Below are 71,276 nucleotides of genomic sequence, written 5' to 3'. Positions count from 1 at the left end.
TTAAAAGTCACCGATGGTCTTGGAGCTTGCCTGCTCGCCCGCTCGACTGTAGCCTCTCAGGGACGAGACAGCCTGAGAGAACCAGGCTGTGGGTAGGCAGGAATTCTTTTTTTAAAAAATTGAAAAGTAAAGACCCGGCATAGGAAACAAACACTTTGGCGTCGATGGAGGTTCCCACCGTCTGCTGAGGTATCCCTGACCTACGACGATTGCTGCCTTAATCGACTCCTTCCTTTTCCTATATTTTTCAGATGTCTAGCTTCAGGGAAAAGCATCAGATTAGCAAAGGGAACTTGGGGTATTTGAATCCGAACGAGTTCAGTCCCTTACCACCTGTGTGACCGTGGGTGAGTCGTGGGTCTCGGTGAGCCTGTTTACCCTATCTGTTTAGGTGGTAGTTAAGAACCTCCGTAAAAGGAGGCTCAAAATGCTTGCACATTACAGCACACAGAGGGAAATCAGGGAATTCAGACCAGGAGCCCAGAATGTGGCTCACATGGAACAGGCCCGAGGGCTTTGGGCTTTGCCAACTTTATTTATGTATTTGTTTGTTTAAAACATAGTATTTGGCCGGGCGGTGGTGGCGCACGCCTTTAATCCCAGCACTCGGGAGGCAGAGCCAGGTGGATCTCTGTGAGTTCGAGGCCAGCCTGGGCTACCAAGTGAGTTCCAGGAAAGGCGCAAAGCTACACAGAGAAACCCTGTCTCGAAAAACCAAAAAAAAAAAAAAAAAAAAAAAAAAAAAAAAAAAAAAAAAACATAGTATTTGGAAATTTCACATCATGTACCCTAATCACACTTGCTCCCCCTCCATGCCCCGCCCAGGTTTGGCCAGTTCTTTTTCCTTTTTCTTTTCTTTTTTTATTTAACTTATTTGTTTTATGTGCATTGGTGTGAAGGTGTCAGATCCCCTGGAACTGGAGTTACAGACAGCTGTGAGGTGCCATATGGGTGCTAGGAATTGAACCCGGGTCCTCTGAAAGAGCAGCCAGTGCTCTTAACCGCTGAGACATCTCTCCAGCCCCCATTCTGTCAGTTCTTAATGGGGATGGAAATTCATACCAAGAGCTCACAGAATGGAACTGTTTATTATTTGTATACGTGTTTGAAGTTCTTTCTTTAGGAATTTTGGTCTTGTTCTTATTGTATAACCACATAATACTTTTTAGTAGACTTAAAATCAAGCTGGACTATCTAGAATCTTAAATTTTGTTTTCATTTGTAAGATAGCCTCATGCACCCGAGGCTAGCCCTGAACTTACTATGCGGCTATGATGCATATATTTGTCAACTTGATGGGATTTGGAATCACCACAGAAACAGATCTCTGCTTTCTCTAAGGAGTTATGTAGGTTAGATTGTGGCGGGAAGGTTGGGGTGTGAGAAACATCATTCCATGGGCAGGGGCTGCATACAAAGGAGAAATTGAGCTGAGCACCCCGATGTAAGATGTAAATCACTCACTGCTTCCTGACTGTGAGCAAAACGTTACCAGCCACCTCAAGCTTCTGTGGCCACGGCTTTCTCGAAAGCCGTGAAAGACGGTACCCTCAAACGGCGAGCTGAAACAAACCCGGCCTTCCTTGAACTGGTTTTGCTGGGTATTTTGCTGAAGTAACAAGACATACAAACCAATGTGGTAACTGAGGATGATCTTGAACCTTTGATCCTCCTGCCTCCACTTCCCCAAGTGCTGGGACTACAGATAGGTGTGTGTCACTCCCTGTTTATGTGGTTCTGGGGACTGAATCCAACTGCTACAGATATTTATAATTTAGCTGGGGGTGTGGTTCAGTGTGTGTCAGACCCTGGGTTCCGTTCCACAAACTAATCAGACGTTTACATATACATAAATATTAAAATGCTAAAACGCTAAAAGCATGTGCTTGAATTATTCTTTGCTTTTTTTTTTTAATTAACGTATGTTTCTGTGGGGTGGGGGTGGGGTGTGTGTGCACACCCCCCAGCACATTTGTGGAGGTTGAAAGACAAGCTCTACCTGTTGATTCTGGCCTCTCTGCCTTGTCTGAGGCCAGGGTGTCTTCGCTGCTGCGGAAGCCAGGCTTCTGAAGATGCTCCTGTCTGTCTCTCCTGCCTTCCATGGCAGGCGCCCCGGGCTTCTGTGGCAAATGCTTCAACCACTGAGACATTGCCCACGCTCTCTCTTTTTCTTTCTCTCTCCTCCTTTCTTTCTTTCTTCTCTAATTTTTTTTTTTTTTATTTTTTAAGATTTTGTAGGGAGCGGAGGAGCCCTGAGTGAGGGAAGTCCTGAGAGAATGTGTGTTGTTGGCTGGGTGTGGACATGTCAAGGACCTCAGAGCCTCAGACCCATGAAGGAATGGCAGAGCCTCCCCTAAATCCCCAGGGTGAGGCTCAAAGGGAAAGGGATGGCAAAGCTTTCCTCCCGTTCATGTGTGGATGTTGGTAGTGTGTTTAGAAAATGTAACCATAGCTTCCCCCCACCCTTGATATTTATAGCCTGAAGACCGCTCCCCTTAGAGCCTGCTTCAGATGAGATAAACTTGCCTTCTTGATCCAGTAAAGCCCACCTCCTTGTCTGTCTGTATGTAGTAACCCCGCCTCCTTGTCTGTCTGTAATTAATAACCCCACCTCCTTGTCTGTCTGCCTGTATGTAACAACCCCACCTTTCTGTTCAACTTTATACAATTACCCAACTCCAGCTTTCTGTCTGTGTGTCCATATGTCTGTCTGTCTTTTCATCATTTCCTCACCGCCTCAGTCAGGTGGCAAGATTTATTTATTTTTATCTTATATGTATGGGTGCTTTTTTTTTTTTACTGTATGTATGTCTACATATGTACAGTACATATGTGCTGTACCCACGAGGCCGCATCGGATTTTTCTGGAACTGGAGTTACAGACGGCTGTGAGCTGCCCATGGGTGCTGGGAATTAAACCTGGATTCTCTACAAGAAGTGTTCTTAAGCGATGAGTCATCTCTCCAGTCCCTCCTCCCCACCCTCCCTCCTTCCTTCCTTTCTTTAAAATTTTTTTCACAAATATAATTTATACTTTTGGTAATAATTACTGTTTACAAATTACATGAAAAATCAGTTTGTGGAGTGGAAAAGGCTATGAGTTAGCCAGGATATGAGAAACAGCTAACTTCTCCAGAAATCAAGAAATGCACACACACGTACACCATGCTTCTTACCTGAGAGCATCCGGTCTGGAAAGGATCACGATTATTGGTGATATGTAAGCCGAACCTTTTAGAAGGCAAATTTTTTTTGTTTGTTTTTTTGAGACAGGGTTTCTCTGTGTAGCTTTGCGCCTTTCTTGGAACTCACTCTGTAGTCCAGGCTGGCCTTGAACTCACAGAGATCTGCCTGCCTCTGCCTCCTGAGTGCTGGGATTAAAGGCATGTGCTACCACCGCCCGGCTTAGAAGGCAAACTTTTAACACATAACAAGTACCTTAAATATGTTCTGGCACCTTTAAGAGAATTTCAGTTTTGGGAATCTAGCTGGGGGAAATAAAATGAACCTCCAAAGGAAATTGTGGTATGGAATTGTTCGGTGTGGACATTCCATTGTTCATTATGAATTCTTAGAAGAGGAAAACCACTAGAGGCTATAAACTGGGAACCCATAAGCAAACAAGACCTCTCCCATGTCATAGTTAATGTGCAGTTATTTAAAATTATACTTATAAATAGTTTATAATGGAATGTAGAAATGCATATTATGTAACAAGCAGAAAATAGACTACATTTAATATATAGTATAATCACAGATAAGTACAAGGCCATGGTGGCGCACGCCTTTAATCCCAGGACTCTGGAGGCAGAGGCAGGTGAATCTCTGTGCATTTGAGTTCAGCCTGGCCTGCAGCAAGTTCCAGGCTAGCCAGGGTTACACAGTGAGACCTTGTCTCAACAACATAAAGATAAAACAAATACCCCCCTACCAACTAACTAAAAAGCAGTTATTTGAATCAAATGTTAGGGGGAACATTACCTTAGAGGCTCACTGAGAGCTGTTGGGGTCTCTAGTAGGGGAGCTTGGCAAAAAGCTAATTGAACTCTGGCGAGGTAATGATGGCAGGTAAAGTTTCCTGCTACTCTTCTGTATTTAAATTTTTCCATAATGAGAGTATGTTATTTTACAACATTAAAAAGAGCAGCACCTTGAACGTTACAACTTCATGGCTAGCGTTTCTGAGTCTGTTGTGGTGAGATGCACCGATACGATGCATCTGAGCACATTCCGCATTCCACTGCTTTACGGGGTTTACGTAAAACTAAATACGATACTATTTATAACAATGGGCAATGTATTTTTATATGTCAAGAAAGTGTTACAAAATTTAAAATATAAAAGTGTTTAAAATTTAAAATGTAAAGCCTTACATAAAAGATGAGATAGAGCTTCATGAAGGATTAATTTTTTTTACATTTTATTAATTTATTTGCTCTCTTCCTCCCTCCCTCCCTCCCTCCCTCCCTCCCTCCCTCCCTCCCTCCCTCCCTCCCTCCCTCCCTCTCTCTCTCTCTCTCTCTCTCTCTCTCTCTCTCTCTCTCTCTCTCTCTCTGTGTATGTGTGTGTGTGTGTACACTCGCAGGAGGGGGAGTGCCCTAGAGTGTCTGTAGAAGTCAGAGGACCACTCCTGTGAATGTGCATTCGGGTTCTTTCCTCCCGTTATTTTGTTTCTGGGCATCAAACTTGGGATCATCAGACATGGTGGCAAACGCTGAACCTCCTGAACCATGTTGCCAGCCCTGTAAAAAGATCTCTTCAAACTGTATTTTCTTAACCTTTCCTTGCATGTTTCCTTAGCTGGCCTGCCCAGGTAAAGAGATTTCATTACACAATGGCTCAGGACTCCTTCTGTATGGGGTAACATATACATTTATACAAACTGATACCCTTGCCAGGAGCTCATCAAGGAAGAAAAGCATGCTGAAGTTTAGTCAGTCTTTTGTTTAAAAGGAAAAGATCTCTGAGTTTTGGAGCGATAACTAATTCCGAGCTTGCTTGGGCCTCCTTGTTCACACCCGCCACCCCGATAGGTCCTTCTGGTGTCTCTCTATTTTCTCTCGGGATCCTTCTGGTTTAGACTGCAAGCTACATGATCACTTCCAACAGGATCCGTGGAAGGGTCTGGATGCTGCCTCCTCAGTGGAGCTGTGACTGGTAGAAGTGAGGGCCAGTTGGCACCCAGCAGCCCACGGGCGGAGCCAAGGAGCAGTTGCCCAGGACGGGACGGACGCACCCTGGATGCCAATACCCATGTGCCCAGGGGCTGTGTTACTTGGCTTAATCAGTCATGTATCAGTTACCTGAGAGTGAGCCCGACAGCATTGGCTGGCTCTACCTGAAGGTGGAAAAGAAAGTCGATCTAGTTGATTCGATACACAAGACCCATCCATCCGCCCTGGGGGATCGTTTCCACCGGTCTGTGTGGGAGCCCAGCTTTCTGTCAGACATACCGGGAGGCAGCGCTCCTAAGCAGTGAGAGAGAGCTCCATACTGGCTGTTCATCCTTGTTGGGCCACCCTGGACAAAAGAGACCTTGCTTGAAATGTTGGGGTTCTTTTTGGGCAGCAAAGGAAAACAGAACCTGGCGTCCCCATCTCATGGGCTTGTAGCGTGAATAAAACGGTCACCGGATGGGGAGGAGCTCTGCAAAGACAAAAGCCCCGCAGACACCTCACTCTCAGTACTATGAAGTTATTAAAATACAATCACACATACACTTGAGCTCCGAGCGCCATCTTGGAATGCGGTGAGCAAGGCCTGGGCACGCTGACACAAACCGATGTGTGGATGGCTGGTGACAGGGAGGAGCAGATGGAAACAGGCTGGCTGTTCATCGGAGCCATTCAGAGAGAGTTTTGAAAAAGAGATTTGTGAGCTGCAGGGTGTTATGGCCATAGATGTGGGTGGCTAGATACTTTTTCAACTGCTCAAAATTCCTTCAGGCCATATGCTCTATATTAATAAAGGGAAAAATGAATACATCAGTGGTTATAGCTACTAGTCTCTTGACAAGAAAAAAAAAACCAAGAAGGGTGCACAAGAAAATTATCGACAGGGTTATGTGAGGGGAAAGGATATATATTTTTCTTTTGATACAAATTATTTGTTTGAAAGCTTAGTTATAATGGAGAACGTCTAGGGATGTCTGTCTGCACCTTCTGACCCCAGCTTTTCTATGTCTCTGTTTTCTGCAATGCCAGGTAGTTAAGTTAGCTTCCTCTCTTTCCTAAGAATCGTTAGCATACCAGTGTTGTGTGCTGCGCCCCTTCCAGGCAGACCTGCTGAAACTCACCCCTTGAAGGTTGGCTACAGCCCACTACCCTCTGTGGTAGTGCCACCTCAGTGGCCTCCCTGAGGCCATCACCTGGCCCGAGTCATCCTTAACTGGCTTTGCCTGTTCCTGTTTGGATGTCTGGTATACACCAGGCTTCTAGAACCTTCCTTCATGCCTTGTCTGCACAGGAGGCTGCTTAGGAGGATAATTGCTGATGGGATTAGACCTACTGAGTAGAAAACGACACATAAGCTGTTGGAAGTATTCCCTTGGTCAATAGAAAGTGTTCCTCGTCTGTAAAAGAAGCAGATTTGGAGTAAAAAGGTTGGGCTAAGTCCTGGCTCCAAATTGAGTTTAGATAAATTATTTAACACCCCCCCCAAGAACTCATATTCCCCCTTTTCAATTTAATGAAAATAGTTTTTTTCCCCACATAATGAATATATCCTCATTATAGTTTCTCTTCTCTCCACTTCTCCCAGTTCCCCCCAACCTCTCCTTCCATCCAGATCCACCTCCTTTCTGTCTCTCATTAGAAAATCAACAGGCTTCTAAGGGATGATAATAATAAAATAAGATAAAACAAAAACTCGCACCTCGGAACAGTACAAAACAAACAGACAGAAGGGAAGGAGTCCAAGAATGGCACAAGAAACAGATGGAGATGCAGAGACCCACAGGTTTGCACATTCAGGAATCCCTTAAAAACACTAAGCTGGAAGCTACAATGTATATGCAAAGAGCCTATGCGGGCCCTGTGTACAGGCCTCAGTCTCTGTGAGTTCATATGAGTGCCAATCCTGTTGATTTAGAGGGCCTTGTTCTCTTGGTGTCCTCCATCCCCTCTGGCTCTTACGGTTCTTTCTGTCTGGGTTCCCTGAGCTCTGAGGGGGAGGGATTTGATGGAGACAAACCATTTAGGGCTGAGTGTTCCAAGGTCTCTCACTCTCTGCACACTGTCTGGCGGTGGGTCTCTCTATTTGTTCCCATCTGCTGCAGGAGGAAGCTTCCCTGATGATGGCTGAGGGAGGCACTGATCTCTGAGTACATCAGAATGTTATCAGGAGTCATTTCACTGCCACGTTCTTTTAGTAGAACAGCAGGATGTGGCTTCGCCCTAGGTGCCTGGCCTGTCTAGTCTCGGGTTCTTGGTCTCCCAAGCCATGTCAGATATGGGCTCCATCAGCAGTGTTGGCCTTAAGTCAGATCGGGTATTGGTTGGTCACTCCCACAGCTTTGTGGAGGGTGATAGATTTGGGAGTGTGGTGTGGCTGCAGACTAAGGTGTCTAGATTCATAAATCCTATCCCAGGGTTGGGGATTTAGCTCATTGGTAGAGTGCTTGCCTAGCAATCGCAAGGCCCTGGGTTCGGTCCTCAGCTCTGGAAAAAAGAAAAAAAAAAAAAAAAGAGTCCTATCTCAAGAATTTGGGACTCAGTTGACCACGCACAAAGCATCCTAAATCCCCTGTGAGCACAGCAAGATGGCGGGGAGGGGAAACTGCTTAATAAGATACAGAATGAACGAGAGAGCACCAGAATGAGTGATGGGGGCGGGGCAGGTTTTTCAGAGTCAGCCTTACTAGGAAACTGAAGTTTAAAATGCGTTTCTGGTGTCTGTGGCTCCTGCTTCTCTTACGCACTCCTCCCTAGTTCTAGAAATTAGTCTCGTGGTAGATGGAGCTATCTTGACCCCTCGCCTCATAGGTAAGGTCCCTATCTTAGACCACGTCCTGACCCACAGTACCAGGATAATCCACGTTACATAAACAAACACTTCCTCACTCGCAGCTGTAACTCAGTTTTGAAGCTTCTTGTGTGGAGCGTTAGATCGCGGGTTAAGACGTCGAGCCTTGATGGAGGGTCCTAGAACGGCAGCCCTCACTGGTGGCAACTGGTCCTTTCAATCCCATCCCATCCCCGCCATTCTCCACTGGTGGCTTGTCAAGTTCTGTCGCTGAGTTTGACATCTTGTTGGCACTCTTCAAGCATCAGCTGTGTTCTACCAAGAACAGATTATACTTTCTCTTGTGTTTGGTTGTATTTAGACATAATACGATGCCAGGAGAATCGATCTGTTCTGGCAGCAGTTTCTTGACATCTTTGGAGTACTGTAGCATGATAGTGATTTAACCAGTTTGATGGTCTATTTTCCTTCCTTCCTTCCTTCCTTCCTTCCTTCCTTCCTTCCTTCCTTCCTTCCTTCCTTCCTTTCTCCCTTCCTTCCTTCCTTCCTTCCTTCCTTCCTTCCTTCCTTCCTTCCTTCCTTCCTTCCTTCCTTCCTTCCTTCCTCTCTTTCTTTCAGATTTATTTATTCATGTATATGTGTGCTCTGTCTTCATGCACACAAGAAGAGGGCATCAGATCTCATTACAGATGGTTGTGAGCCACCATGTAGTTGCTGGGCATTGAATGCAGGTCCTCTGGAAGAGCAGTCAAATGCTCTTAACCACTGAGCCATCTCTCAAGCCTCTTGTTACCTTTCTATATAGCCTTAAATTTTTTGGGTAAGAAGTGATTCTAGCCATATTTTCTGGGCTTTATTTACACTCTTTTACCTAACTTCCTACTAGGCATGTAGTACATATAATATGGAAATTGCAGGTCAAGATGAGTGAACCAATCATTTCAAGTGATGTTTGTTGAGATTCTACTATGTATGAGTGTTAGAAGTTGAGAATATGAAGGTAAGATGAATACTATCTCATAATCCCTGGAGAGATTCATGGCACAAGAAATTACACACACACACACACACACACACACACACACACACACACACACAGACACTCACACCTGTATATATGTTAATGCATGTGTGGGATGTCAGGATTCTTTGAAGGCAACTAGTATAATAGCTAATTTAAAGTGTGAACATATTTAAAATCTTAGGAGCCAATAAACCTTTGGGTGTAGAAATCCCCACAGTTGCATAATACAGCATGGCTTTATTTCTTTTAAATTGTCCTTTACACTCCCAAGAGGCCAAGGGGAAGAGTGAATGCAAGCAAAACTGGGAAGCAGGGTGTGTGTGCACACATGTGTGAGATGCACTAGTGTGCATCTCTGTGTGCATGTGTTCGGCAGAGCAAGATCAACGGCCAAAGCCAGGTAAAAGAGTTTAGGAATCTCAGAGACCAATTTCACCCGAGAAATGCAATTGCTTAAGAATATGCTCAAGTCCACAAATGAGAAACACACAGTGTGCTAGGTTGATTGCAAAGGCATTTAATGATCACTGTTTAACAAAATACGCCAAACAAAGCATGTCATTTAAAAAAAGCAGCAGAGGCAGGCTCTGTTGGGGTATCTTGGGTGCCACTCACATATCAAAGGCTTAAGTGTACTCAGGTGTACACATTCATCATTATACACACCTCAATACTTAGTTTGCTTGTGGTCTTAGCCTGGTTCATCTGGGTTGAAGAATGAGCAAGAGGCGAGGATCATTGTGTCCCACTTTATTTGGGAAGGAGCAAGCGAGGCTGGCGGGGGAGAATTCAAAACTGGAAGCGATGTAAGAAAGATGTGAAGTGATGGGATGGGTGGCTATGCTGGCTAGTTTTACAAGGGCCCAGCCTCTTCCCACTGGGTGGTGGTGGGGCAAGGCAGCTCCCCCTATTCCCAGCCCTGAGCATTCAGTCACCCTGCTTCATAGTGTGGCGTTCCATCCAAATCTGGAAATGAGAGGGATATATTGATGCTGATAGCGCATTGATGCTGATAGCGCCAGTGTACCTGGAGGCCCAGAATTCCGACCCAAACTACAGCCAGCTTAGGGAGCTCAGAAAAGCCCAGCGGTTGCAAGAAGGGTACAATCAGGGTGCTGGTGTGCCCTGCAGTGCAAAGACTGCATCCAATACATTTATTTGAAAAACGGAAGCCGGGTGTGGTGGCGGCGCATGCCTTTAATCCCAGTGCTCGGGAAGCAGAGGCAGGTGGATCTCTATGAGTTCGAGGTCAGCCTGGTCTACAGAGTGAGTTCCAGGACAGCCAGGGCTGTTACACAGAGAAACTCTGTCTCAAAAAACAAACAAAAAAGAAAGAAAGGAAGGAAGGAAAATGGAAGTTTTGCAAAAATGGAATATTGTGAACCTTGCTCTATTTGCTTTCTTGGTGAAAACAAACAAACAAAAAAAAAACAACAAAAAATTATAGCCACTTTTCCATATCAGTGCTTTGTGACCAAACTTACTCTTCTAAACAAATACCTTGGATTTCAGAGACTAGACACATCATCATTTCTCACCATTTCCTAGTGATGGGCATTCAGGTTATCCTTCCAAATTCTCCCGATAGCGCAAGGCTTCCTGGGAGGACAAATTCGGAACGAAAGGCTTTATTGAAAACCAGGCACACACCTGTCTGGCGCTTCAGTGACCCGTGTCTGCGACTTGCATTCATTATGCCCCACCACGTCTTGCCTGCGGGCTGGCAGTTTCCAAATGGAGCTCTGTAACTTTGATAAGCTTTGCTACGCTCCCAAGAGGCTTCCAACTCGGAGAGGAGATTGTTTCTCGGTTTTGCATTTGCCTAGAGCCTTTTCCATTTGCGTTATTTCGTCAGGGGATAACTGTCTTGCGTGAGTAAAGGAATGAACTATGAATTCTGGCTGCCAGGGCTGAGTTTTGGGAGCCCTGTCATCTAGGTGGATGAAATTAGTCAGTGGCGGAGATGAGGATGGGGTGGGGGGTTGGGGGGGGCGGGGAACAGATGACAATGTGCTTTTCCACACTGTGTTCATCAGTAAGGAAAAACCAGGGGAATTTTATGTCCTACATATTAAAAAGATAAAACCCCTCAGGTTTCAGGCATGTTTTTTTGGAAGAGAATTTCTTTTTTCTTAATCTTGTGTTTGTATCTTGTTAACACCATGACATTTTGACAGTTTTGAACTTCGTGACCCCTAGTGGGGAGCAACAGGAATTCTACTTGATTTTCCTGTTCTCTAGACATCTCTTCCTCCTTGGTCTCCAAAACCTGCCCGCCTCTTCTCTGTCTCTCCTTCTCTTCTGCTAAAATGACATTTTGGAAAGTGCATTTCCCCCCCTGCTTTAATACCCGCCCTCAATTTAAAACTTAACTGATCCCAGGTAGTAATTGTATTATAATTAAAGAACAGTCTTTACTCTTGCGCCCTCTTGACTCCTTTTCTCCAGAAAAGCTTAATAATGTAGTGTGTCGGTTTGAATGAAAGTGGCCCCCATAGACTTATAGGGAGTGACGCTATGAGGAGGCGTGGCTTTGTTGGAGTGGGTGTGGCTTTGTTGGAGTGGGTGTGGCCTTGTTGGAGGAAGTGTGTCACTGGGGGTTGGGCTTTGAGGTTTCAGAAGCTCAAGCCAGGCCCAGTTGCTTCCTCTTTCTGCTGCTGGCAGGTCAGTATGTAGAACTCTCCGCTCCTTCTCCAGCACCATGTCTGCCTGCACACTGTCAGGCTTCCGGCCCATGACATAATGGATTAAACCTTTGAACTGTAAGCCAGCCCCAATTAAATGTTTTCCTTTATAAGAGCTGCAGTGCCACAGTGTCTCACACAGCAAAGAAACCCTAACTAAGACACATAGTTAGGTCTGTCGGGAAAGGAAAAGCAAAAATTCTACATGAACTTGTTTTAAAAAATATACTGATTGGTATAAATAGAGAAGCCAAAAGGACCACATAACCTTAAAGGTGCTTGACTCTGAGTGAGGTGAGTCAGAGAATGTTTTGGAAATCTTAAAAAGAGCCAGGTGGCGGTGCTGCATGCCTTTTAATCCCAGCACTTGGGAGGCAGAGGCAGGTGGATCTCTGTGAGTTCGAGGCCAGCCTGGTCTACAGAGCGAGACCCAGGACAGGCACCAAAACTTTTAATATTGGGGAATATATTTTATGACTTTTTAATGGTAGAACAATTTAACAAATAATGTACTTACCAAATCATATACCACTGATCCATACCCCTATCCCTATTTTTCACTGATTATAAACCTTACCTCCTAGACTCAGTGACTATCTAAAATTGATTATTATTCTGTTTGTTTGTTTTTTGATACAGGGTCTCTCTATATAGCTCTGGCTGTCCTGGAACTCACTATGTAGACCAGGCTGACCTCAAACTCTTAGAGATCCACCTGCCTCTGCCTCCTGAGTGCTGGGATTAAAGGAGTGCACCACCATGATGGGTTTAAAATCTAAAAGACTCAGAACTTTGATACTCTTAGCGTCTGTATTTGGGGCTATTTGTATCTTTAACATGCTGGGAGGGTGGAGACGGTTTAGTCAGTAAAGGTTTTGCTGTGCAAGAGCGAGGACCTGGGTTCAGATCCCCAGCATTTGGTGTGTGTCTATAGCCCCAGTGCGGAGGGGTGGGGTAGATCCCAGGGTCTTGCTGGACAGCCAGTCTGGCTTGAAATGGTGAGCTTCAGGTTTGGTGAGAGACGGTATGGTAGAGGGCTAAAAGGCACCTGACCTCTCCCTCTGGTCTCCACAAGTACAAGCATGGGCAAGGCCACCACCCACATGTGCACACACCGGCATAGACCACGCACATATATAAATAAGTAAGTAAAAACAGAATGCTGCTCTGGGATTTATATAAGCTTTATAAACCATCCCCTGTATTTTTGCATGGTTTTCTAGAGGAATAGAACCGACTCGGGGTTTGTGTGTGTGTGTGTGTGTGTGTGTGTGTGTGTGTGTGTGTGTGTGTGCTACAAAAGAGGATTCATTAGACTGGCTTATATCATGGTAAGCATTGGTCATCTCTACACTGGAGTCTGAGAATCTCGTAGTTTCACAGTCTATGAAACTGGAAGCCTCAGCTTTTCCAGTTTGGTGCTGAAGGCCGGGAGGATTCCTGGAGAGTGGGTGATCCTCACTTCATGCTGGAAAGAGCCTGAAGTGCGAGGCTGGCAGACGATGGTGGAGGGGGTGCAGCAGCAGCAGCAGCAGCAGCAGCAGCAGATACACCCACCCACAAGAAGAGAGGCGGCCAGGCAACACCACCTTTTTCTCTGCCTCTCCTCCTGTCCACTCTGAGCACAGGTCATCTTCCCTCAGCCCATCCTTTCTGGGAATGCCCTCACAGACCTGTCCAGGGGCATGCCTCTTAGTCGACACCAGGCCCCCCTCAAGTTGGTAGTCAAGATGATCACACCACCTCTCACACACTTCTGATCCACGAGTTCGTGCTACACCAGCTCAAGGTGTACATATGAACATATTTGAGTTCATATACTCTTGTAAAGGGGTAAAAATATTTCCATGTGCTATACTCTCTGAAATGGTGAAAACAGTTCATTGAGCCCCACCGCCACCACCTTTGAGGACCCTCAAAGATCCAGAGACACCCCATCTTGGGATGGGAGGGTGCATCCTCAGACAGGGCTGCATATGGGCCCTGATGGTAGTAGTGTTGTGATCTCATACCCTGACTAATCATATGGGCTGTTGGATACCTGTGACTTCTCACAGTGGACAAAGGACATTTACTCAACTTCTGAGTCACTGGTAGAGATGGGAACAAGGGTTAAAAGTGGGGCTGGGTGTGGTTCTGTGGGTTTTTGCTTGTTTGTTTGTTTTTGGTTTTCCGAGACAGGGTTTCTCTGTGTAGCTTTGAGCCTTTCCTGGAACTTACTCTGTAGCCCAGGCCGGCCTCGAACTCACGGAAATCTGCCTGGCTCTGCCTCCTGAGTGCTGGGATTAAAGGCGGGTGCCACCACCGCCTGGCTGGTCCTGTGGTTCTTGCTTGCTGAGTTACCACCTGCTGGCTTCATCCCATCTGAAGGGGTCAACGCCTGTCAAGCGACCCGCCCCACACAGCTCTGTATCCTGGAGCAGATGGAGGAAAAGGCATCTGCTCGGGTGCTTTGCCTCTTGCTGGTGAACGTGTCTGTCACGGATGCTTCGGCACCACCTAGGTGTAATTATCTTTTGTTGCTCAAAGTTAATCTTTCAGTAATTCCCCCCCCCCCCCCCTTTTAAAGGGCTAACAGAAGCAATGCTGTCTGGATGAATGTGTCGTTAAAACTCTTTGCCTGTGTAGCTTTCTACTTGGAACACAGTTTGGCAAGACTTCCCGTCTGGTGTGCCCACTTTCTTCTCGCGTATTACGTTGCTCGGATGCCTTCTAGGAAGGAGTATTCCTGTGCAGAAACCTAAAGCCAGCCTGACAGCTTCCCCCTTGAAAAGTGACTCCATTGTTGAGAAATCTCTCCAGAGGATTTTCTCTGTCGTCAGGAGCTGCGGTAGATAAAAGATCTTTTACCTATAGCACAACCATCAACGAAGATGGGTTTTTTGTTTTTTTGTTTTTTTCAAATTATATATTTATTTCTTTGTTTGTTTCATTAGTTTGGATCTCTTTCTTTTAGACATCAGTTAGAAGTTTCATACAAAGACTTCTTTGAGAAGACGTCTTCCTGCTTGGTTGGCACCGGCCATCAGGTAGGCTGAGGTGAGTGTATACAATACATCCGGGAGCATTTGAGGAAGCAGGAGTATTGCCCCCCCACTCCCCTACCCCCGACCCCCAGTGGCTTTCTGGCTTTCTTCTGAGGGTCCACTGCTGGCTGTACTGCCGATTTCTGCAGGGCTTCCTGCCCCACCAGGCCGGATTAAGTGTGCGGGCTGAGATACAAAGCCCAGCAAGATTAGGATACCTGTCTTCTCTGGTGGCCTCAAGTTCCTACAGAAGCAACCAACTTATGGAAAGCCTGTTCACTGTGGCGTTAACCTGCAACAGCCTGGTGAAGCCTTCCATGTGCTGCTGAAGGGAGAGCTGGAGGTCGCTGTAGGGCTTTGAGGCTTGAATTCTATTTAATTAATTAATTAATTAATTTTTTGAGACAGTTTCTCTGTATAGCCCTGGCTGTCCTGGAACTCATTCTGTAGACCAGGCTGGCCTCGAACTCACAGCGATCCACCTAGGCATGTACCACTATGCCTGTTGAGTCTTGAATTCTTAACTGTTGGAGAAGAGTCCCCGTATAAATTCTCCAAGGTCCATCCTCATTGATCCATTCCATAAAACCATCAGAAGGACTCCTGACAGTCCATGGATCACCGACCCCGTGAGCAAGCACAGGAGAAGCGTGGACCGACAGCGGCAGGCACTTGTACTTGGGAAAGGCCACACAGTTCCATCACACTGTTGGTGGCTCTCCGAATGCAGCCTGGACAAGGTGCGGTTCTCTCGCTCCACTGTTCCAGCTAACGTAAGTGATGTTTATCAAATCCGTGCCCAGTAAGCAATTTAGGAGCGTAAACAAAAAGACTTGTCTGTTTACTGTGCGTATTTAATCCTTTCGTTCTATTTTAAATTTCTTTTATTCCGTTCCCTTCTAATTTATTTTCCTGTGAATTTTGTTTTATATTTTTCTACTGCTTCCTCTCTAGAATCTGTTGATCTTCCGGTCCACCATCTCCTGCCATCTGATCGTGTTTCCCTTGATTCCATACATTCTGCTTTACGGTCTTTTTATAGAATGATGGCTTCATCACCCCACTCTACCCCCCACCTGAGGAAAGATACATTTCAAAAATTTCATCATCCTGCCGCATACAAAGGTTACTGATTAAAGTGGTCCTGGTCTGTTGTTTTGCTCTGTGTTAGTTTCTTGTCTTGAGGCTGAGACTGCACACCTGGTAGAGGCCACTGAAGGAAAGAGGTTTACTTTGTTCCCAGTTTGCAGGAATGCGGACCATAGCGTGGGCTTGGCCAGTGCTTGTTTACATCTTGACAAATCCGGAAGCAGAGACTGGTACCACCCTCCCCAGCCAAGGAGCAGTGACCCATAGCCTCCAGGCCCCACCTCCTAAAGGTTCCATGCTTTCTCTCCCTGGCGCTGCTGGCTGGAAACCAAGGGAGTCTGTGAGGGAGATTTCACCTTCAAACCAGAACTTACTCCTTCCCCCCACATTTTCATTCAAGTATCTTTGTATATTGGCACACCTTTCCATTTCTCATCATAACCAAAGGAGTTTTCCTACACCTGCTGTTTGCAGGAATTTGCATCGGGAGAGGGCGGGCGCTCTTACAACCCTGGGTGATTAAAGAAGGGCAGAGCTTCGGGACCTCAAGGTGATCTTAGCTTGGCTTCAGGGTTTCTGCTCCTGTTCTTTAAAGTTTTACTTTTTTGATCAGCAGGCATTTCACTCTCAGGCCAGGAGTTACACTTTTCCTTGTGGTGTTAGCCCAGTCTTCTTGCTGCTGATCACCCCCCACCCCCCACCCCTCCCACCCCCCCACCCCACCCCTGCTCTCTCCTTTCTGCCACACAACTTTTGTTGAATCTCAGCTGCTCTCTTCAGCATCCGTCTGTGGTTTAGAAGCTGGACAACATATTGGTGTCCGACTTTGCAAGATTTTAAAAAAAAGTTTCTGGATCTTGAGGGATGGGAATTAGGTTTCCCCACCCACCCTTAGCTCTTAAATGGTTTCTGAATATAGAGAAACAGGAATGCATTCAGTCATTTTCACACCAGAACTCCTCTTTAATTCTCCAGAATAGTGATATCTACATTTTAGGAAAAATTACATGCATGCAGCCTAAATTTGTCAGCTATTCAAAATTATGGATTTTTACTTATTATTATTATCATTATCATTATAATTGGTTTTTGAGACAGACTGTAGTAGAATATTATTTTAAGGTGTGTTACTTTTGTTTATGCTGCATTTGTTTAGCTCTGTGAAGCTGTGTTACTGTGTCTGTCTAGAACACCTGATGGTCTAATAAAGAACTGAATGGCCAGTAGCGAGGCAGGAGAAAGGCTAGGCGGGGCTGGCAGGCAGAGAGAATACATAGGAGGAGAAATCTGGGAGATGGGTAAGAAGTAGTCAGAGAAGGAGGAGGACCCAGGGGTCAGTCACCCAGCTACACTGTGAGCCACGGAGTAAGAGTAAGATTTACAGATGTAAGAGAAAGGGAGAAGCCCAGAGCCAACATAGATGGGATAATTTAAGTTAAGGAAAGCTGGCTAGAAACTAAGGCAAGCTAAGGCTGGGCATTCATAATTAGGAATAAAAGCCTTCATATGTGATTTATTTGGGAGCTGGGTGACGGGCCCCCCAAAAGAGTAAAAACCTCCAACAACAATAGGGGTTCTTTGTGTAACAGCTCTGGCTATCCCAGAACTCACTCTGTAGACCAGGCTGGCCTCGAACTCACAGAGATTCGCCTGCTTCTGCCTCCCGAATGCTGGGATTAAAGGTGTGGGCCACCATTGCCTGGCTAAAATTATGGATTTTTAGAATAATATAAAAAGTCTTTCAAAATGTTTTGTCTAACATGTTTACAAAAATGTGGTAATATAACCTATCAAATCAAGGGGTGACTCATAGCTTACTTAGAGGCCAGTAACTATAATACATAGAAAATTATAGGATCCCAAAAGATAGATCAATTATGCATATATTTACTTATTTACTCATTATAAAATACTAGACTTCACAATATTTAACCATTTCTCACATCCTTCCTCAATCAATGTCAGATTCTAGAATCTTCCGGGTCACCAGGGTCTTGAGTTGGGATCGCTGGTGGCAAACTGGGACCAATGTCCATTCCAAGTAACCCCAAGGATCCGCTTATCTGGAAAGAACTATTTACACAGGGCTGGTAGCAGAGTGTTTCTGGTCCTGAAAAAAATACTATCATAAAACAGAAACTCGTTGACTAATTTTGACTGTGTTAAGGACAATGCAGTTATGTACCCAACTACACAATTTCTGAAGTGCCTCAACTGTGCTCGGGTGATGGATAGCTGAATTTAGACTTTTTGTTGTTGTTGTTACTAACAGCATGATTGTTTTCGCCTGGGTTTTAGTATTGTTATGAAAGAAATCCATGCTGACTAAAATTTAGGGCAGTTCTGCAATTCACATGCCACTTCTCACATTCCAACTAAATCTATGATAGAATAGTCAGTCCCTTTTCAGATTCATGAGATTAAATCCCGTTTGCAACCACACTGTGCGTGTTGGAGAGGCACTCAGTGATTCAAACACATCTCAAGGTTTTTGTATCAAAAGCAGCTGCAGAAACTTGAAGTATGATTCATGTCCGTCAGAATATCTCTCTTCTGAAATTTGAACTTTATTTCTACAGAAATAGGATAACTCTTCAGAATTCCATTAAGCTCTGGGCTCAATCCTCATGCTCAGTTTAAACCTAGCATTTTCACCTCCTGGAACAAAAGCCCATTCCCTCTGTGTTTCCAAGTTCAGTGTATTCATTCCGCTGTTTCATCAGAACAGCATGAAAGCAAATTCTCTTGGGCCTCTTACATGTTGGATAAGTTGGGCCTGTGGGAGTTCTTTAATTCCCCAAAGCCCTTGACCTTGGAACATCTTGTTAGCAAGATCCCTCAATCTAGGATTCTGACTGCATTAAAATAAACACAGACTGCACACATGGCTTTGTCTTTGCCCTTACTGGAAACTGTGGGGAGCATGGGCGTGAAGAACGTTGACAATCCTAACTCACGCTCTTACCTAAGGAAAAGGCCTTCTCAGAGTGCTAACGGCAAAATGGCTGACCACGAATGCAAAGATCACCACAGCTTTTGTCTCCGATGGGTCCTGGAGCAAATTTCTCCCTTCTTCCACTGTGGATACCGAGCCTTTCCAAACTGCTCACATTTCCTGCTGGCATCAGTGGCCCTTGTGAAGTCTCTGTCTCCTACTTAATCAGGGTCAGGAAGGTCTCCTAGCTGACCACCACTGTGCTCTGATGTTCTGTTCTGGAGATTTGCTATATGGAATGTGTGTCGTAAATAAAAATTAAAAATTTAGTTGTGTAAATGTGTGTGCATGTATGTGTGTATGTGCAAGAGTGACAATGACTTTCAAAACTGTTTTTTTTTTCCCCCAAGCTGGAAGTTCACCACATAAAGGAAACAAGAAGATGTTTCTTATTGTCAAGGGGTGGGGGAGGCGGGGGGAAGAAACCCTGTCCACATTTATGAGAGACGAGATTCTCAGACAAGATCCTGTCTGGAGCACATTTTATTTTACAGTCATCTTTTTTGAAGGCCCATGGCTCTTTTGGGTCTTTTTTGGGGGGGGAGTGGTTTGAGACAGGGTTTCTCTGTGTAGCTTTACTAGCCTTTCCTGGAACTCACTTTGTAGACCAGGCTGGCCTTGAACTCACAGACATCCACCTGGCTCTGGCTCCCAAGGGCTGGGATTAAAGGCGTGTGGCGCCGCCGCCGCCGCCGCCGCCGCCGCCGCCGCCGCCGCCGCCGCCGCCGCCGCCGCCACCACCACCACCTGGCGGCTCCTCTTTTGGGTCTTTTAAGGCTTACCTCCCAACTTGAACTTGTTCTATGTGCCAACTCCTCTAACTGCTCAAGGTCTCGGAACACACGGAGAGTCCTTACACTTATGGCACCTTTGCCCATATTTGTCCCATCACAGCTCCATTGCCCTGTCCGAAGCCTTGTCTCAGATGGTGACTGAGAGAACACTAGCTACCTCTGATACTGGTTCTTTCTTTCTGGTGTAGTGTTAGAACCACAGTAGAGACTATACTTGGCCAATAGCGTTTAGACATGGCCTGGAATAGAAGGTTGTGTTCTTTTCTCCCCCCCACCACTTCCTGTTCTGTCAGCTAAGAAAGAGATGTGATTGTTGGAGCCTGAGCAGCTATCATGGATCATAAAGTAGAAGTTACTTGTTTAGGGGATGATGTCATAAGACAGGAGTTCCTGCCTACCAGATATCTGCCATACTAACTTCCTGCATGTGTGTGAAAAGTGTATATTTCATTTTGTTTAATCTATGTGACTTTGAGCTTTTCCTTACAAGAGAAAAAAAATCCCTCTTCCGCACACTTTGACACAGGATTTTCTGTGTAGCTCAGGTTGGTCTTGAACTCCTAATCTTCTTACCTTAGGCCTGAGAGTGCTGGTATTACAAGCACACACCACTTGGCTCATAAAAAAACCATACTGGGCCAGCAAGACGTCTCAGTAGGCAAAGGTGCTTGCCGTGAAACCTGATGACCCGAGTTCAATCCTTGGAAGCCACATGGTGCAAGAAGAGAAGCAATTCCTGACAGTTGCCCTCTGACCTCCACACATGTCACAGCATGCAGCACTGCACCCACAGAAATAAACAAAATGTAAAGCAATAGAAAAAAAAATTTCTGGTGGCCAGTAGCAGTAATCCATTCAAAGCTTTATCAGACAAAATTGGGGAATTATTTTTAGTATTTTGAGGGTGTAAGGAAACTGAATTCGGTGAAACCAGGAAGTCCTCTCACTGTGGAATAGAGTAAAACATATTTGCTTAATGTATGGCTCAGGAAGAGAGAGAGAGAGAGAGAGAGAGAGAGAGAGAGAGAGAGAGAGAGAGAGAGAGAGAAGAGAGAGAGAAAGAAAGAGACAGAGAGAGAGAGAGACAGATAGACAGGCAGAGAGACAGAGGCCAATTCCCAACATATTTTTTTTGTATTTATGGATTTTTTTTGTTGTTGTTTTGGAGACAGGGTTTCTCTGTGTAGCTTTGGAGCCTGCCCTGGATCTCGCTCTGTAGACCAGGCTGGCCTTGAACTCACAGAGATCCGCCTGCCTCTGCCTCCTGAGTGCTGGGATTAAAGGCATTTGCCACTACCGTCCCGCATGTATGGAGATTCTTAAAGTGGTTATTTTTCAGGAAATCACACAGTTTAGTGCCTAGGGTCTTTGTTAAGCCTTTCAACCGTCCAAATTTCTCACATCCCCTTTTCTCACGCCAGGAAAGTGGCCTCAAATGCAGACTTGTCTATATTTGCTCGGACAAAAACTGCAGCTACAGCTCTGTGTATGCTCTCAGCTTCCAGCTATTAGAGGAGTTTCCAGAACACATTTCTTTCCTGGATGCTTGACTCTAAAGCCAGAACCACGTGGCCAAGTTCTTTTGCTTGAACATGGCCCCCACAGTCAAATTCATTTTCTCCCTCACTGCTTAAGCTTGGCTGTCCTTGAACTTAGAGACCTGTCTGCCTTTGCCTCTTGAGTGTTGTGATTAAAGGCCTGAACCACTGCCACTGCTCAGCCTAAGCTTTTCTTTAAGTTTCACCTTACCTGGGGGGTCTTGCACTGAGGTCACCACTCCCTTTATTTCATTTAGGACAGGGCTTTTATTGAAACGTTTTATCTCCTTGAGCACTGGACTTTGACTCCGTTATACTCTCTGGTGCTCAAACTGTACATTTTGTACTTTTCCTTGCCTAGCTTGCTCCTTTTCACTATAGATCTGCCTAAGACTGGCCATGAATAACCACACAACATAGTCACCACTAGGCTGTTTTGAAATCTCCTTTGCCAATGCCACAAATCTAAAACTCTTCATTTTAGCTTCAGGCTATTTTTTTTTTTTTTGACAGGGCGAGAAAACAGCCACATTTCCCACCAAAATATCACAAGAAAAGGATCTCCAGGCCACTTACTAATAGTCTTCTCTGAAACCTCTTGAGCCGGGCCGTTATAAACTATATTGCTCTCAGTACCACTGTCTTCCATTGCCCCTCATAGGACAACCCACTAAACCCTGCTTAAAGCATTCGACTGCTTTCCTAACCCCAAGTCCCAAAGTCCACATTCCACCAAGAAACACGGCCAGGCCTGTCACAGCAATGTCCCACCAGCTTCTGCCTTACTCAGCGTTCTACTGCCGTGAAGAGACACTGTCACCATGGCAACTCTTACAATATAAATAAGGCATTTAAACAGGGCTGGCTTACAGGGTCGGAGGTTTAGTTCATTGCTTTCACGGCAGGGAGCCTGGCGGCATGCAGGCAGACGTGGTGCTGGAGAGGTAGCTGAGAGTTCTACATCTGGATTCGCAGGCAGCAGGAAGAGAGAGAGACACACACACAGGGCCTGGGTTGGGCTCTTGGGGTCTCAAAGTCCATACCCAGTGACACACTTCCTCCACCAAGGCCACAGCCACTCCGACAAGGCCACATCTCCTAAGCTCTGTCAAAAAGCACTAATGACCAAGCATTCAAATCTATGATCCTATGGGGCCATTCTGCTTCAAGTGGCCACAGTCACTCTGTTCATTCTCAAACCAAGCTAGAGCTTGCTATCCAAGAGTCTTGGAGCTTGCACATGGGTCACTGTGGGATTCAAACGTATTGTCATTACTCTTTTCTGTAGACCCATGATGTCTTGGGTCTTACTCTGAATACATCAGAGAGCCCATCCTCCAATGTTCATTCTCCACATAGTGTACTCAGCCTGTGTGTCAGCTCCTCTTACATTTGCAGAGTTCTCTGGCACCAGGCCATGTGCTTGTTCTCCAGACACAGTCTAAAGAGAAAAGAGAGAAAACTCCAGTGACAGTTGGTGGTGTGGAATGTGCTAGCAAGAGTTAAACTTCTATGGCATCACAGGTAAGGGCAGTTTGATGGCAGGTGAGCATTGGAATGGTTTGCAAAGAGACTGAAGCCTGGGTTAAGTAATGAAAGACTACACAGGATAAAAGATGTGTGTGTGTGTGTGTGTGTGTGTGTGTGTGTGTGTGTGACTTTCTGTCTAGCAGGTGCAGAGACAAAATGTAATAAACGGATAGATGACACAACATAAGAGAAGAGTTAGGAGTCTACAAATGATGAAGGCATTATGTGATGAATGACACAAGATAAATTTGAGGATTCTTTGGGGGATAAGAATGGATAAGAATTGGTAATATATTGGAGATGAGTTATTAAATAGTTAATGACTCTAGGCTTCTGTTGGATTGCAGAAGGGTTACATTCACCGGATGCTCTGTCGAGCAGTACACTGATCGCATATATTAAACCATCTAAACTCTCAAAACCTCAGTGAGGCAGGCATTCTTATATCCTTTTATTAGCGAGAAGATTGATCGCGCTCAAGGTCACAGAGAGGTCAGTAGGTGGTTGATCACAGGACCCCCACACACAGAACCTACTTTTTTGTTACCGCCTCCTAGATGTACTCAACACAGAAGGACAGCTCCTTTCTCTGAGTATCCTAAATATTGACCGAGATAGTGGGGATGATTGCTTTTTTTTTCCTTCTCCCCCTGTTTCTGTTTTTCAGAGCTTGATTCTGTCTGTACTTAAGGGCTTCTCCAACTTGAAAGACCGAGTGTGGGGAGGAAGTTTGATAACAAAACATTAAAAACATTTCCCGTAAAAGGTGAGAGAAGGCAGACACAGGAACGAGACCTTCTTGGAAACTGCTGGAAAGGATCTGGGTTTTACACCCCCCTCCCCCCGCCCCCATGCCCCGACTCCCGGGTCCAGCTTCTGGTATCCATGGACGCCGAATCTCAGGTCGGTTCTGCTTGTCCTCAACTCACACAGTCCAAAGCCTCTTCCCATGCCAGGAGAGCTCAGCACCCTCCAAGTTAGCCCCGGGGTGCCCCAGCCAGAGTGGTTCCCAGGGAAACCGCCCTTAGGAGACCCAGGACTCCGCAGAGGGGCAGCCTGCGCCGAGCCCCTCCTGGCGCCAGGGGGCGCCGCAGCGCGCGGGCCCCCTCACTCCCCTCCGGCCCCGCCTCCGACCCCGCCTCCGACCCCGCCTCCGGCCCCGCCTCCGGCCCTCTAGCCCCGCCCTCTCTCCCGGGGGACGGCCGCTCCCGGCTCCCCGCCCGGCTCTCTCGGCGCAGGCGCAGTCGGCTCTCCCTCCCCGGCTCCCATCGCTGTGCGCCCGGCCGCGGCGGAGCGGAGCGCCGTCGATCCGCCGCCGCCGTCCTCCGCGTCTCCGGAGCTGGGAAGGGGACGCGCTCCCTGGCGGCTGGCTCTGCGAGCGAGCGCCGCTGAGCGCGGGCGGTGGCCGCGGCGGGTCCGGCAGGTGAGTGCGGCGGCGGCGGCGGCCAGGACGGGGAGAGAGGCTCCGGCGGTGCGAGCACCGCCCCCCTTCGGCGCCACGCTCGCCCGTCCCGCCGGCCCGGAGCGCGGCCGGAGCAGGTGCAGGAGGCGGCGGGGAGGGCACGGATGTCGCCCGCCGACTGCCGAGCCCCGGGAACCGGGAGGGCGGCGGCGGCGGCGGCGGCGGCTCCGTCGTTACTCATTAACTCCGCGGGCCGAGCGGTCCCCGGCGCTCACCTGGCTGCCCGGCTGCGGCCTGGGTCACGGAGTTGGCGAAGTCGCCCGGCCGCGGCGGGCGCGGTTGGCCGGGGATGTGCTGGGGAGGGGGGTCGCCGGCCCCAGAGCGGGTGCTCGTCCGCGATCGGCCCGGCCTGACTTCGGACGCGGGAGTGGAAGGACACCGGCTCCCCGTCCCCGCGCCCCCCCCCCCTGCGTGGGCCCCTCGCACCACCGCCGGCGGAAAAGCAGCTTGGAGGCCGGGGAAAGGGATGGAGCCGGGTGGACGCTGCAGCGCGCCAGGAGTTGCCAGTTGTTGGAGATTAAAACATCGATCCGTAATGGCTGGCTGGAGGAGCGCTCTGCACCGAGTTAGAACGGATGCCCCAGAGGCACTTCGGTTTCAAGGAAATGTTGCCTTGTACTCAGCCTACCTGTTTGTACACTTCTCAGTGTCCCCCGAGTCAAGGAAGCAGTCCTGTGATCCTTTTTTTTTTTTTTGCTGTGGAATGATTGCATAATTTGAGGAGAGGCCGATAAGAGGATTACTGTTCTATGGTAAATCTTTTGAAAGACCTAGTTTCTGTTCGGTACACTGTTAAGTTTTTGTTTTTAAGCAATGGATGACAAATCGCGAGGAAAAAGAGGAGCAGAATAGGTATGCAGTCCATCATTGTAAATATTTGATTCAGTTAAATAGCTCACCAGTTTTATGGGGCCTTGTTCTGTTAGCATGTGTTATTTATTTACTAGGGCTGTGCGCTTTGAGAGGACTTTTCGTGTTTGGGTGGACACTGCATTCTGAATCTGGCTTGTGTGGTCTGATCCCAAAGGCCCTAATGGCTTTAAAGATTACACCGATTTACTTACTCAGTGATGAATTCCTACCATAAGAACAAACAGCTTTACACTTTTTTCTGTTTCCAGTCCAACGAGGTTTTGAATTAATGCATGCCTTCGTGAATGAGTGTGTTTGATGGAACGCTTCCCTGCTCCCGTCACAGAGCCACTCACTATCAGTGATTTCGAGTACATCTGAACCTCCCACGGCCCGTTTGCTGTTCCCCTGCATTGTGGAGTTTTGATTAGCGATGTCTCTGTTTAAATCCAGCTGTGCTTTTGAATCAGTTTAATTCTATACTTTTAAAAACATTCTGTATGTCAGATTTTCTTCAAGTCCCTACTCTGCTGCATGCATGTATGCTCTGTAAATACTTCTTTAAATGGAAAGCTCCCTAGGACTAGCCCATCCCTCATTTTTATGCCGTGGCTCAGGAGAAACGTGTAGTTCTGCATGTGTTGCAGGCGTTAGATAGGCCCATCTTCTGGACTGACGAACAGGGCATAACTCTCAGTACCATCTCCCCACGCATGCGACCTCGAGTAAATCATTGATTGAGCACACTGTGTAGAAACGTATCAAAATGCCAGTGTATGTCCCTTCTCCGTGTTTCAACCCAGCATGAGCTTTATAAAGGTGGGCTATGGGTTTGATTAGACGTTCCATTGAGATGTGGGGGAGGGACGAGGGAGCCAACACCAGCTTGACGGGAGACTGGGCACGCTGCCTGCTGTTGGAGGCCACCCTTGGCTCATTGGTCCTGAGGACACTCTTAGGTTATAGGTGCTTTATCAGGTTTTGCAAATCTGGAAACCGAAGTGCGGAGAGTCAGAATGGTTTGCCTGTGGTACTTAGTTCTCCTTTATAACTGGCTGATATCAAAGCCAGGATTTAAAAAAAAAAAACTGTTGAGGGGGACCCCCAAGTGGGGCTTTACACTGTTGCTCCTTCTGAAAAAAGAGTTTAACATTTAGGGGCAGGGGAGGGGCATGCAGGTGAAAGGTGTTATTATTTGTGTGTCTGATTTTTTTTTTTTTTTTTTTTTGGTTTTTTTTCGAGACAGGGTTTCTCTGTGTAGCTTTGCACCTTTCCTGGAGCTCACTTGGTAGCCCAGGCTGGCTTCGAACTCACAGAGATCCGCCTGGCTCTGCCTCCCGAGTGCTGGGATTAAAGGCGTGCGCCACCATCGCCCGGCTTGTGTGTCTGATTAAAAACTACCCAAGTGTTCTGATGATGGTGGCATGGCTGTCGCCACTGTTACTAAGTCCATGGTTCTTGAGTGCCAAGCCCCGATCAAGCTCACGCCAGCTCATTTTCTCACCAGCCAGGAGCTAGGTCCTGTACACCCCCTTGCCTTTTCTAGTTGAGAAAATTGAGACGTGAGCGGTTGTGTGGCTTCGCTGGGATCATATGGCTAATTAAGTGACGGGTAGATGAGAAGTAGGCAGGCAGCTTCAGGAGCAGGGCTCGGGACCATTGCTACACCCCTTGCCTCCTCTTGTCTAGGTAGCGCTTCCTCTGAGTCAGTTCATGCCTGAAGGATTGCCTGTTCTTAATTACGGCTCCGCCACTTCATGTGTAGGTCGTAATGCTGAAAAATTGTTTTTAATTTAGCTTTTACGAGATAGTTATATGAGTGTAATATGCAATTCTCATGTCACCAGAGGTTTTTAATAAAATAGTCATTGGGTTTCTGCTTTGCAAGTCAGTGGGGCAAGGGAGGGGGCGGGTAAAGGAGTCTGTAAGGAGTCTAAGGTGATGCTGATGCGTGTGATGTTCCTATATATTATATAATATGTTCCTCAAAACTGAGAGGAAGCTGGGGTGTAGCTTCGTGATAGAGGGGCTTGCTTAGCCTGTGTGAGACTGAGTTCAGTCCCCAGGAATGCAATAAAAGCAACAGCTCCCAACAACAGCCATTGAGAAGGATGTGTATGCATACATAGATGTGAAAATGTAGGTATACATTTTGTTGAGTATCAAAACAGAAAGTTACAGTGTTGGGTGCTGGGGTGGAAGTAGGTAGGTGTGTGTTAAGGTAATGATAGAAAGTTCTAAGAATATGTTCCTGAAGATACATTGTAACTCTCAACTTTCAGCCAGTATATAATTCTGTTTAAACAGCAGGACAATCAATTTTGCTACTGTATCTACTTGATCCCCTCAAAGTCAAAGGTCAGGGTTTTGGGAAACTCTGTTAGCTAGTTTCTCCTCTGCTGTAATTCTGTCCTCAGTCAACACCCATCCCCACCCCCACACTTCCGTGTTGGATATGTCTCTGCTGTAACCATCGCTCACTACATACTGGTGAAAAAGTACTTTCACTGGACCCACTCACTTCTATAATGTCGAGTACGAATTTCTATTTTGATATTTATTCATTTTGATATTTGCGCTGCGTTTGTACTTTTCTCGCGAACTGGATGCACGCTTGAGGAGGCGGTTCTGTGAACTCCTGGACAGCTGTCTTTATCTTACCCCACTTTAGAGCTTTAGCCTTGGGCTTGATACTCAGGAGGGATTGTACTGGGTAAGCCATTGGAATTGTGCTCACAGTAGACATTGAAGTGTTCAGAATGAGGGGGGGCGCTAAGGAAGGAAGGGGTGCTCTTGGCAGGTTAGATTACGATGTCTTTTCCTTCTGCTTTCTCTTTCACCTTACAGCAGAAAGAGGTAGTTACATACACTTTAGTTGTATAGAGTTGTACATAGACTGACATCTGGATATTGGCAGCATGGTTCAGAGTTCAGTAGCCGCAGACCAAGATGGAAGTTAGCAGAGTGCTTGAAGCTTGTGAGAGAGCTGTTAAAAAGACCAATGTTTTAAGTTTCTACACTAACTGAAAAGTGGAAATCTTAATTTTTTTCTGTGCCTAACCTATTTGGTGGATGTTAACCACACATTTTTAAAAATTCAAAACATTTTTCGCAACTGAATAAGACACAGGAGTACAGCGACTTTAGTAAAAGCAAGCTACTGTTTGTTTTCATTTACGTGTTATGCTTTTCAAAGTCCTGTGCGGAGAGTTGGGGCGAAGACTCAGTCAGTCAGCGCTTGCCCGAGTTTGATGTCCAGAACCCGTGTGAAATGCTGTGTATTAGTTACTGCTCCGTTGCTGTGATAAAACAGCGTGACCAAAGCAGCTTATGGGAGAGTGTATTTTGGATTATAGTCCCAGCAGGTTAGGAATCCATGTTGGCCGGGACAGCATGGCAGCAGGCAGCCGGAGCAGGAAGCTGAGAGAGCCCAGTTTTAACAGCAGACATGAAGCAGAGACAATATGCAGGAAGTAGGATTAGGCTCTGTGCTCCCAAATCTTATCCCAATGAAGCACCATGTCCCCCAAACATCAGAGAACCAAGTTTTGTATACGAGAGCCTATGGGGGACATTCCTCATTCAAACCACCACAGGTCTAGTCTGGTGGCTGCACTGGGGATTCCAGTGTCTGAAATAATAGGCAGACCTCTGGAGCTCGCCAGCCAGCTGGCCTAGCATAATTGATGAGCTCCAGGTCAGCGAGAGACATTTGTGCAGAGCAGGGGTGAATGGTACCTGAGTGATACCCCCAGAGCTATTGTCCTCTGGTCCCCACATGCACAGGGACAGGAACACACACACACACACACACACACACACACACACACACACACACACACACCTCAACACCCACACCCCTACACACATACATACACACACACACAGAGCTCTCTAAAAGACTTTAACAAGTTTTTAAAAAATCTCCAAGTACTGAATAACGAGGACATGATTGCAGCCAACCAGAGGGCAAGAATAGGAAGGGCACAGAGTGGTCACCGGTGTTGGTTTCAAGGCTGTGTGGAAGGAACTACAGAGTAGGAAGAGTTCAGATGTTAGTATTTTCCCGTGTGGATGTTCATCACCTCTTAGGGTTGATGTGGTGAGATTGGCCTGAGAAGCCCTTGTCTTTCTGGCTCTGTCTGCTGCGCCTGTCTTCCGGTCAGTTTGGTCTTAATTACGTCTTTAGTGGAGTCAGGTGGTAGGATGAGACACATCAGGACTTGCATCTTATTTGTGGGCTCTTTGACCTCGACTAATTGCCGTCTCGGAGTCTGTTTCTGTGAAATGAGGATTGGGACCATTTTAAAGGGATGCTGTGATGCTCAGCTAGGTCGTGTGTATATGCAGATGAAAATAAAACTAACTCCTGCCCTAGGTCTCCCCGGGGTGTCACCTGGGCGTTGGTCTGACCTTTATAATTTATGTAGCCCTTTGTGGTAACCGTTCACCCAATTGCCTCCAGTTAAAACCAGTACCGCCTTGGAGTCCTCTTTTCTAATGATTGCATTCTAGTTTGGCCGCACTTCCCAAGATGAAGGTCTGGCTCTTCAGGATAAACGCCAAGCACCATTTTCCTGTTAAATGAAGCGTTTAATGGTGTGTCCCTCAGCTGCCTCCCCCGCTTGATTTTCTGTCAGTCTTTCCTTCGCTAGTTTCCTTAGTGTCGGACCCTTATTCCCTGAGCGTCCCGTCTTATTCCCTGCCTTGTCACTCTCGTGGACGCCTGCTTAGCATTTAAGATGTACGTTATAATTTACTCTGCTTCATTCATTCCCTGTGCCTGCAGGCTCATCCCCGGCTCCGATGGGCCACCTGTCATTGATTAGTCTGTCCACTGCTGTGTTCTTAGATGTCGGCACAGGGTGTGCCCCGGAGAGCTGAAGCTGGCCTTCTGTTGTATGTACTGGAAGTCGACGGAGGTGTTTAAGGAAGTGAACTAATACGTGGAATTTGTAACACTTCAATTCACGATATACTATTGAAGTAGCAATCTGATGTTTAATGTCAGGAGCCATTCTTCAAAAATTCACGCTAAATTTGAAAGTCATCTGAGAATTAAAAAAAAAAAAAGGGGGGGGGGCGGTGGTGGCGCACGCCTTTAATCCCAGCACTTGGGAGGCAGACCAGGCAGATCTCTGTGAGTTCGAGGCCAGCCTGGGCTACCAAGTGAGTTCTAGGAAAGGCGCAAAGCTACACAGAGAAACCCTGTCTCAAAAAACCAACAACAAAAAAATCTGGCCAGGGGTGGTGGCACATTCCTTTAATTCCAGCACTCAAGAAGCAGGTGAACTGAGTTTGGGGCCAGCCTGGTCTACATAGAAAGTTCTAGATCAGCCAGGGCTACCTAGTGAGACCCTGTTTAAAAAAAGAGAAGACAAAAAAGTTGGGGGCACATATAGCCTGTGCTCCCAGCCCTTCATGCACCGCTTAGTAGTCTGTAAAGAATAAATTGAAAGAAGGAAATAGTACTTATAATCTTTTTTGGTGTTTTGAGGCAGGGTCTCACCATATAGCCTGGGTCAGCCTGGACCTTATATAGATTGGATTGGCCACACACTTGCAGGTTGACTTCTGACCCTCATGGGCTCTGTGACATTCTCATGCTTACAGACACTCATATACAGTAATAACAATTTTAAGAAATGTTTGGAAAGTGAGATCCTTAGCTTTCCTGTTCAGGCACGAGTGTTTCTACTTTGATACCATATAATCTTTGTTTATTTCTACACTGTAGTTTTCCACACTTTTTATAAATAGAGAATCAAATTAATTTTCAGATATATCAAGTTGGTTTGGGAATGTGGTTCTTTTTCTGCTTCTCACTTGTCAAGGGAAGTCAAATTGGGAATACACAGTGGGAAGATTTTTTGTTGTTGTTGTTTTTGTTCACTTAGACTATTAATATGTATCAGGTTCGTAGCTGTCATTTAAATTATTTATATGCATTTTATTCATGTCCTCAGATAATTTATTTATATATATATATATTTTTTTTGAGACTGGGTTTCCTTATGTAGCTCAGGCTGGCCTCAAACTGGAGATGCTCCAGCTTTAGCTGGATGCTGGGATGACAGGTGTGTATTACCATACCCAACTTCTAAGATACTTCATGGAAAACACTTTACCAATAACTCATCCTGATAATTTGAGCTGACTTAGGGATCCTTTAGTTTTCATTTCAAGCATGGATTTTACATAGAAAAATGTCATTTTTGTAAGAAGTTGTTTGGCTTTTGCTGGGCATCATCTAATCAGTTAATACTTGGGAGTTTCTTAAATCCCCATGTGAAGGTTAACTTTCAGTAGAGGTTGGCCATTGTTTCTGTTGTGAGAATGCTGAATTCCAAACAGTAACACCAAGTGTACATTAACACCCAGAAGCACATTGTTCTGATCAGTTTTTCGTGGATTGGAAATCACCTGTGGTCTTTGCATGCAGGTGTGTGAGCCACATGCATGCAGTGCCCCCAGAGGCCCCAAGGGGCACCAGGTCTCCCGTCAGGAGTTATGGATAGTTGTAAGAACCATGTGGGTGCTGGAAACCAGACCCAAGGCCTCTGCAAGAGCCCGAGGTCCCCTCTGTCCCTGGAGACTAAATTAATCTTAGGGGATTTGACTTTAAACCATGTTGGAAGTGTATCATCAAAACAGCAACATTGTAGGCAGACACACCTCAGGGTTGCTGCTGTGTGCTAACCTGCTTCTCAGTATCAGCCCTTAAGGTAGAAATCAGGGTACAGATTCCAGGTGTGAGAACTGTATGCACAGATTGTCCTGGTAATTCAGCAGAATCAGGCCCAATCCGCTCTGCTGCTTTGTGTCTTACATTTTAGCTGTTGGTATTTATTTGTGAGTGTTTTGAGGCCATACCTTTGGACACCTGAACACCCTACCGAGAACTTTGTCTCATGTTTTTTCATGGTGGGGGTTTTCACTTGTTATTTCTGCATTTCTTTGCCTTTGCTCTCTTTGTTTCTCCTGTATTGTGATTGTGTGTGTGTGTGTGTGTGTGTGTGTGTGTGTGTGTGTGTGTGTGTGTGTGTATCTGTCTGTCTGTCGGTACACATGTGTGTATTTATAGAGGCCAGAAGTCAATCTCGGATGTTTCTCAGGCACCGTCCACCTTGTCTTTTGAGATGGGGCGTCATTAATCTGGGGCTTGTCCTGTAGGCTAGCCTGGCTGCCTAAGGAGAGCCCCAGAGTCCTCTAGTCCCCCCCCCCCCCAATATTGGGGTTACAAGCACATGCCAGTACATCCTACTTCTTACATGGATTCCGGGCATGCAGCTCTTTGCTCCCAGCCATTTCCTAGCCCCTGACTTTCGTGTCTTCTGTGGCATTTAGCACACACTGTCACAGAAGACACTTGGGATCAATTCATTATTTGTAAAACTGGTAAATAAAAGGAAAAATGAATTCACCCTTACATTCTGGTATATCATACAGCTGGCTTAGATCGTGAGGAAAGTATTTTTAAAAGAATCAACTTCATATAAGTTCAATGGGTCTAGAGAAGGATCACAGTTGCCACGAACACACTAACAGAGGGCTTCAGGGTCTTCAGTGAGTCACATAGTAGTTCCTAAACTGACTAGTGGGTCTTACCATAAGAGGGAAAAAGTGGTATTTTTGATTTAAAGACTCTTAAGATTTAGCTTTTTTGATTTTGTATTTGTATTAAACTTTTGTCATATCTAAAAGCATCTTGGTCACAAATGACATTAAGATAACTTACTTGATTTTATATGCATAATAGTTTCAGAATAAAAACATCAATATTGCTGCTAATATGATCACTGGAAATAGTTTATGATATTTCTACTGTATTTGTCCATAGTTTATGATATTTCTATTGTATTTGTCCTTAGAAAACATTGTTAGGATCTACTTTACATTATTGTTTTAAAGTTATATGAAGTACCTTTTTTGTATGTGGTTAAACTACCATCTCTGTTAGATGTTTTTACTTTCAAAGATTTAAAAAATTAATATTCATATGTTTTCAAGTTAAAATCAAACTTGCAATGACACAGTGAGAGAAGTTTGGCCTTCATGCGTGGTTCCCCCTCCCTCTATAGACAATTTTTTTTGGTTCTGTTTTTAATATAACCTTCCAGTTCTAAAATCAGCATGTATGTCTGTGCAATTACATATATTCCATACGCAGATAAACACATTCATGCTTTTACTCTCCTTTCCTAGATTCAGAAGTAGCTTATGGGCCGGTGAACAAACGTGACCAACTTGTGTGTGATTCTAGGCCTCCATGGCCTGTGGAAGGACATAACTGTCTCCTGTCCTCCACACGTGCGCTGGGGTGAACATTTTAAAAAGTAGTGTATTATACACAGCTGTTTTCCCTGTTCTTGAATTTACCGGTATATCCTCAAGGTCGTTCACAGCAGTGTGTGTTGATACTGTTCATCTTTTACATACACAAGTAACACTTCATTACGAGGCTCTGCCTCCCCTTACACAGCCAGTCCTCTGCTGTTACAAATGATGCACTTATCTTTTTTTGTTTTTCCAGTTTGCCTGTGTATCCTGGCCTGAATCCCTAAGAGCATGCTGGGTCATATGCTGCACGAACCTGTCACTTTGCTAGGTATTGCCACATTTTCTTCCAGAAGATTTGTCTCATTTTCCATTTCTAGAAATTAAGATGCTCTTGTACTCTGTAATTCAGTGAGCCTTTAAGGTACACAATGTTGGATTAGATATACGTGGAGTAAAAGGAAGGGTCGTAGTTACGGATAAAATGTCACTTTGAATACAGGCTCCTGCCGTTGCCTCTGGCTAACCCCAGACCTAGATGGTAAGAACCCTTTGCTGAAGGAGATACCATGAACTGGATGTAAGACTGGCACTCAGCAGGCTGGCACTGAGCTGGGTGCTTCCTCCTGCTGCCTAGTGAGTCTTCATAGTACCAGAAGGTTCTGTGAAGTCTCCCGGGGTAGAAAAGTTGTCAGTGGTCTAATCCAGCGTTGGATCCTGCATGCTGCAATCCTGACTTGCAAAGCGAGACATGCCCACTGTGCAGTAGTGACAGGAATGTGGCGGGATTAACCAGTCGCTTCCTGATTCGCTTTGAGAACTGCTCCATGATTGACATTGTGAACCTGGTCGTAGACCTATAGCTGGAGACGTCACAGGCTGTGGCACAGAACGTGCTCCTGGTGTTTTACTGGCACTGGACACGCAGCAGCCTAAGTGCCTTCTAGATATTTGCGTTATTATTGTAGGCTAGTGTGCGCCCCGCTCGGGTCAGAGTAACTTCTTTTTGCAGAGGGCGATAGTTAACGCAGAGAATCCGAAGTGGCCAGGGTGCTCAGGATAAGTGACTGCTGAGTACTCAGCCCTAAGTGATGCCCCTGCCTGGCCCAGGGAACATCCCCAAGAGGGGTGGGAGGGTTGTAAGAGCCAGAGGATGGAGGGACGCCCCCAGAAGCTGTTCTGTGGACGTGGCGTGGTTGCTGTAGTGCTGGGCATACGGCAGCTGTGGCCACCCGCATAAGACTTGCACAGGTAGAATAGGCACCCGGGGATGGAGGGCGCTGGTTGGGAAAAGCAAAGCATCAGCAAGAGCGGGAGAGGGCGAAGAGGCGACCGGTGAGTGAGCTTAACGATTCTGTGCATAATGAGATCGCCCAAGTTTCCTGAATGTCAGTTTAGTGTAAACACATCTCAGAGTTGTTTGTTTTCTCTACCTTAGCATGGCTTAATTAGTAAACTATATGAAAATGAAATGTATGCTTTCGGCTAGCATTGACTTTCCCTGGCTTGCATATGTGTGAATTATGTAAAAAATGAAAATGGTTCTTTTAGATGAAAAAAGGAAATTAGAAAGTACTGTCCGAGCTTTCATTTGGTACGGTAAGTATTTTGAGTTAAAGTAGTTGAACTTTGAGGACCGAAGCTACCATTTGCTCTTAACAAATTGGTTATTAGTAAATTTACTTAGTTTGAAGTTGGGCATTTATAGATTTATTTGATAAAATTTTGGTTGTTCATAAGTGGTCACATAGTAATCTGTAATTTTGGAGAATGTTAATATTGTGTCTACTTTCCACAGCCTTTTTATTCTCTGCTGGATATTTTTTAAGGTTTTTTTTTTATTGGTGATATGTGAGAACTAAGGTTTTCAGTTTAGCAAGTGAATGAGTATTTCTGTGTTTTGTGGAAGAGGTGACGTGTCCATCTGCTGCTTGACTTGAAGGTCTGGGGAGGTTCTGAGAAGCTCACGATAGTCCCCATGCTTCTGGAGGAAGGACCAGACTGGAAAGGAGTGGGTTCAGGGCTTTTGAAGCTTTAGTTTTTGGGACTTTTCCCTGTAGATTTTTTTTAAAATTTATTTATTTATTATTTATACAGTATTCTGTACGCATGCCAGAAGAGGGCACCAGATCTCATTACAAATGGTTGTGAGCCACCATGTGGTTGCTGGGAATTGAACTCAGGTCCTCTGGAAGAGCAGCCAGTGCTCTTAACCTCTGAGCCATCTCTCCAGCCCTTTTCCCTGTAGATTAAAAAAAAAAAAAAAAAAATCAATGAACAGTTCACAAGATTTTTTTAAAATAATTTTTAAATGTTTTACATTTAAGAGAACAGCTTGAGGGAGACGTCTTTTTTGCATAAACTTTGTAAAATCTTTGAATAATACTGTAGAAAGTATTTTTTTTGCATACTTGTTATTAATGGCTATGAATGAATGTTTCACAGGAGCACAGTCTTCTGAGTGCTTGAAGGGGTTGTCTTCTGTGCTCACTGTAGACATGTGCACTTACATACTGTAAGCTTATGCTTTATATGGATTATTTTACAGCTCATGTATTTTGATTTAGTTTTGAACTAAGTCCCTAAAAACATTTGTACTCTTTTGGCTTTAGCGTAGACGGTCTTAGGATGAGGCCTTTGCTATGGCTGATGACCCCTTGGAAGGCTTCCATGAAGTGAACCTTGCTTCACCTACCTCTCCGGACCTTCTTGGTGTGTGTGACCCAGGAACCCTAGAGCAGACGACCTCCCCGAGCGTCATCTATCGGCCACACCCTTCGTCTTTATGCTCTGCTCCTCTCCAGGCTAACGCCTTAGATCTTTCTGATCTTCCCACACAACCTGTGTACTCATCTCCTAGGCGTTTAAACTGTTCGGAGATACCTAACATCAGGTATGAGATCAGTGTCACACAGATACCCAATGTCAGGTATGAGGTCACTGTCATGCAGACACCCAATGTCTGGTATGAGATCACTGTCACACAGATACCCAATGTCAGGTATGAGGTCACTGTCACACAGATACCCAATGTCTGGTATGAGATCACTGTCACACAGATACCCAATGTCAGGTATGAGGTCATTGTCATGCAGACACCCAATGTCTGGTATGAGGTCACTGTCATGCAGACACCCAATGTCTGGTATGATGTTACTGTCATGCAGATACCCAATGTCAGGTATGAGGTCACCGTTACACAGACACCTTACATCAGGTATGCAATCATTGTCACACAGATACCTAACATCAGGTATGAGATCACCGTCACACAGATACCCAATGTCAGATATAAGATCATCAGCAGGCAGATACAATATCAGGTATGAGATCACCAGCACGAGGATATCTAATGTCAGGTATGAGATCACCAGCATGAAGATGCCTAACATTAGGTACGAGATCACCAGCACAATTATTTTGGATTATTGTTATTTTTAAAAGTTTGCTTGATTGTCTTAAATTATCCTTTTTTAGAAAATTTGAATAAGTATGCCCATGTAGAGTGATATATTTTAATCCTTAGACCAGGAATTGGCAAACTTACACAGGTGTCCAAACCAAAAAATATTTTAGGTTTAGCAGGCCATATAGTTTTCTTTTTTTAAGATTTTATATACTTTTTTTTTTTTTATATGGATGTTTGGCTTGCATGTATATCTGTGTACCTCATATGTGTAGTACCTGAGGAGGCCAGAAGAGGGTGTCAGATCCCCTGGAACTGAGTTACAGACCTGTTAGCCGTCAGTGCTGAGATTCAAATCTGTGTCCTCTAAGAACAGCAAGTGCTCTTAACCACTGAGCCTTCTCTCCAGCCCCAGGCCATGCAGGTCTTGTACCAGTTCCTAAGTTGTTTTTAACAGTGTAAAAGCAGCCATAGGCAGTCTGTAAATAAATGACTGTCCAATAAAACCTGTGGCCACAGAAATTTCATACAAGTAACACAGGTCATACAGTGTTACTGATTCCTTGTGATCCATTCCTGGCTTGTGGGCCTTCGGAAAACAGTGGAGACTTGATTTAGCCTTCAACTGCAATTCATGACCCCTGTTCCCGAGAAGTAGCCCTTTCTGTGGTGATGAGAATATTTCTTATGTTGTGCACGATATGAATGATAGCCGTTAGCCACATGCGGCTGTTGAGCGCTTGACGTGTGGCTGGTAGGAGGAGCTGCCGTTAGTTAAATGGAGATGGGCTGGTTCTTCATGGGAACTTTTATGGCATCCCCTCTGAGCTGTCTCTCCTTGCAGCGTCCATGTTCCGGACCCGGCCTCGTCTGTCCCCTCTGGAGTGGCAGTGGGACTCATCAAGTTAACTTCAAGGAAGGACAGCTGTAATGCCGAGCGGGAGTTTTTGCAGGGCGCCACCGTCACAGAGGCTCCCGCCGGCAGCGATGATATCTTTGGGCTGAGTACGGATAGCCTGTCGCGTTTACGAAGCCCATCTGTTCTGGAAGTTAGAGAAAAGGGCTACGAAAGGTTAAAAGAAGAACTGGCGAAAGCCCAGAGGGTAAGGAAACCCTGTTGTCCTTCTGTGTATTCTGTTCCAGTGATGACTTGGGATGGCAGCTCGTAAACACAGCCTCACAGTTTTGCTCTTCCCCTTCACGTGGACTCAGCCTCATTGGACCGCATCCGTAGTGTGTGAAATTGCTTGAGTGATAAAGAAGCTCTGCCTAGGAATAGGAACCGGAGGAATGGGATTCCGAAGCTCTGTCCCGACTGCTGTCTGTCTAGCTTTAGTCCTTACACAGTCTTACCGATTGTATCCCACAAGAACTGTCTGTCGCCTTACGTGGTTGGCTTGGGAGTCCCTCACCGAAGCCCTCCAGGCTAGTTCTTTTCACTTGGAGGAATGTTTTAGTAATGTCACCTCTTTTCTGCTGATTGTGAATATTGTCTGTATTTTACATCGGAGAACTTTCTTTCCTTGATATATTTTTCCATTTGTCTTTAAATTTATGGCCAGCCCTTATCCTACCCCCCATCCCCAGACTGAAATTGAATTGCAGAGAGAACTGCATAGCATTAGGAAATGGGAAATGTGTGTGTGTGTGTGTGTGTGTGTGTGTGTGTGTGTGTGTGTATGTGTGTGTAGGGGATGGTACATCTGCCTGTGTGTGCGCGCACGCGCAGAGGTCACAGGCATGGGGTGTTTTCCTCTATCGTTCTCTGCCTATTCCTTTGAGGCAGAGTCTCTCCTTGAACCCTTTTTCTAGATTAGGCTAGAAGATAGCAAGCATCAGTGATCTTTCTGACTCCCCTGGAGCTGCGGTTATGGGCTAGACTTGTCTCATGGATGCTGGGGATCTGAACTCTAGTCTTCATGATGGTACAGCAAGCATTCTTAACTGTTCAGCCATCTCTCTAGCCCAGGAGAAGTCATAAATGAACAATCTTACTTCATCAGCCTAAAAACAAAAGTCAGGTCAAACCCAGTGAGTAGCAGAATGGGAATGGTAAAGAGTGAGAGCAGAATTCAGTGAAATTAACAAGAGAAATAGAAAACAAATAAAATACGGATTCTTTAAAACATCGATAAAACTGACAAACCTCTGGCAAAGAAAAGTTTAAAAAAAGGTATAGATTATCAATATTAAGAGTAAAACAGGTATTACTCCTGATCCCACAGAGAGCAAAAGTACAATTTAGGGATGATAAGAAAAATACTATGTACATAAATTTGACAGCTGTGGTCAAATACCAATTTGTATTTTAAAAACTGAGAAAAATACGTCAAACACTTATTTCTTTCATGCCATGACATTGTCTGGGCATGTATTCCACCATCTATCCACCACGGCCTTCTCATTTTCCCCCCATTTATTTATATTTTGTGTGTTCATAGCTACACTGGGAATCTCTTTTGAAATCTTCAGTTTGTAGTATTTAGAGCTGTGTTGAGGTAACTGAAAGGATTATGATGTGTGACCATGTACATACTGAATTGTCTTAGGATGAGTATAATATCGTTGTAATGTTAGCTTAGGACTCAAGTCTTGAGGAGGACTTGAATATGAAAATACTTTCTAAATTCTGGTAACTTATGAATCAAAATTACGTCATTGGCCATTTCTTATTCTGGTGATTCTTGTCTGCCTTGTTTCCATCCTTTAATTTATTTGTACCTTCCTGTTCAAAGTAAGTCTTGAATTTTATCCTTTCTACTAATATGTGCCCTGTAACTGGTGTGTTTAGGCCGTTTATACTTAGTGCAATATTAATGAAATTGGCTAAGTCTGTTGTCTTACTATTTGTTTTCTCTTGTTCTCTTTGATCTCCTATCTTATTCCTCCTCTAGTATTAATTCATTAGTTTGGGTAATTTACTTTCTTTGGCTTCCTGGCTAACTGTGGCGTTAACCTGGTTTATAGTTTATAGTACACTCTTAATTTGTCACTATCTTCTTTCTTGTGGCATACTACCTATGTACAGTATAAGATCTTAGAACTCTGTTTTCTTTTTCTTTCTTTTTTTTGGGGGGGGCGGGGGTTTGAGACAGGGTTTCTCGGTGTAGTTTTGGTGCCTGTCCTGGATCTCGCTCTGTAGCCCAAGCTGGCCTCGAACTCCCAGAGATCCACCTGCCTCTGCCTCCCGACGGCTGGGATTAAAGGTGTGCACCACCGCTGCCTGGCAGAACTCTTTCTTTTTCAGTTCCAGCTCTGTTCAGTGATTATCATATACTTCATATATTTTAAATCTCATCATGCATTTTTATTTTGTGTTAAACATTTGATTATTTTGAAGGAATGTAAATAATGAGTAAGAATCTTTGGTTTTCTCTACATAGCTACTGTTTCTAGTGCTGCTCTTTTGTTTCATGTGTGTCTAGATTTCCAGCTGGCTTTTTCTTTCTGTTTAAGGGGCACCTTTAACATGTTTCCTGTTTGCTTATGATGTGAGGTCCCTTTCTACTTTAGTTTTTTATTTCATTGGTGCAGACTTGGAGGCTGATGTATGAATTCTTCCTCTTAGTATTCAAAAATGGTGCTTTGCTGTCCCCCAGCACACATTGGCTCTCACAGCGACAAATTCACAGGAAGTTGCTCTGTGTGCCATGTCTTTGCTTTCTTGCTGCTGTGAATCTTCTGTAAGCAGTTTTCTGATTTCCCTGGGTAGTATAGTTTTCTTCATAGCTGTGGTGTGTGTGTGTGTGTGTGTGTGTGTGTGTGTGTGTGTGTGTGTGTGTACGTACGTACGTAGGTGCACATATCATGTACACTTGGAGTGTGGTGTACTCTTGTAGATTTTTGGTTTTCATAAAATTTTGGACATTTTGGCTTCAGTTTCAAAAATCCTTCCCATTCTTACGTCTCCTCTCTTCATCTTCTATTATATGTATGTTAGAGTGTGGGGTTCTAGTCTACTCTTTTTTCTTCTTCTTTTTTGTCTTTTCCCTTCGTTTGTGTTTCATGGTGGATGGTTTCTCATTCCTTCTGCAGTACCCATCCTATTTCAGACTTGGTAGTTTTCATGTCCAAAGTTTGAAACTTTCAAGAGTTTGCTTTTGTTGTGTAGCATGCTAGCCCTTACTTCTACTTCTTGAACATACGTTTTAAACGTCCTAATACCTCATCTGCTCACATGACCCAGGGCTCGCTTTGTTTCCCACTTCTGGATGATCAGAGTCTTTTGGTGCCCGATGGCATGAACGTTGTTTTTGTAGTTTTTCAGTTGTATCAGATGGGTGGTAAGTTGCACCCTGTTACCTTCTCTGGATTAGAACTGGAAGTTGTATGGTTTATCTATGCACTTTGTAACCCCTTCCTGAATCTACATTTCCACACACACACACTTCCATTATTTTGAGCTTCCCGAGGAAGATTATGCATTTTGTTCATGATCGTATCTGATGTATGTGATGTATTCTTGCTGTAGTTTGTCGATTCCATGGATTATGTATATGTACATACAGGCATACTGTTGTGTGACTAGGCATGTATGGACAATATTTTCGATAGGGTTATTGCTAGTACTTAAAAGCAGCACAGTGTATTAGAAACTTAGCCTTGCAGAGTTTCATCTTTTATGTATGAAATTCTCTGGAGAGGGCTTCCTAGTAGCTAGGCACTGTTTTCCTGTGAAGTAATTAGGGGTCTGTGTTCTTCTGTCCTGGCCTGAAAAATCACTTTTCAGCAGGAGACCCCTAGTGTTGGAATAGGGGAACCATTTATGGGACCGATGGGGAGGTAGGTGTAGGATGCTGGAGATCCTTGTGTGATTCTTTGGTTATCTGCCCTTCCTTTCCCAGTGTTGCTGAAGATCAGCTTGGGTAAAATTAGGGCTTTCGTATGTCCTTATTGAAATGTGGATTTTCATACCTCACCCCAGAGTGGCTGAAACAGGATTTTTTGTATTGAAGCTTAGAAATAGGCATTTCCTACTAACTTCCCTGTTAATTGTTACATTCACACTCTTCTGGTGTGAGGGGTAGCCTTCAGGTTTTATTGTTCCTGAAAAAAGAATGAAATGGCTTAGAAAATAAACTCGACTATAAAGCTTGCAGCCAGAGGGAGTTGCTCAAGAATACATGCCTCATTTATTTAGTATGACCTACTATAATAATTGTAGCCAAAGAAAGATCAACATTTACCAGGATCTTTCATTAACAAATATTTCTTGACTGTGTAGTGTGCAAGAATAAACTAGACATGACTCTGTGTTTTCAGAGTTTACTCTGGCAGTTTGATGATGTATGTCTATAATCTTAGCACCCAGAAGACTGAGGCAGGAGGATTGCTGTGAATTTGTGAGTCACTATATGCTTGACTACATACTGAATTCCAGGCCAGCCTGAGTTAGAATGAGGCCCTGTTTCAAAAAAATAAACCAAATTAAATTAAGAAAAACGTCTAGTAGTTGGACAGAAAAGATGTAGCTCTGCCTCATTGACTCTGAGCTGTCTTTTTTTCCCCCTTATAACATGACTTAAAATTGTTACCAGTTAGTAATAAGGACATTGCGATTGCCTACCTAGGCATGAACTTGATCAGAGCTGATCATGCTAATTTGATTTAGTTGGATGCTTTATTGTTGATCATAATTATTAAATTAAATACCTTCAAAAGTATCTCACTGTAGTGAGGTATTGAAATGGAAACACAGAGTAACAGTAAAACTCTGTTCTGTCAGCCTAAAGGAATTCTCAGAATGACAACCCCCTAAGAAGAGAAACACTGTATCATTGTTTCATTGACAGCATTTTTCTTTCTATATGGATATAATGTTTATCATATGGAGAAGCCTAACTAGATCTATAGCTGAGTGGTAGAGAGGTTGCATCGTGTGCGCAGTGCTGGGTGGTTCAGTCTCCAGCCCCGAGGTGGGGCAGAGGAGGTCTTCACTGACCGCGCTGCCATGCGTGGTCAGCCCCAGCTGCTTCGGGAGGATGCAGGGTTGCAGAAGGATTGCTTGAGTTCGAGTCGGGCCAGCTTGGGGGACATAGCGAGACCGCTTCTGGGGATACAGTGAAGACGAAGTCGTAAGTGCTGACATAAGCTTGTTCTCTGTGCAGCTCCCGGGTCACTTCCCCGGGTTACACTCTCAGTCTGTACCACTGGCCTGAAATATTACCATCATTACGGTCATCTGTTCCTCCAGTGGGGTTTTTTTGTTTGTTTGCTTTTAAACTTAGCCAAACTGTACAAGTGATAGATCCTGAGTGGCAAATATGATGGTTGCTTTCTTAATTTGACCTTGGTTAGAATCCTTCAGAGACCCCCATTCTCTTATCAAAGTCCTATTTCTTACTTTGCCCTCCTATCTGCTGCCTGAGACAGGTCAATACCCTGCCTTTCCTGTGGCCTCCACCCTCCACGTCATCATCTGCTCCAGACCCCTGCTGTCCTGACACACGCCCGTCATCACTTACAGATTTCCTTGTGAGTCTGCCGAGAGGCTTTGCGATCCTCATCAGACCGTGACTTGAGGAAAACCATGAATTTGCTCTCAGATTCTGTCTCCAGCACCAAGACGATCGCCTGAGTTAGCAAAGTTAGCATTTGTTGAAGGGGTGAGGATTGAATAACCGTGTTAAAGTACAGAGTACTGATAAGGAAGAGCACCAATGTTAAAAGGATTCAGGCGGACACCACATCTTTCCTCATTTTCATTGTCTGAGTCGGACCTTGAAGCATACGGACAAACGTAGGCACCAGTCATTTGTGGGGAAAGTTCAGATGGTTTGGACCAGACTGGGGAGCGACCCTGTTTAGAGTGTGAGTCAAGGACGAACTCTGAGGAGGTGAATGATACAAGCTCCTGAGTTCTCTAGTGGGCGGAGTTTATGCAGCTTTGGTAGGTTCTGCCTCTGAGTGACAGCCTCGCTGTGGCTCCGGTCTTCTGGGAGCTGACTGGGAGTCTTGCTGTTTCCTTTTGTGTTGGTCAGGAGTATGTACAGTTTCACTGGGCATTGCGTTCTTAGCACTGTCCCGGGTCCTGTGTCCTTTCAAAACCTCTGCAGATCTGCATCTTGTGCGGGATGAAATGCAGCTTCCGGTCGGCTTTTCACTTAGCGGCACGCATTTACGTTTCTTGCATCTCTCTCCATGGTTGCATTGCTCACTTCCTTTACCCCCAAGTGCTCATCCGTTATGTGGATTGACCACAGTTACTTGTCCAGTAACGGATACCTTGGCTGCTTCCAGGTCTGGGAAATTACAGGTAAAGTCCTGAACATCTGTGCGAGGCCTCAGTCTGCAACTTCTTTGGATCTCTGGCAAGGAGTGTGATTACTGGGTCGTGTGTTAAGACTGGGTCTGGTTTTGTAAGTAGCTGTCAGGTCATTTTTCAAAAGGACTACAGGGCTTTGTTCCCCCAGCAGCAGGGATGGAGTTTCTTGTTCTCCATGTCCTCACCAGCGTTCAGTGTCTTCAGTGGCTGGGCTTTGGCCGTTCTGATGGCTATCTAGTGGCAGTTTATTTTCACTTGCAGTTGCTCAATGAGAAAGAACATTGAGAACATTCTTTCATAAACATGTCACCTCTGTGTCTTCTTTGGTGCAATGTCTTGGTCTGCTGTTGTGTTCATTTTTAAAGTTTTTCTTCTATTAATGTTAATAATTCCTTTCATATTTTGGATACTAGGTCTTCAGCACATAGGTCTTTTACAAGTCCTATCTGTGGCTCACCGTTCTTTCTCTCTGTCCCTTTCCACTCATCCTTTCCTCTGTCCCCTCCCCGTCCTGTGTGTGTGACCCGTCCGTGTCCTCACCCCCACCCAGGGATCGAACCCAGGGCCTCATCCTGTTAGGCGCGCACTCTCCCATCATGTCATCCCCTCAGTTATTCTTACTCCTTCATGGCTTCATTCTAAGTCACGGTTCGACAGTTTCCTTTTCGCTCTTAGTAAAGAAAGCCTCAGCAGTTTTTACCTTGTTTGAGCTACCGAAACTTACTCTGTCCCACCACTCCAGCAGGTTCATAGGGCAGACATTTCCCGAGACTCTACAGGTGCTTTACTTTGTGACCTTATGAAAGACAGTTTGGAGCCGGGCGGTGGTGGCGCACGCCTTTAATCCCAGCACTCGGGAGGCAGAGGCAGGTGGATCTCTGTGAGTTCGAGGCCAGCCTGGACTATGGAGTGAGTTCCAGGAAAGGTGCAAAGCTACACAGAGAAACCCTGTCTCGAAAATCCAAAAAAAAAAAAAAAAAAAAAGACAGTTTTGCTGGATATAAAACACTAATTTATAGCCTAGAGAGTCTTTAAAAATATTACTTTGTTGTTTTGTAGCATAAAATACTGCTGTTGAAGTTTCAGACATTTAATTTTTTTCTCCCTTATAGGTAACTTGGCTTTTAAAAGTTTTTAACAGACAGAAAACATAAAAATCATATACATTAATGTATCACTATTAAGTTTCATACATATGTATGTTGTGTCATGTTTAAATCGTGTTAAGCCTATCTAGCGCTTCACAATTTTCTATTGACAAAGTTCTCGAAATCCTTTATTACGGTTTTTGAAATGCTCAGCACATTGTTACTTGAGTCAGCCTGCTGTACAGCAGCATTCCAGAACGTCTTGTTTCTGTTGAACTGTAACTTCGCGCATCCATTTTTGTTTCTCATGTGCATATAACTTGAGTTTCTAGCGGAGTATTTGGAGGTGTGGGTCAAGGAGCAGGGTAGCCAGTGTGGCCTTCCTTGGAGAGTTACACCTTGTCCAGCCAGGTCTTCTCTAGGGCAGTGTGTCTGGGGGGTCTTACCCTCTCAGCACCCCACTATTAGATCAGAGCCCTGTCTCAGCCTGCCTGCAGAGTTTTGATGGTTTTCTGAACAGGCTTTTCCCTCGGAGCGAGGCTGTGCTGGGAGAGGCCTCTCACTCACTGCTCCTGCCCTCTGTGAGCGCTTAAGAGTTTCCTAGCAGCTCGATGCCTAAGGATGGAACATGTGGCTGATTGCATTCACCTGCTGGTGCGGCCTGGGGAACCTTCCTGCTTTTTTCCAGTTGTCTCCAAAGTGAGAGTCCTCATCCTTTGAGGACTTTGTAATGAGTTGTGGGTCTGAGTCTTCACTTCACCTACTCCTGCACAGTGAGGACACATTCTCTTATATCCTGAGCTTTGCAAGGATTTTCTTCTGCCAAGTTCTGTTGAGGATTTATCATCAGGTTCACAAGCTTAGGATGTCTGGGTTTCAGGAAGTGTCCTTGGGAGATTGAAAACCTAAGCTGCCTTCACCGTCACAAGACTCGTCATTACGTCATCAGCGGAACTGTGAGGGACGCGGAAGGAGTGTCAGTTGTTTCAAAATCTGTGTTTGAAAGGTTAGTTTAGGGAGACTTCAGCATATGAAATGGAGTATTTTGATGTTTAAATACAATAATATTGTGTGTGTGTGTGAGTGTGTGTGTGTGTGTGATGCATGTGGATGTGCATGCTTGTGCAAAAGTGTGGCCATGAGAGGCTCACCAGGGTGTCTTCTTTAGGTGCTCTCCCGTGTTTGTCCCTCACTGAGTGTGGACTCACCTGTTTGCAGGCTGGCTGGCCAGGGAGCTCTAGGATCTGTCGGTTTCTGCCTCCTCGGTGCTGGGATTACAGATGTGCACCGCTGTGCCTGGCTGTTTCACGTGGATGGGTTCTGGGTCCAAACTCGGGTCCTTGTGCTTTTGTGGCAGGGATTTCATGGGCTGAGCCATCTGTCTCCTCCAAATAAACTTTAGAAAGTAACTAATTTTATTGGCATTGATACACAAAATTGAAAGAAGAACACGCTTTATAGAAATAAGCATGTTCAGAGAAAAGCCGAAGGGGGAATCGTGTTTTTTATGTGTTGTGTTTAGTCTCAGGATGTTTCATGGACGAGATCTAATGTAACATGTTGGGATTAGTTGTTACTGGAGAGTTGTCCAGTTTTCTTTCATCTAGCAGGGACTAGGCATTTTCAATAGGAACATGTAGGAGATGGTGTTAATATTTTACTATTTGCTTAATAACTATTATGTCATCGTTACACTCTCATATCAGACTGAAGAGATCTAAAACAAAATTATCAATTTCTCATAGGAATTGAAGTTAAAAGATGAAGAATGTGAGAGGCTCTCGAAAGTGCGAGATCAACTCGGGCAGGAGCTGGAAGAACTCACAGCTAGTCTGTTTGAGGTTGGTCTGTTCCCATGGGGCCAAGAGCAACATCTCAGTTTCACATGTTGACGGAAGATTGTGAAGGAATCTGGAGAAGGACGTGGCTAGCTTCATGTGTGCTCATAATCCCTCTAAGCAAAAAAGAGAACATGATCTGTGATTATAATAAGGAAATGTAGTCCCTCATTTAAAATAGTGTAAAGAGGGAAATAGAATACCATAGGTTATCAGTACCTGGCGGTTTAAACATGTGTGTGTAAATGGAGAGGTTAGTGACTGGAGTTTTAAATGTTACCAGTTATTTAGGGGCTACTTTGTTTAACTTTTAATGTTCTTTTATGATGGCAAACCCTTGAGGTGTAGTCATTGTCCAGGGTGATTTGAGGGCCAGTAGGTGGCACACCTCTTCATCTCCTGCTTGCCCTCAGGACCAAGATTTCTACCCAGCTCTACTTGACTCTTGATAACAGTGCCATTGGCACAGAGAGACAGATGCAGTGGAGCATCTGTGTGTGAGACAGGCAGAGAGAGAGAGACAGAGACAGAGAGAGACAGAGACAGAGAGAGACAGAGACAGAGAGAGACAGAGACAGAGAGAGACAGAGACAGAGAGACAGACTCTTCTTGTAAAGGACTGGCTCATGACTGTGGAGGTCGCCATGTCCCGGGGCTTTACGGTGGGTTGGCAGATCTTAAAGTGTCTGCATGTAGTTGAAATTAATCAGCTGAAATCAGTGTTATAATGGGGAACTTTTTAGTTTGAGTTCTGATAATCAAAATAAAAATTACATTAGATACACAAAAGAGAAAAGAATCAGTATACCACCACACACACACCACACACACACACACACACACACACACACACACACACACACACACACGCTCATACCACCAAACCACAATGAAGAGAACAAGAGAAAAGAGGAACAAGGAAACTACAGACACAAGAGAGGACACAAATGGACAACATGGGGAGAGTAAGTCTGTACCTTACAATAATTACATTAAATGTAAACAAACCAAATTCTCCAATCAAAATATACATGTAGATACACACAGCCTGAAGGTGAATGGGTGGAGAAAGATTTCTGTGCAACTGGTAAGGAGAACAGGCGTTGTTTTATTTGAATTGCACTTTCAAAACTGTCATTAAGAGACAGGTTCATTACATAATGACAAAAGATCAGTTTGATTAGATGATACAATTAAATATGTACCCAACAGCAAAGCACCTCGATGTACAAAGCAAATACTATTGGAGCTGAAGGGAGAAACAGCAATGTAGATATATAGTAGGAGATGCTAATACCCCTTGTATTTAATGGATACATTGTTTAGATAGAAAATCAAATAAAGAAGCAGTCGTTTGGATAGTGTTAGACCAGATGTACCTACGGACATACGTAGAACTTCCCACATGACAAAAGAATCCACATTCTTCTCATGTGTACATGAAATATTGTCTAGAGTAATTCATGTTACATTGAAAAATTAATTATAAATTTAAAAAGACAAATGATTTCCACAATCTTTTGCAGCCACAGTGACAGCTAATAGAAATCAACAATAAAACAGCAAAATACACAAGTATGTGGAAACTAAGACACTTTGAACTGTGGGGTTAAAGAGGGAATTGAAAAGGAATTTGAGAAACTTCTTGAGACAAACACTGAGAACATAGCGCAGTAAAGGCTTCTGAGATGCAGTAAAAGCAGTGCCGGGAAAACTGCATAACAGTAATGCCCACAGAGAGCCACAAGAAGACACCCGACCTGATGCCAGACCTCAAGGAACTTGAAAAAGGACAAACCGAGTCCCAGGTTAGCAAGAGGAAGTGAGTAACAGAGTGTATGCAGTAGTTATACAAACAAGGACAAAAAAGGAAAATATCAACAAAACTAAGAGTTGCTTTTTTGAAAAAAAGGAGTAGCCAAGACCTCTACTAGACAGAGGGAAAAAGAGAAATCTTTAAAAAGAGGCGAAAGAAGAGATGGATGAAGATTTCGTAAAGTCACAAGAGTCCTGTATGAAAAATCAGACTCAGTCAAATACTCTAGAAGAAATGGAGAAATTCTTAGAAATAAACAGTTTATCAAGATGGGATGAAGATGACATGGAAGGTCACAGAAGACCAATGACAGACACTGAGTCAGTAACACACACCGCAAAGCCAAGGCCAACTCACCCGTAAGAGTCCAGTGCTAGATGGCTTCACAGGTGACTTTACCAGACAGTCAAACAAAATAACGAACATTTGCTAAAAACAAAGCAAAACATTGTAAATAAAAGGGAGCACACTTCTAAAAGCATTTTCCAAAGTCCGTATTACTGTAATGGCAAAGCCATGGGATGATGCCATGAGAAAAACCCTGTAGGCCAGTAGTCCTGACACACTTAAGGTGCAAAACTCTTGAAATACTCGCAAGCTGAGTTCAACAGTACATGACAAGAACAGTATACCATGTCCAAATAGGGTTTATTCTTGGAATGCAAGGATGGTCCGACATCAGCAAATCAACTGGTGTGACACACTCCGTTCATGGGAGATAGAAACCATGGGATCATCTCAACAGATGGAGAAAAAGCATCTTACGAAAGTCAGCACTAATTTATGATAATTTTTAACAAATGAGGTATTAAAGGAATGTTATTCCACACACTGAGGACCACGTATTAAACATAGGCAGCATTGTGATCACCGGGAGGAACTGAAAGTATTTCTTCTGTGCTCTGGTCCAAGCCAAGGATGCCATGTGGTACTAAATCTTAGTCAGAACAGGTTTGCAGATGATTATCATTTATGTAGAGAAGCCAAAAGATTCAGCAACAAAAACAGAACTGATAAATGAACTTTGTAAAGTTTGAGATTTAAAAAAAAGTCAGTAGTATTTCGATATACAGCAAGTGATCTGAAAAAGGGAATTAAAGACAGTTTCCCAAAAGCATCCACAAGAATCGCTTCCTTAGAAACAGTGAGTTGTACACTGAAAGTTATGGTAGGTTGATATGAAGGGAATTAAAGAAGACGCACAAGTAATCATTCCATGGATGGGAAGAATTAGTTCAGCTAAATTTTTATGTAACCAGCGATCTATAGATTCAGTGTAGTCACTATCAAAATCCCAGTTACATTATTTTCAGAAATAGAAAAAATACCCCGAAATTCACATGGATCTACAAAAGAGCCAAACAGCCAAAATACTCTTGAGCAGTCAGGCTGGATGCTTGACGTTTACTGATTTCAGAATACATGACAAAGCTCCAGCACTCAGAACTGCGGCGTCACTGAAAAGATGAAAGCTAGTAGACCAGTGGAATTGAGTAGAGCCCAGAGATGAGTCTGTGCGTTTGTAATCAGCTAATTCTTAATGAGGGTCCAGTAAACACCTACTGAAGAAAGGACAGTGCCTTCAGTAAAACATGCACACACGTAGATAATGCAACTGAACCCTTACACTAGAAACAACCCCATAGATTGAGTTAAAAGACCTGAAGCCACACTAGCAGAAACTCGGGAGAAGGTTCTTGACATTGGTCGGGATAGGTGCTTTATTAATTAATTAATTAATTAATTTTTATTTTTTTAAATATGAAACCAAAAGCTCAGAAAATGGAACAAAAATAGACAAGTGGAATTGCATCAAACTAAAACCCGTACACACCGGTCACCAAAATTAACATGCAGTGCAGTGGGTGGGAAAACATTTGCAGAGTGTGTCTGACCAGGGGATAATTGCAGTATGTAAGGAATATCGATGAGCAGTACAATGAAAAGCAGGGTGAGCATCGAACGGACCTTCTCTCAAGAGAAGCACACACATCAGAAGGTATAGAAAAGATGTTCAACACCACCAGTCAGGTAATTGCAGACCTCAACCCCAGTGAGGTGTTACCACACAGTATCAAAATATAACAGAGCATGTGCAGGCAAGGATGTGGTACTGTTGGTATGGCTGTTATAGACAAAAATATGGAGATTTCTCCTTAAAAGGGTAAAAATAGAGCCGGGTGGTGGTGGTGTGTGCTTTTAATCCCAGCATTCAGGAGGCAGAGTCAGGAGGATCTCTGAATTCGAGGTCAACCTGGTCTACACAGTGAGTTCCAGGACTGCCAGGGCTACATAGTGAGATTGTGTCTTAAAACAACAACAATCAAAAAAAAGCTAGATGCCCCACCACCACCACAAAAAAATTAAACAACAACCAAAACAGCCAGATGCCCCCACGACAAAAAAAAGAAAAGAAAAGAAAAAGAAAAAAGAAACTAGATGTCAGCAATCTCACTTTTAGGAATATATCAAAAGGAATAAGATTATTCTTGCTATCTGTGTTCCCATGTTCATTGCTGTAGTATTATCACGAGCCAGATGTGAACACACACTCACCAACGAATGAACACATCTGAAGCATGGTGTGTGTGTGTAGACACTATCAAGCCGTTTTAAAAAGGGAAACCAGGTTGATAGGGCTCAGTGGGTAAAAGCGCCCGCTGGACAAGCTGATGACCAGAGCTTAATCCCCGGTGGTGGGGCCTCTGGTGAAGGAGAGGTCTGCTCCTGAAGGTTGTCCTCTGGCGCGCGCGCGCGCGCGCGCGCACACACACACACACACACACACACACACACACACACACACACACACACAAATGATTAAAAGTTAAAGAAAAATTTTACCATTTGAGGCAATCTAGACGATGATGTGAGGAAGGGACCCTGACACATGGTCTCCCTTCCACGTGGGTTCTGAAGTAGTTGAGGTCATGGAGCAGAGTAGATTGTGGTTACCAGGGCTTGAGGAATGGGAGAATTGAAGATGTTGGTTAGATGGTGGCAGATACGTTGGAAGTTGGCTGAAAAGTAGATCTTAAGTGTTCCCACCACCAAAAAAATATGGGCAAGGTGAGGTGAGTATGTTTTCGTTTTTGTTTTTGAATAGAAAGTACAACTTTTACTGTTACTGAATTTTATTGAGACAGGCAGTTCATTTATGTATTACCTCTGGTTGCTTCCACAGTGCAAAAACAAAGTTGAATCATTATAACAGAAACCGTGGTCCTGAAATCCAAATGCCATTTGGCCCTTTACAGAAGTTTGGTGACTTGTAGTCATTTCCCAGCTCCCTAAACTGGGGCTGTGTAACTGAATGGAGGATAGGTCAGGAGGGGAAGGTGTCGGTGGACACTCACCAGGCGTTAACTTGAAACCAAGCACGCGGTGAACCTCAGGTATTTGCGGAGCTCTCCCGTGTCACAGCTTATGGCCTCACCTTGGTTCTGAACACGCGATATGCGCACTGCATTGTGCATTCCACTACCAGTGAATGCCGCCTGAAATGCCTCACTACATATTCAGGACTGTAGTCTGTTAGGAATTGCAGTGTTTTTACTGTATGTGGTTTTCTGCTCCTCTAGAAACATATGGGTTTAACTACAGAAAACAAAAGTTTAAAATATGTTCTTACATCATTCCTGAGGATTTACGTGTCCAACTAGTGTGTGTTTGGATTGTATTGTCAGAAAGTTTGACTTTCAGAAATTGCTGTTTGTAGGGCCAGCAAGGTGGCCGAGCAGGTGAGGACCCTTGTGACCAAGTTCCATCCCTGGGACCTGTATAGAAATGTAGAAATGGAGAGCTAACTTCTGCAAGTTGTTCTCTGATTCTACATGTGTGCCATGGCACGCACAAAATAAATGAACAAATGTAAAGAAGGATTTAAAAGAGAAGAATTGCTGTTTCAAGTGTTGGCTTGAGTTTTATTTAAAAGGAAAAACAGAGGAGTTGGTGATGGAAACAGATGCAGAGACCCACAGCCAAACATTAGGCAGAGCTCTGGGCATCCTGTGGAAGAAGAGGGAGAGGAAGGATTATAGGACCCTGTGGGGTCAAGGACACCACAAGAAAACCCACAGAATCAACTAACTAGGGTTCACAGGGTCTCACAGAGACTGAACTGACAACCAGGGAGCCTGCATGGGACTGACCTAGGTCCTCTGCGTATATGTTACAGTTGTGTAGCTTGGTCCTCCTGTGGGACTCCTAACAGTGGGAACAAGGGCTATCAGTGACTATGTTGCCTGCTTTGGGGACCCTGTCCTTCTACCGGATTGCCTCGTCCAGCCTCAGTAGGAGAGGAGGTGCCTAGTCTCACTGCAGCTCGATGTACCATGGCTGGCTGATCACCGTAGGAGGGGGGCCTGCCCTTATCTGAAGAGAAACAGAGGAGTGGAGTGGAAGAAGGGGGGGGGACTACAAAGAGGGAAGGGAGGGAAACTTTGATTGGGATGCAAAAAAACAAAAAGTAAATAAAAAAGAAATTACCCCCCCCCCAAAAAAAAAAATGTAAGAGCCAGGAGATATGGAGGAGGGCTGCAGAAATGCTGTGTTCACAGCCCTGGACCTGCACAAGACTGGGCCTGTCACCGGTTCAGCAGGGCCCGGGAGGGGCTCACGGGACCGTACCCCACCCTGATGAACTCTTGGCTCCTGCTGGGTGCTGAGGAGGATGCAGTGGTTGTCTTTACTTGTGTACCACTTGTATCTAGGCTGGCTCACCAGGACCCAGTGGATAGTTCAAAACGTGGTCACGTAGATGTCACGTGTGGGAAGACATGACTGTGAGAAAGGGACTTTAAAAGGGAAGGTGGCGGGTAGGAGGGAGAGGGGACGGGTGGGGTGAAAGTAGCCAGAATGCATTGCGTACACATATCAAATTGTCAGAGAAATTTTTAATACAAGTTACGTATTTAAAAAACAGTTTTAACCGTTTCTGAAATGGCCGTAAACACACTTCTGCCATTTTGCCCTAGAAGTGGTGTTCTTGGCATCTCAGGTGGAGAAAGTTGGGGAGGCCCTGGTGAAATAGGCTTCCATCATGTCACCGTCAGAAAGACAGCGAAAGAAAATGACCCGAACAGTTAGGAATCCTGCATTCTGACATGCCGTTGATCGGCAGGTCCGTGCCTTATGCTTCCTCTCCTCAGACGGTTGTGCCGCAGGCTAGCACCCTCCTCTTCGGGGACATCGCTTACACATGTCTGTCTTTCACAGTGTCCCTCTTGCAGCTGGAAAGGTCACCTTGTCTCTCCCTTCGGGTTTTCTCCTGGCCTTGCTTCTAGCTGTTCACTTATTTCCTTCTCTCTCGGATGCTTTCAAAGACATTTTAAAAGTCAGTTCTTCCCGGTCTCCTCTCTAAGAAGTTTGATTCACATAGTCAGATTGCAGAGTTGACATTGAGTCCATTGCCAGCCAGGTCAGCAGGTCCTCCGGCTGGCATTAGTGTCTTCTGCATTTAGACTTAAATGTCTCGTATCTTAGGAGAGGTTCAGAGTAGGCAGGTTTATTATTTTGAAAATATCTGCCAGATAGTCTTCTTTTGACAGCCCCAACTTCTCCCAGGGAAATTCAGCAATTCTGCAACAACTGTGGTTTTCCAAAGGAAAATGCTGAACTCTCTACATCTGACGGTTCTTAAGGACTTTGCCAGATAAGCAGGGCAATGGTGCAGGAAGTATATCTGTGGTTCATCTCATTTCGTTATAAATCATTGATGGTGAACATTCGATTATTTATTGTCATCCGAGGTTCATGTTCACAAGACAGATAAGCTGCTGTCTGTCCAGTTCCATATACCGGAAGAGCAAGTGAGGCGCTGTGAGGGCCATGGCGCCCTCTGAGGGAGATTTCCACTGCCACTCGGCAGCTCCCAGGCCTCGGTCGTCATCAGACCGTGTGTTTATTAAATATCTTAATCTCCTTTGGATATATAAATTTCTGAAATACGAACTCTTAAATCCCATGTTGTTCGGATCCATTTTAATCTCCTGTACAGATTTTTTTGCACAAAAGCATAATCTTTAAAATATGAGATCATGTTATTCTCTTTCTTTTTTTTTTTTTGGTTTTTCGAGACAGGGTTTCTCTGCGTAGTTTTGCGCCTTTCCTGGAGCTCACTTGGTAGCCCAGGCTGGCCTCGAACTCACAGCGATCCGCCTGGCTCTGCCTCCCGAGTGCTGGGATTAAAGGCGTGCGCCACCACCGCCCGGCCGTTATTCTCTTTCTTAAAAAAAGACTTCATCTTTCGCTTAGAATAAAATCCGGATTATCACCCCAATTTGGTCATCGTTAGATCGTTCCCTGAGCACGTGCTCTTCAGGAGGAGGGCCTTTGTCTCTTCCTGGTTCGTTGTCAGAACCTGGAACAGTACCACGTAAAGAGACATCATGAGTAGATGTTTATGACTAAAAGGCAGGTCCGCACTGTGGTTTCCTGCAGTGTCCTGTCTGCTGCATGAGAAAGTTAAGACCGCTAGAGAGTAGACTGATTTCCCTTCCCAGGTCACGCTGCACAGTACAGTTTTCACCGTATCATTTTATTCGTGTTTCCTGGAAACTGAAACTCCTCAGTTGTCGCTCCTGTTGGGGTGTTCACAGTTTTTGCTCATCCCTTTCTTGCATTTTTTTCTGCGACTTAACCGTAGATGTGTGTACCCTGATTGAGTTTCAGACCCCTAGTTGCAAACACGTGGCTTGCCCTGCCGTCGTCCTCTGTCCATTTAACGGTCACAGTCCCGACGCAGGTGTTTGTTGGATTGTTCCGACCCACCTTGGCTGCCACAGTGGCTAATAGATGCTCAGTGGAGAGTGTCTGGTCCACACTTTACCCTCCTGTTCTTCTAATGCCAACTGCTTTTCCTGGAGAGGACCATGAAAACTTAGTGCCAGGGTAGAACTCGGCAGTCTGTCTTTGCTTCAGTCAGGGGTAGCTGCGGAAACGTGCTTTGAAAAATGCATGCTAACACACTTCGTCTCCACAATGTGAGGTGTTGACTTTTTCAGGAAGCCCACAAGATGGTGAGGGAAGCGAATGTCAAGCAGGCCACGGCGGAAAAGCAGCTGAAGGAAGCCCAAGGAAAAGTGAGTCTCACTGCCTTAGTCACGGACTAGGAGGATGTCAGTCATCCCTGTTTCCACGGTGCTTAGCAACCGTTGGCGCTGTTCTGATGGGAGAAGCGGTGCTTGCTTTACGTTTGGAAACTGCAAAAACCATGAACAAGATCATAGTTAGGTGCATTTAGGTGCCATTGACCCTGAACACTGGTGCATTTGTATCACAGCCAACTTCTGTAAAACTGTGTAAATCACATAAAAGGATTCGATAGTCACAATTAAAAGTTGATACTTGTTTTCTTAATACACTGGAAAAAAAGACATCTAAATAGATTTCATTATTTTAGGAGTGAACTATGGCTAATCGTAAGCTAATATATCTTAATGATTTTGAAAATTCACATTAATGTTAGGGTTTTTTTTTTGACCATTTAAATTTTTCCTTTTGACATTGCTGGCAGCTGAATCCAAGCCATGTGGACACCCAAAAAACTTGGATTACTTTCCTTCCGTTACCCCACAGAAAATACAAATTGAACTTATTTTTGTCCTTGAAAGCGTGTTGACCAAACTGCTGGCATTCGGCCACATCTGTTGTAAAGCGTGTTGTGTGTGTGACGGTGCTGATTTCTCTCCAAGATTGACGTACTTCAAGCCGAGGTGGCCGCCCTGAAGACACTCGTGCTGTCCAGCTCTCCAACGTCACCGACCCAGGAGCCCCTGGCGGCTGGAAAGACCCCTTTCAAAAGGGGGCACACCAGGAATAAAAGTACCAGCAGTGCCATGAGTGGCAGCCACCAGGACCTCAGTGTGATCCAGCCACTTGTGAAAGACTGCAAAGAGGTAACTCGCCAAGGACGCCTTGTCACTTCCCGTCACGGAGAGCTGTCCGTTGTCATCTTTTTTTTTTATTTGCCACCAATTTTTTTTTTAGTACAAAATATGAAATATTAAGATGGGGGAGGCTTTATCTAGAGCTGGCTGCTGTCAGGGGCCCTTCCCTCCTGTTCCCTGCTGCCTGGCCTTGGAGTCCCCGCTGCAGACCTGGTAAGTTTCTGCGTTTCGGATTTTCATTCAGGGAAGAAACTGGCATGTGCTGTGTAAGGAAAGCCGGTGGCCTTCACGTCCTCACTAGTCGGCATGCTCCATTAGTGCAGTATTAAATGGAAGTATAAGAATGTGAGAATCAGGTGATTTTCTTTTCTTTTTTTTTTTTTTTTTGAGACAGGGTTTCTCTGTGTAGCTTTGCGCCTTTCCTGGAATTCACTTTGGAGACCAGGCTGGCCTCGAACTCTCGGAGATCCGCCTGGCTCTGCCTCCCGAGTGCTGGGATTAAAGGCGTGCGCCACCACCGCCCAGCTCAGATGATTTTTTAAAGATTACTATTAGCTCTTTTTATGAAATCTGAGAGAAGCAGATTTTTACAACAGTAAGAAAGTCCTAGAGTTGATTCAAATAAATAAGCACGAAAACAAACGGAACCCAGAAATAATAGAAGCCTCGCATTTTAGAAAACATAAAAATAACTTAGATACTATATATTCCGAAATGTATAGAATAAAAATTTTATAATTAGTAAACATTGCTAGTTTTATTATCGTTTGTGATGAAAACTTTTTAAGGGGATTGATCAAGAATTCTGGGAGGATCCTCATTTTTTTAAAAGCTGTTTTCATTGTTGAGCTTGAACTAATCCATGCTGATGAAGCTGTTGGTGTTTATTCATTTGTGTGTAGAAGCCAGGAATTACTAGATTGAATTACCAAGGTTAACTATTGTAACTGAGTTGTTACCATTGTTCAGCTACTAGAAAGAATATGGTAACCAAAAAAGTTTAGTTCTTATCCAACTCTGAATGTAGCAAAATCTGAAATTCATCTTTGTTTGTACTAAATATATCTAACACACTTCTTTAGTGGTTACTTTGATTCTGATTTCTTTGACTTTAAATAAGTGTACTTTTGAAGAATTTTAGCTTTATTGTAGTTTTGACTTAGTAACTGTAATGTATTTTCTCCTGTTGCTTACAGTAAAACTTTTTAGATGGTTTCTCACCATTTTAAAAGCTTCTCTATTTTTGAAATGCATATGAATAGGCAACATGTACCCACTTTTGATTTCTGGTTACACTTTATATCCTGATGCTTTGTGAAAAGCTCAGGAAGTTTTATTACACGAAAGAAATCAAAGTTTGAATGAAGTGTGCCCTAGGACAATGATTCTCAACGTGTGGGTCACAACCCCTCTAGGGTCGAATGACCCTTTCATAGGGGTTGCCTAAGACCGTCAGAAAATTCAAATCTTTACGATTCATAACAGTAGCAAAATGACAGTTATAAAGTAGCAATGAAAGGAACTTTATGGTTGGGGGTCACCACAGCCTGAGGAACTGGATTCAAGGGTCCCAGTGTTAGAAGGTTGAGAACTACTGTTCGAGGATAATTTATCTGAAATGAAGTGGATTGTGTCCGTTTCTCTAGAAAACGTGGTGGGGCTTTCAGTCATAGAAATGATGTTCTGAAAGCTTTTAACACACGTGTGTGCAGACATGTACACAGTTCAGGGCTTTGGGGTCTAACTGTGTGTGTTAGTCAGGCTTACTATCACTGAGATGAAACACCTTGTCCAAAGGCAAGTTGGGGAGGGAAGGTTTACTTTGCTTAGACTTCCATGTCATTTTTCATCATCTAAGGATTGGAACTAAACAGAGCCAGATCCTGGAGCAGGAGCTGATGCAGAGGACGTGGAGGGGAGCTGCTGACTGGCTTGCTTCCCGGCTCGCTCAGCTTTCTTTCTTTCTTTCTTTCTTTCTTTCTTTCTTTCTTTCTTTCTTTCTTTCTTTCTTTCTTTCTTTCTTTCTTTCTTTCTTTCTTTCTTTCTTTCTTTCTTTCTTTCTCTCTCTCTCTCTCTCTCTCTCTCTCTCTCTCTCTCTCCCCTCCCTCCCTCCCTCCCTCTCTCTCTCTCTCTCTTTCTCTCTTTCTCTTTCTTTCTGTCTCTCTCTGTCTCCCTCCCTCCCTCTATCTCTCTTTTTCTTTTTTTTTTTCTTTTTTTGAGACATGGTTTCTCCGTATAATTTTGGTGCCTGTCCTGGATCTCGTTCTGTAGACCAGGCTGGCCTTGAACTCACAGAGATCCACCTGGCTCTGCCTCCTGAGTGCTGGGATTAAAGGCGTGCGCCATCGCCACCTGGCTCAGCCTGCTACAGAACCCAAGACCACCAGCCCAGAGATGGCACCCACACCATGGACTGGGCCCTCCCCAGTCAATCACAAATTAAGAAAATGCCCCTTGGGCTCGCTTGCCTACAGCTTTATCTTGTGGAGGCATTTTCTCAGTTGCAGTTTCCTCCTTTTAGGGGACTCTAGCTTGTCTCAAGTTGACTTAGAAACCAGCTGGCACACTGTGTGGCTTTGGGAAGCAACTTTATTTCTGGCCTTATCTGTAAACTGGGACCACCATATCAGCCTTGCACAAATCAGAGGATTAAGCATTTATAAAGTGCTTAGGGAACCATGGTTCCTGAAAGAGTCAGCTTTTAGGAGTGGTTTCAATCAGTGCCTAAATTTAAGCCAGAATCTTTCCTTTGATTATTATTCACTTTCCTGCTTTGGGGCTTATTTCTATTTTCTCGATTAACTTCACAAGTGAATTTGAAAATCTTAAATACTTATCTCTTAATATGTTTTATCCTCCTGACTTTAGCTTTGACTCAAGAAATGTATGACTCGGAATGAAAAATGAGCACGTTGAGATTTTATTGCCATTATTCACCTTAAGTCTAGGAGAGCACGGCACCCTCAGCCTTTCATTCTCTGATGGGCGCTGCAGCTCTGGTTAAGCCACCCCAGGCCAGCCCCAGCCCACAGTGCGTGTTCACGGGGTACTCAGCCCCTGCAAGTGTGGCCCAGAGCTCTGCAAGGCTGAGGCCGTGGCCCCGTGTGTCGGTTGGTGGCCTCGAGTGGGCCAGGTAGGCTGGGGGTCTGAGGGTCTGTAGAGAAGAGGGCGTAGGTCACACCGAGTACAAGGAAGGGGCAGGCTGGCCAGGAGGAGGTGTGGCCGGTTACTGCTGCTGCAGGGCAGTTAAGGGGTCAGCGCGGCAGGGTGTGCATGCTGCTGCCCTTTGCCCCCTGGCCGGCACTAACGGATATTTTAGCCATCCTTTTAGGACTGTCTTTATTAAAGAATAATCACTCTCAGTTTTCATCCCACACTAGATTTCACAGGTCAGACTCCATTTTTTCACTTTAAATAAAGTAATAAATAACTACCTTGGCTCTGGATTGATAGTTTTCAGAAAAGACTGGTCAGCAGTACCCTTTCTATTCCGAGCAGTCTTTGTCTTCAGAGAGCTCCGGTATTGCTGGGAGTAGTGGTCGGGCAGAAGCCTAGTCAGGGCCAGCCTGCTCACCCAGTGATTTCCAGAAAGCTGGGGTCTATAGAGAGACCCTCAGATGGGGGAAGAGTAGCCACAGTATTTGGAGACCGATGAGATTCAGATGTTGTCAACATCTTTGAACATCATAGTGGACATACCCAAAGATTCATTTAATCATTTTTTTTTGTTGTTGTTGTTTGTTTTTTGTTTTTGTCGGAGCTGAGGACCGGACCCAGGGCCTTGTGCTTGCTAGGCAAGCACTCTACCACTGAGCTAAATCCCCAACCCCAGTTGATAATTTTTTAAAGAAAATTTGCTATGGTGTATTACAGGACGATAGAATTTTTATTACTTTAAATGAACATTTCCTTTTAATAATGTTTAAATTAGGGTTTGGTTTTATCAGGTGGTTCATATTTGTTCTTTTTAAAGTTGTTTTGTGTTTGCTCTGATTTGTCAGGCCGATTTATCTCTGTATAATGAATTCAGATCTTGGAAGGACGAGCCCACGATGGACAGAACATGCCCTTTTTTAGACAAAATCTATCAGGAAGATATCTTTCCATGCTTAACATTCGCAAAAAGTGAGGTAATTTTTCTTTCATTTTAACAGATCTTCTGCACTTTCTGCCGTCCTTGTTGCATGTTTTAATGTCTTACATGTAACACATTCCTGTAAAATGTCATGTGATTACTGCTGTTCTGAACACTTTCCCTCTCTCTTGCTGAGGGTCGTAAACACTGAGATGTGTGTTAGTGTGACGTGTAGATCTGTACGGAAGGAGGGCTGGCCTGTTTACACACCCACGCTCAGTTTTCAGTGGAAGCCGTTCTGCACACACTCTGTTACGGGCAGTTGCTGGGCTCATCAGCACACCATAAGTGTGTGTGAGGAGCTGGGGTCTAGCTCAGGGTGAAGGGCTTGACTAGTCCCCGCAGGGCCTGAACTTGATCTCCACCACTGCCAGGATGGAACCTAAGCCAGGACAGAAATATGTTCATAAATAAACAGGAAAAACAATGCTAACTTGGCCCTTGTTGCAGAATTAAGAGCAAGAATGAAGTAGGCAGATTAAAAGCATTTAAGAGGATCAGGTAGTGTATAAATCGTAGACAACTGTAAAGTCATAATTTGAGTTTGCTCTTCGATGTGACAAGTTTGTCTCCAAATAGCCTGTCAACTAATGTTTAAGGAATTCAGTCGTGAGAGTCTTACGTAAGCCTTCTGAGGATCGAGCTGTAGAGTCCTTGTAAGGAGAATTGCAGATGTGCACAGTACTGACTGGGTATGGGCCTGCATTGCTGAACATTCACTAGGTGCTGTAACCTCCCCAGGAGGAACCCGGACCTCTTACTTCCTGTTTATCAGAGGAGACTTTGGGAAAAATGTTAATTTTTTTTTTATAGATTTTTATACCTGTAAATACAGGTTGAGAAAAATACATAGCTAAAATTAGTTCATAGTGCTAATATAAATGACTAGTACTTATTGCATAAATTTAGCAGGATGTAGCATTAGGATGTTAATTTTGAAGTGGCTTTTGTAGTGGATGTGTAATCTTGGGTAAGGAATGGATAGAGACTGGAATTAATACCTTTAATTCTCTTCCAGTTAATACAAGAAATTCTTCCACTGTAACTTGGTTGCCCATCATAACTGCTTGAATTATGAAAGGAATTAAATGGAGATTGTGATTGTAGCTTTTTCTCCCTTCTCTGTGGTGGCTAAGGCCAAGTTTGTGAAATTGAAGGGAGACTAGCTTATTCTGATTTTTTTTTTTCTGTCAGCATTTAATTCTTGTTTTTTGTCTTAAGCTGGCTTCAGCTGTCCTGGAGGCCGTGGAGAACAACACTCTAAGCATCGAGCCCGTGGGGCTGCAGCCCATCCGATTCGTGAAGGCTTCTGCTGTGGAATGTGGAGGACCAAAGTAGGTTTGCCTTGTGGGAAAGAGTGAGTTCTCGAAGGTGTTTGTGTTGTGGTGGTGTGTTTATTCATTTGTGTCTTGTAAATGTGATTATTGTTCTCCTCCTCCTCCTCAGGCTCTTCTTGGTGTCTGTGGCCCAAAGACAAATCCCAGATGGTATTGGTGCTTTTCAAAGTTAAGCTTATTTTCCCCCAGACAAAGTTGTGGTCTGTCTGGTAAAGAAAGGTGGCGCATTCTTAGATTTCAGTGTGTTTGTGGAGGATGAGAAGAACCCAAGGGAAGGCCACTGGCACTGACTTAGGCAAGAGGTGGGCATGGGCTTCTCCAGAGATGCCTCCTTTCAGTGACAGGGTGCACGCTGGGGATGCAGGTGGACTAGGGGTGAGAAGCGAGTGGGTTTCCCAGTCCATCTAGTGAATTGCTGGCCAAATTTTTGTTTTGACAGAGAGAATGAACGAGTTATCTATGAACAGTTGAGTTGGTATAAATACTTGGGTCTTAGGACTGCCATCAAAAGCAGTTTGGGAAGGTACTGACTTAGAGCTGGTCTAACCAGGAGTCACACAGGGCACCAGGAGCTGGAGAGACGGCTTGGTGTCAAGTGGTAAGCAGCTTGGTGCTCCTGAGAGAACTCCAGTTCAGTCCTAGCGCCCACATCAGACAGCTCCCAAACCCCTGTAACTCAGATCTGATACTTCGGGCCTGTGTGGACTCCAGCACTTACGTGAACATTACCCACACACAGATCCAATATATATGCATATATACATAATTTAAAAAAATAGTCCCTACGCGTAACATGGATTTTCTAAAGGTCTTATAATAAAAAACCTGGAGCCAGATAGTGGGATAAATGCTGAAAGATCAGAGAGACAAAGGAACAGACCACAGCCACCACCTCTTACCTCACCAGCTCCTCCGCCTGAAAAGGCTTTCTATCCAAAAGGCCTCCAGCCGAAAGGGACGCTTCTGCTGAAAAGCCTTTAGCTCCTGTCTCCTCACGCCTCATATACCTTTCTCCGCCCAGACATCACTTCCTGGGATTAAAGGCGTGTGTGTGCTTCCCAGTACTGGGATTGAAGGTGTATGCCACCACTGCCTGGCTCTGTTTCTCTTAGACTGAGTCAATCTCATGTAGTCCAGGGTGGCTTTGAACTCACAGAGATCCAGATGGATCTCTGCCTTCCAAGTGCTAAGATTAAAGATGTGTGCCACCACTGCCTGGCTTTTTCTGTTTTGTGATCTTCAGGCAAGTTTATTAGGGTACACAATATATCACCACACCTACGGTCCATATTATTTCTATAAAAGATTCTGAAATTGGCAGATAGTTTGGTCTTCCTCATGTGACAGGTATTTGGAAATTATGAATTGTCAAAGGGAGGGCAACTCTATCTCACAGCAGGGCAGGCTTTCACTTCTAGTCCTCTGAGAAGGCGGCCTAAAACCTCAGAGAAGTGTTTTTGCCCCAAACCAGCATATAATTGTGCCTTAACTTCCGTTTTAAAAATAACAGGGTGAGCTTTTGAGGGAGACTGGAAGCCCAGAAAGCTCACAGAGTCCTCTGCTCCCGTCAGGCTGTTGTGATGCTGGGTACTGGTGAGTCTGTTGAGAAGCTGTGACCTGTCTCTGTTGCTGCTCACACGTTCTCAGGGTGACTACAGGATGTTGGCACCACGTGTCCGCTTGTCACGTGTGTGTTTGGGGGGCCACACATCCACTCAGAGTTGTCGTCATGTTAAATTAGTGCTGTGACCTATAGCACAGTGACCTCTGAATTTTAGGGGAATTTGTAGTATTAAATTCTACAAACACCAAATATTTTCCTTTCGGCCCTGCAGCCTCTCAAATGGAAAATCAGATATAATGACAGCGATGTCTATGCTTTGAAGGTCTGAATCACACCTCATTTTAAATATGATATGTGGCGGTTTTTACTATAGAATTTGCTTGTATTATGTCACGCACACTATAGGTAATGAAAGTATATTCCAAATGATGGCAAATGGTGCTATGGACCAATGCGGTCTTAGTAAACCAATTAGATAGATTAGATTTAGAGGGCAATTTACATCAGTGCTTATGGGGTCGGTCAGGGAAGGCATTTGTGGGATGCACGTATATATTCTGTGTAGAACTGAAGGGAGAGTTGGTCTTCTCTTTATTAGTACGTTTTCTTTTCTTTCCATGGGGCAGAATATTATGGCATGCATGTGAAGTCACAGTATACCTTGTGGGAGTTGGTTTCTCCCCTACTAGGTAGCTTCCAGGGACCTAATTCAGACTGTCACACTCTACAGCTAGTGCCTTTACCCAGTGAGCCGTCTTGCTGGCTCAGGTATTGCACTGTTAAACAAACTGCAAGGGAAAGGCCTAGCCAGGTCTCCTGGTGACCAGGTTCCAAAAATGTGATTAAGGAAATGGCACAGTGCTCTAAGAATTTTGAGAAAGACACGACCACTCTAGTGATTAGGGACTCCCCTGGACGTGGAGAGGTAGGGGTGTGTGTGTGTGTTTGTGTGTGTGTGTGTGTGTGTGTGTGTGTGTGTGTGTGTGTGTGTGTGTGTGTGTGTGTAAGACAGGGTCTCACTATGGACCCTGTCTGGCTGTCCTGGAACTCACAGATCTGCCTGCCTCTACCTCTCGAGGCTGGGATTAAAGCTGTGCGCCACTGCTCCCAGCTAGGAGGTGGAGAGATTTGGTCTAGGGTTTGGGGTGTGGGTGGAACTGGATAAATTCAACAGGAAAACAGCATGTTCAGGGGACGGTAAGACAGGGAGGGGGAAGAGATGTGACAGATGAAAGATCAAAATTAGATGGGGTTGGGCCTGGAAGAAGGAAGCAGTTTGAGATGACTGCCCACTTGAAGAATGGTTGGAAGTGTCTTAGAAATTAGTAGAAAAGGTTCTGGCTTGAAAGAAGCTATGGGTCTGGATTGATGTGCAGCCATCCCCACGTGACCAGACAAACGAGAATCTGAGCTCTGGAGACCAGAGCTGTGGAAAGTACTGCAGCAGTAGCGTGCTCTTTTTCTTTTTCTAATTTTTTTTATTCATTTTACAAACCAACCACAGATCCCCCTCTCATCCTCCCCGCCCCCCCCTCCCCGCCTTCCCCCCTGACTCACCCCCCCCATACCCTCCTCCAAAAGGGTAAGTCCTTCTCTGAGGGGACAGCAAAGCCTGGTACATTCAGCTGAGGCAGGAACAAGCCCCTCCCCCCCACATCCCGCGTGAGCCAGGAGCAGTAAGTAGCGTGTTCTACGTCAGCATCAGAGAGAAAGGCCGGCGAGCATGGAGTCCAGAATCAAACGTGCATTGACTTGTCTGTATGAGCGTTTAGAAATGGCCGTCTAAGAAACGCTGTTTTCAAAGGCAGTTGGAGAAAAGCTTTTAGTAGGGGAGAAGAAACATATGCCTACACACAGAAAGACCCTCCACAGAGCAGAGGGGGGACTTGGCAAGCCAGAGCTTGGTCCTCTCTCCGAAGGGGAGTTTTTATTTTATTATTCTAAAAACTAGATCCCTGAGAACACTTTAGCAAAATCCTTTCAAAATGGGACAAGATGTTACAAGAATAAATTTTCAGACTAGGTATAACTTGTTTTTTGTTTTTTTTTTAATTCAAGGGTTGTTTTCCTTCTGAATAAGTTATACCTTTTGCAAGTTACAAGGACTTTCAACTTAAATTTACTGACCTCTGACCCTTCCCAAGTTAGTAGTTAGTACTTTGAAATATTGCCACAGTGCAGGTGTGTGTGTGTGTGTGTGTGTGTGTGTGTGTGTGTGTGTGTATGTATAAGTGTGCACAGTAAGTAATCTCTTTGAAAAGAATTAAAAGATAATCTCTTTTCAAAGATATTTGCAGGGCCACCTCTAAAATTACCCTGTTCCACATAATGTATTTTACACTTGGTTTCTTAATGTGGAGGAACATTTGGGTCGTGTTTCTTTTAGGTAGAACTGAAATCTAATGTAGTTCATATATATTGTTTTTCTCTGTTGTGTAATTTGTGATGTCACGTCAGGTGCTATGGGCCACTTAGTTTTACTGAGAGCTACGCTAAGTTCTCACTGACAAAGACTGGTAGCTGTGTCTGCTCAGGCTCCCAGCTGATTGGTTGTCAGCCAGGCTGCTGCTGCAAGTCCAGCCTGATAACCTGCTTCCCTCCTGGAGCGGCATGGTGACAGGCGGCTCATCACTTATGTAGTAGTCAGTGAATGGCTGCTTGGTGACAGGAATAAGCCACAGTATACCCTCAAGAACTGTGTAGCCTCGTCCTGCCAGAAGGGCTGCAGGTAGAAAGGATGGTGTGAGATGGACCTCTCACACAGCTGTGAAGGTTTCCTGCTGAAAGGCCATCTTATTTCTTTATACTTCTTACGTCTCATACTAAATGCAGCCAAGCCTACAGCCAGACCTGCCAATCAAACACATTCCATTTGGAGGCTATTACCCTGCAAACCACTAGCAATGGTTTTTAAGATTTGAATAATCTGGATTAGATTCTTTTCAGCTAGGAAGGTGAAGTTCTGTTAGCAGGCGGAGTGCTGACCTGCAGCTGCTGCCTCCTTTTAGATTTGCTCTCAGCTAGGGCATGTATGGAAAACATCCGCGTCCGTTTCCAGAAGCATGCTCAGTGTTCCGGTCCTAAGCCCGTGCTGGAACATAAGTCCACAGAGCAGGGACTTGGTGCTTTTCATTACGGTGGTCCAGCATCCAGAACAGGCCTGACACACATTAGGTTCTCAGATATTTTCTATCTTAATGAAGAGATAACTTGTAAAAAAAAAAAAAAAGTGGGGGGGCAGGGAGCAAATGCTTTTAATTATAAAACAAAACTGAAATTTGTTGTTTTGCAGAAAATGTGCTCTCACTGGCCAGAGTAAGTCCTGTAAGCACAGAATTAAACTAGGGGACTCAAGCAACTATTACTATATTTCTCCTTTTTGCAGATACAGGGTAAGTGACAACACGACCATGCTGTTAAACAATGTTTTCTCTGCCGTAAAACTGACTAGTACTGACGCGTCTCCCTTCGTCCTAGATCACTTCTGTGTGTAACTTTTTCACGTACATTCGATACATTCAGCAGGGACTCGTGAAACAGCAGGATGGTGAGTGCTCTCAGTTCGTTGTGAACTTTACACTGAAGTTTAGCCGATCAGGACAAGCAGTGTGCAGAGATAAACTGTTGTACCTGGGGCCCAGTGAATTTCCCGTACAGTTCTCACAAAATGTATGGATCCTTTAGAATAGAAATGTGTCTTCCAAAAATGACGCTTTTATTTCCCTCTTGAGTTTTGAGCAGAACCAGTTTTACCTTGCTAGGGATATATGATAAGTCAACCTATAAACGTAAAGGGTGTCTGGAGCTTATTGCCTTTATCCCTTGAAAGATTAAACGGCGGCTACGTGGGAGGTTGAGACAGGAGGATAACAGATTGAAGGCCATCGAGAACTGTAGGATGAGTTCAAGGCCGGCTTAAGCAAGTTAATGGGCATCCTGCCTAAAAAAAAAAAAAAATCAAAGAAGTTTAAGAAAAAATGTTGGGATGGTGTAGCTCAGTGGTAGAGTGTTCCCTTAGCACGAGTGAAGTCCCAGGTTTGGTTGCCAGAACTGGGAGGGTGTGTGTGTGAGAATGAGGAGCAAACTCCACAGGTGGTTAGATTTCTTCTCCTGGATGGAAAGCGGAAGGGGCCAACTGTCAGTTTCCTGTGGTTTCGACTTTCACGTGTGACTTTAGAAGGCACTGAGGTGATGATTCTGAACAGAGAGAAGATCACCGCATTCTGAAGCTGCGGAAACGGATGTGCTGACTGTCATGGTCGTGTTAAGATTTCAGTGTCGCCTCCCAGGGTTGCTAACGGACTGTAACCCAGAGTCTCGACTACCCAGCGTGAAGGCTGGTGGCCTCAGGACAGCTACAGAGCACGCTTACTGAGTGCACATGGCTGTTTCAGAGCTGAGGGGAGAGCCGTCTTTTTGTATTTGACACTGGGAAATTCTCCATGTAGATTTTTATAGGTGTTGAAAATATTTCTGTACTGCAAGACTAATTCTTTTCAGTCACATACACGAGTGCAAAAAATTATGGAAAAATTTGACTGGCAAAGACTCAATTAAGTTCTTATGGCTCTGATATATGGAACTGCCATATTTATTTAGAATTGCATATAATTAATTTTAATGTATAAAGGAGGTATGGGACCAGTCTCTAATGTTGGAGCTAAAGGTTATGAAACAAAAGTAGTTTGTTAAGTGTGTAATGATTTTTATAATTTTAATAACATCTTTTGAATACCTGTTGATGGATAATATGATGCAAATTTTCTCCTTGTGACAAAGATTTGAGTGAAGTCTGAAAACAATTTGCTTCATGAAAATAAGAAGAAAATGCCTTGATTGGAGTGACAGATGTGATATTCCCACTGGTTTCTGTTATTTTTGCACTTCATGTATCTAGTATACAGCATATACCATGTGGGGCCCTTATATTTTAATTTTAAAACCTATTCATTATCTGAGCCTTGTATTAAAAAAAAAAAAGACTAGGGTCAGTTAAATCCAAGGCACAGTTTCTCAGCCTTTGTACTATAGCCTGGCCAACTTAACCCCCCAAACACAAAGACCATGCCTGACCTTATAGTCAGAATGCGTGTACAATAAAAATCTCACTTTTAGACTTTGTATAGAAGAGCCACAGGAAACTGTCTTTTTTTTTGAGACAGGGTCTCACTTTGTAGCTCTGTGTGTTCTGGAACTTGTTCTGTACAACAGACTGGCCTCAAACTCACAGAGAGCCTCCTGTCTCTACCTCTGGAGCCACCACACAGGCTCCACACTGAAGCCTTTTAATTTTGGGTTGGAAGTTGGGCCCTTTCCCCAAAGTTATCTCATTGTGTCTTGTCCTTGACGCCTGAGTAGTAATTACACGTTATGATTTACATGTCTCTTCTCTGTCTGCAGTTGACCAGATGTTTTGGGAAGTTATGCAGTTGAGGAAGGAGATGTCGTTGGCAAAGCTGGGATATTTCAAAGAGGAACTCTGACGCCCTGCATGGGGCCATGTGTGCTCCTCCCTGGACAACTGAAGAATGGCGGGACATTGTTATGGTTAATATTTATTTCCGAGGAGAGGACCCAAGACTGACGTCCTCTTGCACATCACACTAAGAAGCGCTGTGATTTCTTTGAGAGCGACTGAGCTGTACTTACTTATCCCTTAATGGAACACACTATGAAGAGTTGCAGGTGTGCTAGTGATGGTAACTCAACACTGCAAATCAAAAGCACCAAATAAATATCAGACTGAGTGTGTGTCTCTTCCTTAGCTCTGACTTGACAAGAGAGTTGCAGATGGCAGTAGGAGTTTCCACATTGTACCCTGTGGGAAGCAAGGAAGGCGCTGTGTGAACAGGACTCCGTGTGTGTCTGTGTGTCTGTTGACATTGAAACACAGGTTTTAATTTGTTTTGTTTTCCACCGTGAGGTTTTTCTTTTATTAATTAAATGTTTTTTCTGGCCCGATAACGTTTTCCCCACCCTCTCTCCCCTCCTCCCCCACCCCGCCCCCCTCCATTCCTCCCAGCCCCTCCCCCACCCCTCCCCCCTCCATTCCTCCCAGCCCCTCCTCCACTCCACCCTCCCTCCCCCCCAGCCCCCCCCTTCCTCCCCCACTCCACCCCCCTCTCCACTCCTCCTTTGCAGAAAGGTTTTTACTGAGGTTTGGAAGCTTGCCGTAACCCAGTGAATTCCTTTATTGTAGTGATTTGTCAAGTAGAAAATGAAGAGCCAAGAGAGCTTAACCCTAGAGGAGCATTCTCAAGCAACCTGATGTAAGGGTTCACGTTACGCATTGAGCACTATCATGGAATCAAAGGCTATTAAATAAACAAACAGTGTCATGGTCTAAAAGAACGGTATCTGCCAGTTCTGAGGTATCGGGCAACCACTTGATCTCTAAGTTTTAACTAAAGCCGACAGGAAGAAACTACTAACGTAATTCCCGCCAGTAAAAGAGGTTCATGATGGAGACAAAGTGTAGGAAAGGAGACCTCCTCTTCATCGTCTCCAGTGAGAACACTACTGCTCACAGCTTTGGAGAAAAGCCTTGGACTCTGAGATGTTTCCTACTCCTACACTCAGCTCTGAAACAAAAAGACTTGCTTTATTGATTGTGTGTGTGTGTGTGTGTGTGTGTGTGTGAATGTTTACATGCGTGTATGTGCATCACACTCGTGCCTGGTGCACACAGAGGCCAGAAGAGGGAGTCAGGCCTGGAACTGGAGTTGCCGACAGTCGTGAGCTGCCAGGTGGGCACTGGGAACTGAACTTAGGTTCTCTGCAAGAGCCTCGAGCCGTCTCTCCAGCCCTTCCTTCTTGCTTTATAAGTAAATAAGATTGCCCTGTGATTAAACCACTACACCCTAAAAAGAAGGTTTTTACGGTTTCTGTATTGTGTGGGGGCGTGCCTGTGCATTGGAGGTACCTGACAGCTTTTGGGAATCTGTTCTCTCCTCCCCCTGTGTGGTTTCCAGTGATCAACAAACTCAGGACCTCAAGCTTGGTGACAGCCCCTGTACCTGGCGGGCCTTTTCTCTGGTGCAGATCTCCACACCCTGATCACTGTATGTTGATTGTAATTAAACAATTTGTTTCTAGAGATTGGGTTGTTTTCAGTTCTTTACATATCATGATGTATTGGTGAGGCACCTTATGCATGCATACTTCTGTGAACATTGTGGGGCTTTCTGCATGTTCATGCTTAGTGTTTAAGGATGGCCGCTGCCATGCCCGGATTGCCCACTAGAAATCTGATCACCCACAGAATCAAATTGAATGTGCTCATTCAAGGCTTCAGAAGCTTTTCCACAAAATCAGTTTTGGAGACAGTATATAAATAAGAAAAACAAGTTCAGGAGATGCTGAAATTGAAAGACAAAAAAGTGGGCCTTCATGTGTAGCTCACTGGTAGAGTACCTGCCTACCATGCACAGAGCCCTGGCTTCCATCTCTAGCACCGCAAACCAAATCCCAATGAACCAGATATTTGGGCAAAGCTCGATAGCGTAAGCGTAAATGAGAAAACTATAGGAAGACAGGGAACGGCAGGTCTCTGACTATCCAGAACGAACACTTTCCAGCATTGGCAATGGCAGTGTTCACAGACCAGGAATAGAAGTTTCATTAGATTTCTTACCTGCTAGAGGTGGCAGTGTTAACAGGGCAACAGGAATAAAAATGACCAAGTAGAGAAGCACATGACACGGAAA

At 44.7% G+C, this 71,276-nt stretch overlaps 1 protein-coding gene and 1 long non-coding RNA gene across 5 annotated transcripts; one reads left to right on the top strand and one right to left on the bottom strand.

The window, feature by feature from the left end:
* Nucleotides 1–19,843: 19,843 nt before the first annotated feature.
* Nucleotides 19,844–24,480, bottom strand: LOC143269167 (uncharacterized). The gene is made up of 2 exons (XR_013045563.1): nucleotides 24,320–24,480; nucleotides 19,844–22,553 (listed from the first exon to the last, which is right to left on the bottom strand). It is a non-coding gene; the product is annotated as an uncharacterized LOC143269167 (long non-coding RNA).
* On the top strand, nucleotides 23,818–69,317 carry Rab3ip (RAB3A interacting protein). 4 transcript variants are annotated; one of them, XM_076553959.1, is made up of 12 exons: nucleotides 23,818–24,065; nucleotides 33,490–33,564; nucleotides 35,846–36,126; nucleotides 37,484–37,742; nucleotides 46,737–46,832; nucleotides 55,650–55,727; nucleotides 56,340–56,543; nucleotides 60,536–60,664; nucleotides 61,891–62,003; nucleotides 66,863–66,962; nucleotides 67,048–67,117; nucleotides 68,971–69,317. In XM_076553959.1, exons 3-12 carry the CDS (start codon nucleotides 35,876–35,878, stop codon nucleotides 69,051–69,053), a joined length of 1,383 nt encoding a protein of 460 aa, XP_076410074.1. In that variant the 5' UTR covers nucleotides 23,818–24,065; nucleotides 33,490–33,564; nucleotides 35,846–35,875; the 3' UTR covers nucleotides 69,054–69,317. The 4 variants fall into 4 exon arrangements, with proteins under 4 accessions (XP_076410074.1, XP_076410076.1, XP_076410075.1 ...); XM_076553961.1 differs by having other exon boundaries at nucleotides 23,880–24,065; nucleotides 35,851–36,126; XM_076553960.1 differs by lacking the exon at nucleotides 23,818–24,065 and adding an exon at nucleotides 24,823–24,956.
* Nucleotides 69,318–71,276: the final 1,959 nt, after the last annotated feature.

Source organism: Peromyscus maniculatus, chromosome 18, assembly GCF_049852395.1.
Source record: "Peromyscus maniculatus bairdii isolate BWxNUB_F1_BW_parent chromosome 18, HU_Pman_BW_mat_3.1, whole genome shotgun sequence".
Classification (NCBI taxonomy): Eukaryota; Metazoa; Chordata; class Mammalia; order Rodentia; family Cricetidae; genus Peromyscus; species Peromyscus maniculatus.
This window is presented reverse-complemented; position numbering and strand designations above follow the sequence as displayed.

Coding starts and splice junctions, on each gene's coding strand:
- Rab3ip (XM_076553959.1), top strand. CDS start 35,876: ATGGCTGATGACCCCTTGGAAGGCTTCCATGAAGTGAACCTTGCTTCA. Junction 37,743..46,736: donor AACTGGCGAAAGCCCAGAGG/GTAAGGAAACCC, acceptor AATTTCTCATAG/GAATTGAAGTTAAAAGATGA. Junction 46,833..55,649: donor TCACAGCTAGTCTGTTTGAG/GTTGGTCTGTTC, acceptor TGACTTTTTCAG/GAAGCCCACAAGATGGTGAG.